The 61,485-nt window shown below is 40.1% G+C and overlaps 4 protein-coding genes and 1 long non-coding RNA gene across 9 annotated transcripts in view; 4 read left to right on the top strand and 1 right to left on the bottom strand.

Annotated features, from left to right (window-relative positions):
• The window catches only part of LOC108670848, a 7,735-nt gene extending 6,645 nt beyond the window's left edge, over positions 1-1,090 (top strand). For 2 of the 3 annotated variants that reach the window (XM_018158337.2, XM_018158338.2), the window contains exon 7: positions 1-702. This exon is cut by the window's left edge and continues 329 nt beyond it. The gene's annotated coding sequence lies outside the window, so the exon portion shown is untranslated. Of the gene's footprint in view, positions 703-726 lie in introns of those variants that run through there. The other variant, XR_007157249.1, reaches the window with a different exon arrangement.
• Positions 1,091-6,619: 5,529 nt separating this feature from the next.
• LOC108670846 (putative uncharacterized protein DDB_G0276327) lies at positions 6,620-6,994 on the top strand. Its single transcript, XM_018158335.1, has one exon. The coding sequence runs from the start codon at positions 6,620-6,622 to the stop codon at positions 6,992-6,994; it is 375 nt and encodes a 124-aa protein (XP_018013824.1).
• Positions 6,995-16,626: 9,632 nt separating this feature from the next.
• Positions 16,627-24,511, top strand: LOC108670847. Its single transcript, XM_018158336.2, has 2 exons — positions 16,627-16,652; positions 17,166-24,511. The coding sequence occupies exon 2, from the start codon at positions 17,272-17,274 to the stop codon at positions 20,095-20,097; it is 2,826 nt and encodes a 941-aa protein (XP_018013825.1). The 5' UTR covers positions 16,627-16,652; positions 17,166-17,271; the 3' UTR covers positions 20,098-24,511.
• A 777-nt stretch (positions 24,512-25,288) lies between these two features.
• Positions 25,289-49,484, top strand: LOC108670849 (telomere zinc finger-associated protein). Of its 3 annotated transcripts, none has more exons than XM_018158339.2 (5): positions 25,289-25,586; positions 42,244-42,347; positions 42,649-42,768; positions 47,073-47,192; positions 47,582-49,484. In XM_018158339.2, exons 2-5 carry the CDS (start codon positions 42,246-42,248, stop codon positions 48,509-48,511), a joined length of 1,272 nt encoding a protein of 423 aa, XP_018013828.1. In that variant the 5' UTR covers positions 25,289-25,586; positions 42,244-42,245; the 3' UTR covers positions 48,512-49,484. The 3 variants fall into 3 exon arrangements, with proteins under 3 accessions (XP_018013828.1, XP_047741095.1, XP_047741096.1); XM_047885139.1 differs by lacking the exon at positions 25,289-25,586 and adding an exon at positions 41,671-42,082; XM_047885140.1 differs by lacking the exons at positions 25,289-25,586; positions 47,073-47,192 and having other exon boundaries at positions 42,184-42,347.
• Positions 40,141-41,217, bottom strand: LOC125179379. Its single transcript, XR_007157250.1, has 2 exons — positions 40,962-41,217; positions 40,141-40,760 (listed from the first exon to the last, which is right to left on the bottom strand). It is a non-coding gene; the product is annotated as an uncharacterized LOC125179379 (long non-coding RNA).
• Positions 49,485-61,485: the final 12,001 nt, after the last annotated feature.

A 61,485-nucleotide genomic window follows, 5' to 3' on the forward strand; every position in this document is an offset into this window, starting at 1 on the left:
TGTCACTGTAGATTATTGTTTTATTCTACTTATACGGCGCGAGATTGTCCCATAGTAATTATGACGCTAGAAATTAATGACAAATAATGGCCACATTACTATTATTTCTCGCTATATATTATGGCTACCTACCTGACTTATTTTACTTATCTAGTGTAAAGTTGTTCACAATTTCTGCAATTAATTTTTTTTGTTACTATTCCATAACCACTCCAGTGATATTCCGCGATACACCCTCGTCAAGTGCCAGCAACTCAAAGGAACGCATGTTGTCTTGGGACTTCTTGAAATGTTCGTGCCTTGATAATTGCATTTAAACCTATACATTTCTATAGATAAATTGCTACTCCATACTTAAGAAGTATCGTAAGTTTTATGACTCAGAGATATATAGACTTTTATTCCCACGTTATAATATCTTCATGTTTTTGAAGCATATCTAGGAATGAAAATATCTGGTGTTTTGATACTGGTTGATGCTTGGCAAAATAGACCTGCTGGACGTTACTCAAACTTATTTGTTGCAGGTCTTCCTGTTGCAGGTCTTCCTGTTGCAGGGCTTCCTGTTGCAGGTCTTCCTGTTGCAGGTCTTCCTGTTGCAGGTCTTCCTGTTGCAGGGCTTCCTGTTGCAGGGCTTCCTGTTGCAGGTCTTCCTGTTGCAGGGCTTCCTGTTGCAGGGCTTCCTGTTGCAGGGCTTCGAAGCTGTTGCAGGGCTTCCTGTTGCAGGTCTTCCTGTTGAGCATTCATCTCTCGTACATGTTCGCGTTGTTGCTACAACAGCATCAGAGATGTAGGAGGGAAATATAAGAGTTATATTGCCAATATTCGTTCTTTCGCTTGCGTTTGCATAGCCTGCGTGTTCCGTGTTATGTTCTACTCATTCCATAGTTTGCATGATTCCTGCTCACCATTGATCCTTCGTAATGTCTGCCGCGTTTACACGTCCGATTTGATCATCAATGTTGTTTAATATATAATATTAGAATCTTACTGGATATCTTCTAGTTCATCAGGTAAACCTTTTGCTTGTGGTAAGGGTCTTCCTCAACATGTTCAGCTTATATATTTTATTACTGATTTACATACGAAATTGGTCGTTTCTTTTCCTCATCTTTACAATTGTCCGTAGGAATCTCAAATTTGTGGGCGCTTGCCCTGCCAACGCCTAGGACAGGGCGTTGGCAATGGCCGTTTAAATTCTTTCCCGTTGGGACTAAAACAAGACTGGATTGTTGGGATAAAACTTTGGAATCATTACTGTTATTTCGCACAATAAGAGCTATAATTTCAATGATAACTTATTAAATAGTTAAATAGATGAGACACAAAATTGGTGAAATTAATACAAATTGTGCTTAGAAGTTTTAAAAGACAAGCTCATACTCGTGAAGCTACCATAAAACGACGAGTGTGGAAATGGATATTCACGAACGGTGGTTATTAATAGAAATAAATACATTAGCACTAAAATTCATTAATTTCCAATAATCAAAATTACGTGTATGCGAAAATCAAAATAAGGCAATTAATATACTTATGCTACAACGTATGCTCACTTGGCCCTTGGTATGCTGAACCAATACTCTACTCTAAACGAAGATGTTATGCATCAGTGGCATGAGACATTGAGAAGCATTCGACGACCACAAGCCATCACCAAGCCCACTCCAATCCTTATTTCCTGAACTCAATTCCGCCTTTCATGGAAATATATCAAATTCATCCACTGCAAATATCCTCTTCAAACCGGTGTACGCACTCAATGCGATATAATTTATATGACAAATTCTTCCATTGAAAGAATCACTTTACGATGAACGCGATCCAGCAAAAAAAAAGCTCGATGGCATTTAATCAGCACCGCTTCAAACGAACTGACATTAAACATTCGTCCGTCATGTTCGCGTGACAGACATGCATATTTAAAGCCGCTATCATCATTACTCGAATTTACGGATTTATTGAAGAAATCAGCCACTGTTATATAGGCTATTATCAGGTGTGTGATGGTCCATATTAATCATAACATCGTTATGGAAAAAAATATAGCTCAGTACACGCTGCAGTGAGTGACAGAGAGCGCATTTTCTAGTAATATAGAATTTTTCATAACTAAACCAACTACCCGGTTGGTTTAGTTATGCTATGAAGATAAAGGCAAAGGATTTTGTGCCGTTGTCAATCCAAACGTGTTCAAAAGAAGCACGTAAATCATTTGTTCATTGAGTGCAAGTGAGCTCAATAATTAATGAGATGCGACCACTTCTCACGAGGCACATACGATGACCAATACGCGATGGCTCCGAACATTATGCTTCAGTAATTTTGGCTTCAAACGTTTTTATTGGTTCAAGTTAATCACATTGGAGCTTGTAGATGAATTCTGAAGCCAATGCCTTGTCAGTAGCGCGGTGTAGCGCACGAGTATCAAGTATAATTAACTTCTCAGATCACGCTGTGATCTTCATACCAAATATACAGTTGTTGGGAAAACGCAGCGACTCTTGACTCCAAGTCAAGACGTGTATAAAAAGATATGCAACCTTTTACGTTTGTTTGAAACACTTCACTGTATCATAAAGGCACATGAAATTCTATAAGAATTAACTGTTCAAGTCGGGCTACGCGGGACCAGTGAATCTTCTCAGCAACGATAAACTTTTCTGTATGAAGCACTAACTCATAACTAGATTGCATAATAAGTCCTTTTGTATACAATCTAACATGCAACCATTCGCGTTTGTCGGGAACACTTTGGTGGTAAGTGTAGTGTTGTGTAGCCGCGTGCCGCTGACTGCTGGTCGCAAGTGGGCGGTGGCAGGAGGCAATGCCAGCGCCGTTGTCTTCGCCAGCCCCAACGTGACGGAACTTCAGGCTGCCGTCGCCCTGGTGTGTCTGCCGCCGCCCTGGTGTATCTGCCGCCGCCATGGTGTGGCTGCCGCCGCCCTGGTGTGTCTGCTGCACGCGTCCCCCGACGTCAACGTGGCTTGCTACGGTCCCACGGGACGCTGCCCCAGCGCCGGCGTTTACCTGCCGCGCGCCCTCGTTCGGGGCGGCGACCCCTCCTTGTTGTTATTGTTGTAATTGCCCATCCTGGTATAGGCGACTAGGTAAGGGAGGGGGTGATAGGTCAGTTTTTTTCCAGGCATTTGGTGCCTGTGGTAGTTCCACGACCATCATTGGCTCGCTGACCCTTCAGAACCATTTTATTGCCCTGGACAAGGCCAGGGCAATCAAAACCATTTTATTGCACCCTGGACAAGCCAGGTACTCATTCATCAACCAGAGTTGGATGAATGGCTGAGTTGACCATGAAATGAGCTTTCCGGAAGAACTTATCCTCAGTGGGACTCGAACACGGAAGCTGGGTGCGAGAGACTGAGTCTCTCACCACTGCACCACCACAGCTCACCCCTCCTTCAGCTGCTGGCACCCGCTGCGTGAATATTTCTTAAATCCTAGCTTGAACATCAGGATTAGAGTAATGAGGTGCGGGTTCAAAACCCCCATCATACAGTGAGAATTCCTCGCTGTTTAGGCGACAGGCCAGATGCGACCTAATCAGGGCTGAAACGATCAAAATTTCATTAACCAAACTCAGTGGTTATATTAATGAAAACAGGGTGTTACTAAATTCTGGCTGAGCCTGAAGTGCTGCGCCTGATGTGCGGCGCATGAAAAATAGGAGCCTGAATTGCTGAACCTGATGTTCAGCACCTGAAGTGAAGAGCCTCATATGCTGAGCAGAGCCTGCGAAGAGCGCTGCACCCGAAGGGAGGCGCCTGACATGCGCCTTCTGAAGTGCGACGCATACAGTGCGGATTCTTAAGAGAGGAGTCTGAATTTGCTGAACGAGAAATGAGGAGTCTGAAGTGCTGAGCCTAAAATACAGTGCCGGAAATGAGAAGTCTGAAGTGCAGCGCCTGAAAAAAATCGACCTCAAATCGTAGGTAAAGTTACAAGGAGGCAAAATAGTGGAAATTTTCCTATGGGGACCTTAACAGCTTGATGCTAACACACGTGGCGCGATTAGAACGGCTTGGAGGGGAATGGCCAAGGAAGTGGGAGAGGAAGGCTAGGGAGAGGCTATGGAGAGCTGGAGAAGTAGGTAGCGGGGGCTTGGGAAGTGGGTCAAGAGGCCGTAAAAGAAGTTTGGGGGGCCGGGGAAGAGAGTGAGCAGGTTGGGGAAGATGAGGAGGGAGGGCTCACCTCGAAACGAGCCTCGAGAGATGCCAAGGTCTGGGTATTGATCTGCTGGGCTGAACTGGGGCGCTGGGAAGAGGCTACGCGCTGGGAGAGGTCTTCTCCTGGCAGCTGGGCAAATAAACCACTCCTTGATATCATCATACGAGGACGACGCCATTATACTACTAATGACCATAACGGACAGGAGAGACTGCGAGAGGTTGCAAGAAGACCTCACTGCAATACATGACTGGGCCCTAGTGAACGACATGCAGTTCAACGAGACCAAGTTTGAGGTTCAGAGAGACAGAGGTAGCGGAAGAGCTGGTATGGAACACCGCTACGTGGCACCTGACGACGCCAAAATAGAAGAGAAGCAACTTATTTGTTATGTAGGAGTGTAGATGTGGTGATGTAGGAGTTTTGATGATGTGATGTGGGTGGGATGATGAGGTCGCCCAAGTCAAGTTTGGTGACCAGACAGCGGTAATGACCGCAAGAGGCAGGCGAGTGATGCTCATATCATTCTGCGCACGTTGAATATAGTAGCCGGAATGGCTACTAACTTTTAAAGCAGTGGTTCCCAAAGTGGGCGATATCGCCCCCCTGGAGGCGGTGAGGAAGAAATGGGCAGTAGGGGGGCGGCAGTCCGCGAAGTCGAAGTCAGAAGTTTGTACGTTTGTTTGACAAATTTGTACACAACATATGCGGAACATGACTCCGACTCGAATAAATTTTCACGAACTAAAAATCACCGTTTGGTAGTTAGGAATTTATATTCAAAATTTCGTTCGAATCTGTTCAGTAGTTGGGAAGAAATTCTTTGATCACTGCGAATTTCGCCCTTATCGCCATAAAACTCCCGAATGAAGGCAAAATTTAAAATTTTTTCACGAGCTAAACATCACCGTTAGGTCCTAATGAATACGTGTTCCAACTTTTATCAAGCTGCGTTCATTAGTTTGGGAGATATTTCTTGGCCAATGAATTTGGAGATTGGCCGTGAGACCGGCCACGAGTCCGGCCGTAAATTTGTCCCAGCCGTCTTGAATTTCTACTGCTGAAACAGTTAAAACTGTAAAAAAATATATTGGTTTACTAAATGGGGTTCTATTTGTGAAATACACATTCGTGTCTAACCTTTCTTTTTTAGAATTGCAGCGTACTAAATATCAAGGAAGAGGTGTTTGTTATTATATGTGTCTTGTGGGGGGGAGAAGCGCTATAGAGATTCACTAGGGAGCCAAAGAGGGCGCCAACCTGAAAAAAGTTTGGGAACCACTGATTTAAAGTGAGACCTTCAGGATTGTGACGTACCAAAATGAGAGAAGAGAGAGACTGTTCACGATGCCCAAAATAAGCAACACATCTGCTGTCCGAATTCAATGTTTACTGTAAGGATCCCTTTCCGTGGCTGGACAGAAGCCATCTAACGTCTTGCTAAGGGATTTAAGAGGAGGAAAATTCACTCTTGAGACTCCAAGAGACTGGACGTGTTCCAGGGCACAATTCTTCAACGCTCGCCCCTGCCACACTGCCGGCGGCGAGAAGCAAGCAACAGCATCGTGCATCAGCTGGCCCAACTGAGAGCATCAACTTGCCCAACTGAGGGCCCCAGCTGGCCTAACTGAGGGCATCAGCTGGCCCAACTGAGGGCATCAGCTGTCCCAACTGAGGGCACCAGCTGGTCCAACTGAGGGCATCAACTTGCCCAACTGTGGGCCCCAGCTGGCCTAAATGAGGGCATCAGCTGGCCCAACTGAGGGCACCTCCTGGCCCAACTGAGGGCACCAGCTGGCCTAAATGAGGGCATAAGCTGGCCCAACTGAGGGCAGAGGCGGGGTAGTTATGGACTGCCCCTGAGACCTCGGCGGCGAGGACGACTTGCCTGCCGCTGGAGGTGGCTGTGGGGCGAGGAGGGCGGGTGGGCGACAGCGCCGCGGTTGTGTGGGGCGGGGATGGGCGGGTGGGCGACAGCGCCGCGGTTTTGTGGGGCGAGGAGAGCGGGTAAGCGACAGCGCCGCGGTTGTGTGGGGCGAGGATGGGCGGGTGTGCGACAGCGCCACGGTTGTGTGGGGCGAGGAGGGCGGGTGGGCGACAGCGCCGCTGCCAGAGCGCAGTTAAAAAGTTGCGGTCAAGGCCGCGCGGCGGGCGAGGGAAAAAGAGGGGACGAAGAGATGGATGAGGGGAATATAGTGGACGATGAGGCGGATAAAGGGGATAGAGTGGACGAAGAGATGGACGAGGAGGATAGAGTATACGATGATGCATGGATTTGTCCCCGCCTCGGCTGGTCGTCACCCAGCGGACGCTTCAGTTCTACGGGCCCAGTAGCGCACCCCGCCAGCGGGCCATGTAAACTTCTGGAGGTACAGCTCTAGGGCGCTGGGCCGCAGCCATTGATACGGCGCCCATACTGAACCCATCGGTTGATATGGCGCCCATACTGAACCCATCGGCTGCTACGGCACCCATACTGAACCCATCGGCTGCTACGGCACCCATACTGAACCCATCGGTTGCTATGGCACCCATACTGAGCCCATCGGTTGATACGGCGCAAATACTGAACCCATCGGTTGCTACGGCACCCATACTGAACCCATCGGTTGCTATGGCACCCATACTGAACCCATCGGTTGTTACGGCACCCATACTGAACCCATCAGTTGCTACGGCGCCCATACTGAACCCATCGGTTGCTACGACACCCATACTGAACCCATCGGTTGCTCTGGCACCCATACTGAACCCATCGGTTGCTACGGCGCCCATACTGAACCCATCGGAGAGTAGAAGACTAAAATAGCGCACGAAGGAAAAGTGGAAGTCTAGAACATGGAATAAATAGATAATAGAAGAATACAATACAGCATATATGGATGAGTAGAAGACTAAAATACAGCTGAAATGGATAATAGAAAACTACAATGCAGCATGTATGGATGAGAAGAAGACTAATATACAGCATGTATTAATGAGTAGAAGACTGAAACAGAACATAAATGGAGAGTCCAATGCTAAAAATATACCATATAAGCGCCTCTGAGTGCCCACCTCGACAAGAAGAGTTGGAACAACGAACGGCAGGGAAACTAGAAGGGGGGAAAGGGGGAGTTATATTTGGCTACCCCGGCAGGTTGTTTTGGGGGGAGGCTAAATTTCCGCGTTCACTTAAAAAATAGTTTTTGTTTGTAGTGATATGATTAGTTCACTTCAGTATTAGGAATGTTATTGTGGAAGAATTTTTCGTGCAAATAATCTAGGATCTTGAATTCAGTCAATCGTGAACTTAAAATCGTGCGAAGGAGAATTTTGAACCAATCGATACTTCCAACCGCCTTTGGGTCCCATTCAATGAGAATGAATGCACTTTGCTTCAGTTTCCCTTGAGCGTTGGGCGAGTGTGGTGTGTCGGACAGTTCTTCTCCCGATATGACAGAAAACAACGCAAACACACAAAGAACGTCTATTTGCATGAAATAATCTAGTGAGACGCAGTTATCTAGCAGCTCAGAACTAAGTTTAACTCAATCTATGTATATTTTAACTCACTAATTTTTAAATGGTTGAAAATTTTAACTCGAAAACTGTGAAATACCTGGAGCTAAGACTGAGAGGGAGGCTGTGCTACGTCCGGTGTTGAATTTTTCCTGACGTTTCGTTGAAACTTTGAGCGGATGAAATTCCTGCTGTTGAAGTTTTTTTTCACCAAACAATCATTCTATTGAGTACCGAGAAACTGTGTTGCGTTACGAGTCTCTTGCCTATGTCAATTCAAATTGAAACATCTTAGGAGTTAGTTATCTAATTTTAATAATTTTCAGACAAGTTTGCGAACATTTTTGTAGTTTTTTTTTATAATTTTTAATTCAGGTTTTGTCTGCATCGTTTACAAGTGACCTGTGACCACGAAGATCAAAGACTCAAGCACGTAAGCTCGAGCTTTTCTCTTCAATGCTCGACTGTGAAAAGAATAGGCTAGCCCATGCAGCGGCATGTGGCTTCAATTACTTAATCGTTACAATGATGATCACGTAAATTCATTAATCATTTTACGTGACTTTAAATTCCCTAAATTATCTCGAGAAGATATTCTTATTTCTAAATTGTATCCGTTAAGTTTCGTTTGCCCGACTTTTAACAAGGAATTACGTTAGCAAGGCAATTACGTCTTTCGAAGTTCGAGGAAGCAGCGCGTTGCTAACCTAAGAGAAATCTCTTTTGGTGATTTATTCGTATGAAACGTTTGCTTTAATAACGCATTTTTTTTAAGTCTCGCATAAACGAATGAAATCAAATTGTAACTAGAGACTTGAGTCTCAACTTAGGTTGGTTAGGTTGTCGCCGGTGCGGTGTAGTGCCCGTTGGACGCACGTGCTGTTGCCAGATGCTTAGAAAGAGAAAATGGCCAAATGAGCTCACAAGAAGGACAAAACGCAATCAGTTCAATTTATTTTACTAAATTTGTAATTTACGGTGCAAAATTTCGATTTTTAGGTTGATTTAAGGCTTTAACATACGTAAATTAGGTCGAATGCCCTCATATATTTTTGACGGCCTATTCAATTCGTCGAATTTTGACGCGAAAATTCCCATCATGCATTTATCAAAAATACTTATTCAGTATTGATACTGAAATATACGCCGTGAATCGATAGTGTTTTAAATAGGAACAGTTGTACATGCATCCTAATTGTGCAAATACGTCCTTTGTATTTCCTGTTCCCAAAATGTAAAATATTTCGTAGGGACGCCAGCCTGACGAATTGGCCGCGGTGACTTGGCCTAAAGCCGCCCATCTCGCCACCGTGACGAAGCCTATTTAAATTCCCACACGAAAATACCCGATCAGCTCGACAATAACATGAGGAATGCGGGATATTGTTAGCCGGCTTTTAAATGAACGGCGTGGACCAGAGCACTTCAGCTATCAGCACTCTAGCTGCCTAGCAGGTATAGCGGAAAAAAATTCAGCTGCCTAATTCTTGACGTAAAAGATACCCCGAAAATCAGCCTTTGGGAAATCTTGGGTTACATCAGGATAGCCAATTTCTTTTCCGAAAATAGTAATAGTAATAAAAATTCTTAATTAATGATAGAATAATAATAGTTATTTCCAAAATTTGTCCTGAACCAAGGAAGGTTTCTTACATATCTCGACGTTTCCGAAAACAGAAACTTAGCTGTTCTTCAAAAGCTGGTTTTCTGGGCATCTTTCACGTCGTCAGGCAACTGAAAATATTTGTTTTGGTTAATCCTAAAATACAGAATTACGTGAACCAGAACGCCGATTTGTTCTACATGTGTGCAGTAGAACTCTGATTTGTTCTACATGTGTGAAGTAGAACGCTGATTTGTTCTACATGTGTGCAGTAGAACGCTGATTTGTTCTACATGTGTGCAGTAGAACGCTGATTAGTCCACTATGGAGTTACAGTTGCTATGTATTCAGTAAGTCAGTTGATGCCTTGTTTAAAGTTCTGAACGTCTGCACCCTCGGCCACGCTTACGCCATCAATTGTGAATTTTTTTCTGGAATTTAAGTATCGTGTAGAAGATGAGGCCTTCTCTAGCAATCCTAATTATATATTAACTCATAAAATATATTAAGAAACTTCGTTTGTAGTTTAACTGCTTTTCTGATGTTGGAGTTCTGCTCGGTTTCTTAGGGCGCTGTTGTTATAGAACATTGAAAAATAAATATCGATCGTATTTTGTTGAGTCCTGACTGGAATGTTCATGTATAATGAAAACTATTCAGTGATATCAATAACTAACAATTATGCCGTAATTTCAACCACCTACGGTTTAGCTTATAGCACGCTGTTGCTTGAGGACTTACTTTATTCAATTTTAACCTATAACTATTTTACTTTCTACCGGAGCAATTAATATTGTCACAAGCCTACATCCCGAAAAATATAACTCAGTACTCAGTGCCGTGAGTGACAGAGAGCGCATTTTCTCGTCGACGAAAACTTGAGGTCACGGACAGACGGACGGACAGACAGACAGACAGACGGACGGACATGGCGAGCACAACAGTGCATTTTTTCCATAAATGAGAAAATGCGCTAAAAAGGATACGTTCTAGTGAGCACAAAATGACTTGCACTGATGGTTGCCGCCACGTACAACATTAAAATGTTCTCTGTTGCGTACAAACGTCCTCAGGTTGCTACACTCAATAGTTTACGTATAATTTAATTTAAGTTGAAAGTTATGTTTCCGGAGAGTGACATACGGGGGTAGAGGGTCAATATTTAACTATAAGTGCCTCGCTATTTGAACATAATCTAACTCATTTCTTTGAGTGTGGTTAGCAGATGTGATCTAAAGAGTTGATAACCTCAAGTATGTTGGTTTATAATATACGGTTCATATATAATACATGTATAGGCTTCCTCTTATATCTGTTCTATCTGTCTCGAGTGCCACACAAGCTTGTGTGGGCTGTATACATATACACCGTATAGGCCTCACGCCTGTGTTGCCACACACAGAGGAATGAGTGATACTTTGTCCAAATAATGATGCACTTGAGCACTTCGTACGCTCTGGTGGATCGTCCTGACCCACTTAGGCATGACAAAAGACGCATCATTGCTATATTTGTGCCGCGGGTAATGAAGAGTCTTACTATTTGGACAAAATAACCCCTTTATTGTTCTGAGCGCTCAAATAAAGCAGTCAGAGCATGCGCGTCAGGAGCCTCAGCTGTCATGTCTTATTAGTGTTAATGAAATTAGTGTTAATTGAATTAGTGTTGATTGAATTAGTGTTAATTGAATTAGTGTTAATTGAATTAGTGTTAATTGAATTAGTGTTAATTGAATTAGTGTTAATTGAATTAGTGTTAACTAAATTCACTGTAAAAACAAGATAAAATAAAATAACGGGTATTTTACTCCTCATGGGGCAATTTTTAATTGTTACGCAATAATAAACAAGGGTTTGTTATAATGATTTTAGTTTTTAGTTTGAGAAATTAGCTTTGTGGGGCCTGTTAATAGTATAATAAGGAGAGCTAGGAGAATATTTAGAGACACTGCACCAGCATGTCTTATGCCCTGGGTCATCCTGACTCAGTTTGGCCCGTATCAGGGCTACGTTTGCTCTCTGCGCGCGCTGTGGCTAAAGAAGTGCGTCACTATTTGCACAATATTACCCATTAATTCTCAGAGTGTAAACAATCAGCTGGTGAGGCAGACCTCAGTTCTACTCAAACTCGTCTTGCTGCTCCTGAATTTTCTTAAAGCTATTTAGTTTATACTGTAATTCATCATACAACTTCCCCCTCTTTTAGAAAACGGAACTTCAAGCTTTGCTTTAGTGAATGTTATTCACTATTTGGTATTGCGTCTACATCGCGTTTAATCAAGTTGATAGTGACAAGTACAGTGTAGTTATTGCGAGTATTCACTAACTAATTGCCTTGCAAACACCAGCGAATTGCCATGCTGAAATTCAGCTTCTGCTCAAATGCAATGAAAATGTCTGCTTCATCACTTGAGGGTTGAGTACATGTTGAGTGTCGGCGCTGAGCCATGTTGGTGTTGATTTCTCTAACTGTAGTGTAGTGGTGATATTAGTGATGTCACCAACAGTGATGGTGATATCTCTAACTGTAGTGGTGATATTAGTGATGTCACCAACGGTGTTGGCGATATCACTAACTGTAGTGATGATATTAGTGATGTCACCAACAGTGATAGTGATATCACTAACTGTAGTGATGATATTAGTGATGTCACCAACAGTGATGGTGATATCACTAACTGTAGCGGTGATATTAGTGATGTCACCAACAGTGATGGTGATATCTCTAACTGTAGTGCTGATATTAGTGATATCACCAACGGTGATGTTGATTCCAGAGGTCCATTGCGCTATCGTCAGCAGAAGTCGATGTCAGGAGCGATGTTGTGCGGTCACGTCTGTTACGAACATTGCGAAGCTGGCTAAGTCTAGCTATAATTACAGCTATTAATGTTCTAATGCTTTAAAATCTTGAGATGTGAGACGGTAACATCTCGAGTTGATTTATTACTGCTGCTTGCGTCATTTCTTCATCTTTTCTTCTTTCTTAGATTTATTTGCTTGGAAGGCAGATGTTAATTGTAGAGTCTAATCTTGCACGGTTGTCGATCACGAGACGTTTTAGCTGCAGTTTGCTTCAGAATTGCCTTAAACATTTCACGAGCAGCACGTGGGTCTCACGAGCAGCACGTTGGTCTCACGAGCAGCACGTGGGTCTCACGAGCAGCACACTCACGAGCAGCACGTGGGCCTCACGAGCAGCACGTGGGCCTCACGAGCAGCACGTGGGCCTCACGAGCAGCACGTGGGCCTCACGAGCAGCACGCGGGCCTCACGAGCAACACGTGGGCTTTAGAGTCAGAAGGCTCACGCGAGTCCCAGACTTGCATTTTGCTGACTTTGTTGACTTTGTTGATGTGTTTTGCTGACTTTGTTGACTTTGCTGATTTCGTTGACGTCTTTTGCTGACTTTGTTGACCTTGCTGACATTGCTGGTTGTGTTTGTGCTGCTCTTGATTGGACGCGTGGCACGAGCCAAGCTTCGGGCACGCAGAGGCTGCATGGTTGGTGCGGCTGCATGGCACACACAAACAAATGAATGGGACTTTGTCTAAAATGTGATGCACATTTTACCCGCGTGTGGGTCATCCTGACCCAGTTTAGCCCGGCAAAATGGTGCCTATCTGGGCCACGCTCGCTCTCTGCTCATGCTATGGGTTGTTTGTTTAACCTGCGTTGGAAAATGCAGCAAGATTATCTTACCACTGTCTCCAGTCTGCACAGTCCTGTCTGTACAGTCCTCTGTCTGTACAGTCCTCTGTCTGCACAGTCCTCTGTCTGCACAGTCCTCTGTCTGCACAGTCCTCTGTCTGTACAGTCCTCTGTCTGACAGTCCTCTGTCTGCACAGTCCTCTGTCTGCACAGTCCTCTGTCTGCACAGGCTCTTTTGACGAACATCTCGCCATAGTTAAACACAAATTTAAATCTTACAATAAGAATTTTATCATCTTACAATGTACACTTACCAATTTATTAAGAACTAAGTACCCCAATAGGCTCCGTGTGCATACATTGTACGATGCATTTTTCTGTAAGCGGTGACTTTAATTCATGAATTTTACAAGTTTCGTCTCACGTGTTCGGCTGCCGTCGCTCCCTCGCGCCCTGAGAAAAAAACGTGCGTTACGTGCGCTAAACTTAGCGCCTCTTGAGAAAGCGCGAGGCTAGGGTGCGCGAGGCTAGGGTGCGCAAGGCTGGGGTGCGCGAGGCTAGCTGGTGCGCGAGGCTGCAAGTTGTTTTTCTTTGATGACTTCCGTATACCGTCCTCTGTATGACGTGTGGACGGTCGCTCTGCCCGTCCTCTGTATGATGTGTGGACGGTCGCTCTGCCCGTCCTCTGTATGATGTGTGGACGGTCGCTCTGCCCGTCCTCTGTATGATGTGTGGACGGTCGCTCTGGCCGTTCCCTGTTGAAATTGCCAGTCAATCTAACTTTTCTTTTGAGTTTTTTGCTTATTCGATAATTTGTCGTTAACTTCAGTCATACAATTTTCCTGCTCCGCTATTAATGCTTATCGAAACTGCGTCCAGAGCCCCGGGCGATTTATGAGGCGTCCGAAAAATGAATTCCACACAAATAATTTTTGTCATGGAAGGCAAGTGAAAAGTTCCATAAACTTTTGCCGTGGAATAGAAATTCCCGCCACGCCCTGCATGGGGTGATGGCCGCACAACCTCGCGGTCGCGTCTTCATTTGGAGTCTCATTTTTTTTTATTTGCGGCCTCATTTTCATTTGGAATTGCTGAGCCTGTCGCTGGCATCGAAGTTTTGTATTGCAGGGTCGCCAGGTTATGGTGGCCGCCTGTGACTAGCCCCGGTAGCCCGTCACGTGACCAGCCCGTCACGTGACCAGCCCGTCATGTGACCAGCCCGTCGCGTGACCAGACCGTCACGTGACCAGCCCGTCACGTGACCAGCCCGTCATGTGACCAGCCCGTCACGTGACCAGACCGTCACGTGACCAGCCCGTCACGTGACCAGCCCGTCACGTGACCAGACCGTCACGTGACCAGCCCGTCACGTGACCAGCCCGTCACGTGCTTTAATTTACGTAGACGTCATCTGAAATAACGGACCGAGCGTTGTCCCGTCATATTTGCCGATAAAATACGCAAGCCGTTATGCGTTAATCGCTGCTGCTTTAAAAACAGAGATTATGTCGATTATAAAACATCAATAACTTTTTTCATGAGGCTATGTTTTAATTATCCCGCTTCTTGTCACAGCGTTGGCCATATATACTTGCTTTGGCTATTGTCGAGCAGGTCACGGCTCTCGTGAGGTCGGACATGTCAGCTTTAATTTCTAGTGTCGTCTGCCACGTGACCGACTCTTGTATACGAAGATCTGATAACCTGTGCTGGTGTGGTGCGTGCCCTGTACGTGGTGTTGTATGCGTGCCTGATGTGGGATGCCGGCATTTATTTAAATATTGGATTTATTCGTTGAAAGGAAAACATATTCATCGCCGTTAGTAACATAGCCTATCCTTGCCTTCATAGTGTGACTGTGGATATCAGCGAAGGACGATTCTGCCTGTCCTGGTAGAAATGCATGTAAAGACGTCCTGCATCCTGGTTGAAGGCATTACGTTGGTTCATAATTTAGTGATCAATTGTGATGTTGACATATACATTATTTCAGCGTGAAAAGGATTATCTATAGTATGATGTGCCCGTGCTAGCGCTGCCAAGTATGATCTTCCGCGTAATAGTTGCTTAGTATGATAGACTCTTGCGTCTCGGAATAATTTTCTCGAAATTAACCGGGATAAGACGGGAAATTACCGGGAAAGAAATAACGGTACAGAGGGTAACATTTATGAGTGTTATCCCGCAATAAACGTATGAACGGGACAAGACATGTGTACCGGACATTAAAACATGTGTCCCGGTAACTGTACGAGACGAGACGTGACGTAGCGGGACTAGACGTGTCCTTAATAATATTCATGTCAAAACAAGATATTCTTTGCTATACGAAAACAAAACGAAACATTCTGAACGCCAGGTTAAAGAATACCAAGTTAGCCCCTGATTGTTAATAAGCAGTTGCCTGTTGTGGGTAAATACGGCGATAATTGGCTGCCAAACTAATTTGGCAGTTAAATTAGTGGACATACTTGGCGATGTAGATATGGCTGAATATTTATGTAGATATGGCTGAATATTTAGTGAATTATGTTGCTGTTGAGCTTTTAATCGCGCACGACGATAAACACAAATCAGAACTGTTAACTAGAAATATTTTTTGGCAAGAACAGACAAGACCCAAGGCGACCTGAAATTTTATACAGACCCGTTAAGGACTGAGGGACTTGTGAGCTGTTCAGTGCGGCAAAAATTTCTTCTAATCGACAACTAAATGACGTTAAAATATATTATAATTCCTACCGCTGTGCTTGTCTATCAACTCTTTGTTTTCAATTTCATCATGGCCCTTCAAATTTGCTAGATTGGCAATGGCGATGTCATTTCACATATAGTAATTTACCTGAAACGTTGTGAACAGACAAAATTTTGATCAGATAATGTCGAAAAAAATTCATTATTCTAATTACTTATTCAGAATTAACTATTATATCTCGTTATGTCTCGCTTTGTTTCGTTACGTTCTCACATAAGAGTTTTCAAGTATGATATTCCCGCATCAGAGTTGCCTAGTATGATAGTCCCGTGTGAAAGTTGCCTTAATTATTAAGATATGCCGACTGCATTTCTGTTGGCAGACTCAAAAATAAGACCAGTAAATGAAGTGAAGGAAGTCGTACGGGCGGCGTATGCACTTGGTGTATAATATATTCTCCATTGAACGTTATGAGGCCATAGGCTGGGCACGAGTTGGACTCGAATGATCGATGCCGAATGATGATCAGCTGTTCCCAAAATCTAACTGATGATGATCTGTTCTAACTAATCTAACTAATCACAATGATTTTCTCAGCCACTCAATAACTGAAGAGCCTGTGTATCAATGCTATATGCTTCGTTATTTTCTTTTCTCTCGCAGATAAAATAATATTTTCAGGATTTTGACTGCGACTAGAAATAGTTGAACACTTTTTAAATTAAATTCACGAGATCCATTTTGGCTGTGCATAGTTCTATTCTTCGTCGCTGTCAAGTCCCGCGACTGAGGCAGCAGCCGCTCTGCCACCTCTACGCTGTTGCTGGAAAAACAGCCTCAGCAAGAGCCTCAGCAGCAGCGTCCTCTGCAGCCTCAGCAAGAGCCTCAGCAGCAGCGTCCTCTGCAGCCTCAGCAAGAGCCTCAGCAGCAGCGTCCTCTGCAGCCTCAGCAAGAGCCNTCTATCAGAACCTGCGTCAGGGTGAGTGCTGCGTTGTGTTCTATCAGAACCTGCGTCAGGGTGAGTGCTGCCTTGTGTTCTATCAGAACCTGCGTTAGGGTGAGTGCTGCGTTGTGTTCTATCAGAACCTGCGTTAGGGTGAGTTCTGCGTTGTTATCTGAGAACCTGCGTTCTCAGATAACAACGATTAGACCACTCCTGCGCCAGTGATGGTCTAATCCATGCCCGACTGAAGGGCTATGACGTGTTGCAGTGGGGGTGTGTAGCATTCAAGAGTTTGCACAGCAACTGACAATTTCTTCAAAATGTTTCAGTGGCTCGGTGAAATAATGTGACTCGTTTTTTCTGCAACTTGAAGCAAATTATCCCTCAAGCCGAAATTATTATCTCTTAATTTCTTTATTATTGTCGCTCTCATGAAATATTCTTGATTATTTTGTCTATTATTAGTCGTTATCGTTTACATGAAGCCGGAGTTAGCGTCGTGTCGGTGCAAAATCTTATCATTGGTTGATAATGTTGCTCACGCGAAATATTATCAATTCGACGTTAATTAGTTCTTGGTATTTTCAGGAAATCGCAGTTGGCATCCTGTCCGCGCTATAGCGCCGTCCGTCAGTCCCCTATCATCGGCAGAATCCCGGCCCCTCCTTCCGAGGGCGATCAACACAAGGACTCGATGGACAGCAGGTGGAGCAATGGCGGCTTGTATTACGCAGTGCAGCAAAACCCCGACGCCGAGTGCGATATTTCACACAAACTTCACGAATCATCCAGACAATCTGTCAAATTTCCAACCCGAAATTCTAGTGACGACGCAGCAATTGGTCTTGATGAAGAAGATGCGGACGATTGTAAGTCAGAGGCTGATGATCCTCAAACCGACGTTGTGGAGGCTAGTGTGGTCGCTTGTCAGCCGATGGCGTTGAGGCATAAAACAGTTCCTGTTAAAAGTCGAGAGCATTTATTCACGCGGAAAAATAGCTGGGATAGAGTCTGTAGCAACCTAGATTATTTGAAAGTGAAAACTTGCAGAGAAATGTCTTTGGACGGCGCACAAACCAAGTCTCAATGCTACCTTATATCGCCCGACGAAAAGTTCCCCACGAGCTCTGAGCACAAGATCTCTTGTGTTCCACTTGGTGGAGCGTCCGCCTCGGACGAAACTGATGAACCCAACGTGAAGGTTAAAACGTCTCATGGTTCCATTTCTTCTTTCTTTGAACCTAAAGAAATTGATTTCATTGAGAAAACTAAGTTTGATGACTCCGCTGCTATAAATTCAAAGAATCCAACATGTCCTAGTCTTTCAAGTCCGTCCAAAACTGTTAGAAATAAGTCAGGCTCGTCACGGGCGTCTCTAGACGATGCTCCGTCGCTCAGTCGCCCAGTTTCATTAAGGAATTTTTCGTCCCAGAACTGCGCTTCCACTCGTCTCAGCTACAAATCCTTCTCTGCTCTGGAGTCCAGTTCAGACTCCTGCACCCCAGGATGCTCTTCTGACAGCGCCCCAGCCTCATCCCCTAACCCCAAGCCTCGCGCTTCTTTCAAGCTCGTGCCAGACCTAGAAGTTCCAGACCCTGATGAAGTCCAGAACAAAAACTTGCTGCAGCTCGCCGAGTCGTTCATCAAGAACAACTCGCTCATGAGGAAGCCTTGTAAAGAATACCTCGACAGAGCTTCGTACCGACGAGCTAAGTTAGAGCATCACCTGAGTTTGGTGTCGACGGTGCAGGGCATCGACGTGTGTAGCCTGTCGTGTGCGAGTGTCGCAAGCTACCGCACCATCAACGAGCAGAGCACCTTCGACCTACAGGACACTCCTCCTAAACCTGTTTCACGTTCCTCAGTGAGAAAAAGTCTAAATTTTGAAAATTTAAAAAACTCTTCTAAGAAGAACGTGTCGGCGACGTCTTCGCTTAGTATAAATGCGGGTGCTGGTAGCGTAGAGCTGTTCAGCTTAGAAGATCTTTTGGAAAGCACATGTGAAGGTGATAAAACTGATGTAGACAGCAAGTCCAATTCACCTGTTCAGTTGATTAAACCTTTAGGTGATCCCAACAAGAGTTTTTCATGCAATGGTTTTATCAACGAGTCTCCACGTAAGTCGGGTAACTCCCCTCGCAAAAGGACGACGGAGTTGGACTCAAACGGTTGGCAAACTTACAATGCGTCCGATTTATCGACGGAAAAACCAGATGACTCCTTAAAAGAAGATGGCGCAGTGGGATTTGTCGAAGCTCCTTTCACCAACGAATGGGACGATGCCCCAAGCCCGCTCTCCAAGACTTTCAACAATTCTCCTATGTGTAAAGAGACCAACGCAAAAAACACTTCATCTACTAGCTTTGAAGATGATCCCGAGGCTAACTCCTTCACTTCTGGCAAAACTGGCAAGCCTAGCAATCTTCTCTCTAGTTCACCGATTAGAAAGCAGTCATCTCTTCTTGCCACGGGAAACTCTTCCGACGTTCTGGACGACTACCAACCATTTGACTGTGACGACCCGATAATCAGCGCAACTGATAAATCTTTCTCAACTCCTAAGAAGAGAGATGCGAATGCTTCTATGTACGAATCGTCTCCTCGCAGCGGCTTAAACGATTTTTCTGGTTTCAATAAAGGTTTGAACTTGTCTAAACACAGCCAAAATTCCAATGGAGGAAAAAACTCTGATTTTAAGAATAATTCGTATTCCAATAACGATTACTTGAATGACGTTGTTTTCAGTAAACCAAGTTCTTACAATGATTACAATACAGACTTGGATTTAATCACATGTGATGAAGATGAGTGGCCTAAATTAGGGAATGATGACGATGTTTCGAAAACTGACTACGACGATGACAATTTTGGAAGTGTGGATGCCGAGCCACGATGTCGGGAGTTGTCGATGTTCGACAAGGACGATGTTGACACAGCAACGCATCTGAATACATCCAATTCCAGCAGCAAGTCTTCGCAAAAAAATTCCCGCTCTTTTGTGCGTCCTTTTGCAACTCTTAGTGGGATTTCCCCGACCTACAAGAAGAGAAATTCGTTTAAATTCGATGAAGATCCTCGTTTTGCCCCCAGCGAGCCACGACACAACAAGGATTACGACATGGATTTCGACGGCGACGATGTAGATCAAACCAACTGTGGTGGGTACAAAAACAACAACAACTCTGGATGTGTGTCCCAGAGCTACAGAAGAAGCAGACGGTTGCATAGCGCCAATAATAGTCAATACGAAGACCTCTTTGAGTTCGGGACTCGAGACGAGGATCTCGAAGATCCTTTCTCCACCTCAGAAGATCAAACCAACTCGTCGGCACCGCAGAACGGTGACGCTACGCAACGTCCAGTCGACGATGACGACGACGAAGGTCCGTCATTTCAGCTGAACAAGCACATCAAGTTGAGTAAAAAGGGCATCAGTTTAGGGGCGATGGGTTGCGAGCTCAGCATCGGTCGCAACGTCGAGCTCAACATTTTCGGCAAGAAAACTGCGACTCTTGTGTGATCGCTGCCTCGGGACTCGACGGAGGTTACACTCTTCTTCTTGTAGGGTGTTTAAAGCAGTCTATGTTATAGAATCACACGTTACGGAAATTGTGATTGATATATACGGGTCTAAAAGGCGTGTCACGCGCGTACCTATATTACGGCATTAAATGTGAGTTGGCTTGACTCAAGCGGGAAACTATGACCCTAGACCCTAGTAATTATGAACCTAAGTGGATATTTCCTATCTATCATATAATGCAGCACAAAACATAAGAAAATATACTTGTCTGCAGGTTTAATGACGATATCTATTTTACTTATAGTCAAGTAATTGCTTTTATATGTAAGTTTTAATAATAGAATAGTCAGCCTCGCCTTGTAGACTAAAATGAACTAGCACAGCTTCGATGCCTTCTTATTTGCCGCTCCAGAACAAGTTAGGGTTCTTATAGTGTACCTAAGATCCCGCCGTATAACACCTTGGTGATTTGCTCTAGAAAAACTTAAGGTTTTCCTCATAGTGTACCATATAAGGTCCCAGTGTAGAACAAAATAGTTTACTTTCGCTGTAGTACACCTTGTTGCCCTGCTCTAGAACAACTTTAGGGTTGGTGCCTCTAATAGTATACCTAAGGTCCCACTCTAGAACACATTGGTGCTCTGCCATAGAACACATTACAGGCCATCCCTAGAACACCTTAATATCCTGCTCTAGAACACTTTAATACCCTGCTCTAGAACACCTTAATACCCTGCTCTAGAATATCTTTATACTCTGCTCTTGATCACCTTTAATATCCTGCTCTAGAACACCTTTATACACTCCCCTAGTACACTTCAATTCCCAGCTATATCCCACTATATATTTTGATGCTGCAGATGCTAAGTCTGCCGCTATGAATAGAGTGGTCAGTGGTTGGCATTCTATTGTAATAGTTATTGCTATGTCTTGAAGGCCATGCAAATAAGTGTACCCGTCGAAAAGATGAATTGCGTAGACCTGCATTTTAAATTCTTCATAAGATGTCGTTAACTTAAAATTTTTGTATGGCCGAGTTACGCCCGGATCACGACTGGTTTTGTGTACTATTTCCTTTTCACGGAGCAGCCATTCATGTATTGGCCATGCTCATGCGTTGGTTGATTGTTTGTTGCCTGTGTATGAACGACGGTGGTACGGACGGCTCTCGAAATATTAAGCCACGTTCCATGTATAGCTCAAAATTATGGGCAGCTCGAGTGTTTATGTAGTTATTCTCACGGGAATAATCAAGTTTACTTCGTAGATTGATGCATGAAAGCCTTGGCCGACAAGCAAATGTAGTTTGTAATCATCTTTTGTCTGCCAGTGCTTGCGGTTGAAAGTCGATTCCGCATTTTCGACGACCTCGATACTCGCTGGTAGCGAGGGTTCGTTCTTCAGTCAATGTCGTCGGAATATTTTTTAAGAAATCATTAGACTATTAATCATTTCCCAACTATCATTTATTAATAACGAGACCATAACGATGATCGTCAACCCGTGGCCGCTAATCGCTCGCTGTACAATAATCTATGTTTTCTTTAAGTTATCCAATTAAACTTCCTAAAAAACGTTAAAATTGTTCTGAGCACAGATTACTGTCTAGCTAAATTTAATTAGTAAGCATAGAACAATGGATATCAAAGAGCTTTATTCTTTCTTCCCCCCCCCCCCTCAGAGAAAAGTAAAAGATAATTTACCTCCTATTTTGGAACCGCTTATACAAAGAAACGCTCTATTAGTACAATTAAAACTGCCCTGGGAACGTCAACTCCCGCCACCTACAATCTATGTGCCGCAACAAAATGTATCTTTTAAAGAACAAGTGGGGAGTGTTCAACGCTAACTGCTGAAAGAAGTCCGCAGCTCTCTTTTAACATCGATAGTCCACTGATTCCTCCTGGAAAAAGGCCGAGTTTGTCATTAAAAGATGGCGTCGCTCCAATGCTGGGATAAGTCGTGATGAAAAATGTGGTTCATGGTTGTTGTGCGTTGCCGAGAGGTAAATTCCTAACAATACTGCTTTATAGCCCTGATGCTCTAGAGCAGTAAACCCAGTTCTGATGCTCTACAATTTACACACTTCTTCGTCTCTAGAGCCGCTCTTTTTGATGATCTAGAATGGCCTCAGTTCTCGTGCTCTAGAGCCGCACTGGCTGACAAGAGACGAATTGGTCTACCGGACGCGTACGCTAGTATAGAGTTTAGCCCTAGAACGCTCAAACTTGTTTGTAGTCTAGTTTTAAATTATTTTCTCTGAAGAATGTACAATTACTATTATTTTATGAGCAGCTTTTATCAAGTTGCGATCTCGAGACGAGGTTAATATTGGCCAGCTTTTGGTCAGTCAAACGGCAGGGAGCAAGGAAGAACAGGCGCTCGCATGCGACCAGTAGACAAGTTTAGTGTGGCTGCTGCGACACTTGTCGCATTGATGCTTCAATTTGTTACTATTACTTACTGTTTGTATTGAGGGGTTACTGTTTGTGTTGACGGGTTACTGTTTGTATTGACGGGTTACTGTTTATATTGACGGGTTACTCTCTGTATTGTCGGGTTACTGTTTGTATCTTCGGGCTAATATTTCAAGTGGAAATTGCGCGTAAATTCCTACTCTTTTCATTTAGCTACCTAGTACTGTTTATTGCTGAAAAATATTTGCATAGCTTAGTATGGTAATTAACTGCGGTCCGTTGCATTGCAAAGTTAGTCGGTGTCTTTTTAACGTCGGTACTCCAGCAACTAGTGAATGCCTACCATAAAACATGAACAACTGGACAACCTGCTTGTTGGTATTTGATACCTAATATTTTGACATTAAAGTACTTCACGGCTCTATAGCTCTTATGGCTGCTGGTAGTTATGTTGGGAGCTGATGTCAGAGTCTATATTCTTACGGTCATAGTCTATTGGACATTATTCCCCCACGCTGCCAGGTTCGTGAGTAAAAGTCATGCTCGCTTTTGATGTTCGGGAACGCATGTGATGTTACAACGCTTTGCTCAAATTCACTTTAATGATTCCTCATGTTGATGCCTTCCCTCTTATCAAAAGTAATAGTGAATAAAATGTGTGCGACAGTACCAGCCGTTAAGTAGTTACACATTCAAGTGCGATTCTGAATTTTCATTGTAAGTTTTCAGCGTAGTTATGAGCGGTCATTATTTGTCCCAGCGCTATCATGTCTGTGAATTCCAGCGAAATGCAGGGAAGTTAAGGTCTTAATGAAGCATCTCTGTACTTAATATTGCCACTCAAGTCAGGTTCAAGTTTTCCTTATATCTTGTAGGGTAAAAGTTACAAAATTGTGTTGAATATTTTCTATATTATTCTCAATATTCAATCGATCTCTACTGTAATTTCAATTTTAGTTCTGAATGTATATGTCTGGTATTAGTTTCCTTAAAAATAGTTCCACTTACATTATAAAATCTCAAAGGACGGGCCTCACTGCCGGTTTTTTTTTTCTTTTTGCGTGCCATGGCGCTTATGTTTCCTAATTTAATATTAATTTTGTTGTCTGGACGACCCGACACCTCGACACTACGTCGTCGGACAAAACCTTGAACTCTTCAGCTGACCATCGCCATCCCAAATAATACCATATTTTTCGTGTTCAAAAATAATTGTGGTCCAATTATGTTAGGATGTGAACTGTTATCTTACTTTAATTGTATATTCATTCTACAGTGGAATATCTTAGCATTTATTGGGTAAATATTGATTCATTTCTCAATGACATCTACAGTAAATTATAATAATAGGTAATACCTTAATTGCATCTGTTGAGGATTATATCAGTATAAGAAAGGAATGATGATTAACATATATTAATTAACCTGATCTACAGGACATCGTCGCAGTAATAATGGAGATAGTAATTAGCATGTTAACGGATCCCTTGACATTAACTGGCTGACCGAACACACTTAGAACTTAATTCTGAACCTAATGAATGGTTTGAAGGTATATGTGTGAGGGCTTTTGCAATGGACTGAGGGTTTCGCGTCATTTTAATTGCATGTTCAATAATGTGAGGTGATGCAAGTCTATCTGCAATGTGAGGTTATGTGCAACATTCTAGCGGAATTTGCCACGTAGTAAGGGCAGCGGAATACTATACTATGGCAAAGCTTCAGTTTGGCCTGAGACTGCGACCTACGTGCAAAACACAGCCAGGGTAATTACATTAATTTCAGGCTACCTTGAATGTGAGGGTATGTACATTGTGGCGGATTTAACAACTCCGTGTTTTTTTTTTCATTTTGAACGCCTGCCTATTGTTGCCGGCGGTGGACGTTACCATGTTTGTTAAACTCGCCGCATGTCCACGCAAATCAGAATCACGTGTATCACCTGAGCAAATTGTTTGAATATGTAATTGAATAAATTGTATAATATGGTGAAAGACTATTTCCTCTTCAATTCATTTATTTCCGCAAGAGAGCTACATTATATACCCCGGTCCTTACCGAATCTCCCACGGTGAATGATGCGGCTCGGCTCTGCTAATGGGCCCCTCAGGAGGGACTTCTGACGCGTGTCTGTGCTCGTCAGAAGTCCTATGGAATTTCGTGTTCCCAGGGGGATGGTTCCTGAGCGCCCCACCGCTGAGCTCGCGGTGTCTGACTGCAGGTCTCAGTTGTGTGGTTAAGTTATTATGTAGGTAGGATTCCTTACATTTCCCTTCTCTGTCTCGCTCGTGCGGGTGGCAGAGGTCCCGTGTAAGCGACCTCTTGTTCGAGTGTCTTAGGTTCTGTTGCTTCTCACCTGTGACCTGTCCCTCCTTGTCACTTCTTCTCTTCGAGATGCTAACGCTGCTCCCTTAGAGCCAGCTTCAGCGGGCTGGACAATTGAGACCTTCCGCCCCTTGTGGGTGATGAATGATTTTTTGATTCAAGAAACTTTCGATAACTGAGACCTTCCACCTTTTTGGTGATGTTCAACTTGACTTTCGGTGCGAGATATCTAAATAGTTGAAGCGCTGGTAAACATTTGGCCACTCGACGTCGACGTAACAAATCGACGACGTCTGCTAATGGGCGATGGCCGGTGTCAATGGATGTGATGGGTAGGCCGGCCTGCTGATGATGGCCTGTATCATCACTGCTGATATCCGGTGTGGTGTGACAGGCCGTCTCGCTGTACTAGTGTACATTGTTTAGCAAAATTAAATTTGAATAGCAAAGCAAGTGCCTGTAATAATTTTACTATAGTTTACGCTTAAACGTTTTTTAATTGAGTAATAGAAATTGTTTTGAAGGGTAACTTCAAAATTTCAACTGTGGCGTTCGAGTATGAAAACTCCTGTATTTTTGTATAGGAGCCCGCGGTAGTCATTAGGTAGTTGAAGTACCTTCTGTTTTGTTTGTTTGGGATTATAGGTATATACTGGTTTGTAACCTGTTGCCTATATTTCCAGAAATAATCCTAATCCCCGTGGCCCGTTCTTTTATATTTTAGTGGAAACTGGAAAGTACTAGGTACGTAATAAATTACGTAGATCTGTAATGTCCATTTAATTTATTCTTAATCTATTGATTAATAACATTGATTGATAACACATGAATGACATGATCATACTTGAACTACTGTAATACTATTTGTATTTCTTAACATTTCAAAATTTCGTGCAATAATATATTTTTATGAACCAATTGTCAATCATTTTATATTGTACCGTAGATTGTATATGACAAAAAAAGACAAATACGTCATTGTATATGACTAATTGATGTAGATTGTAGATATCTTGTTGTCTGATTGAAATTATTACTCCACACTGGTAGTCTGGTACCAGTTGGTAGAAGTCCTACTTTTTTTAAATATTGTGGCTCTTGGGGCTCTAAAATCGTATAATGATATAATTTTAGTAGGTATGAAATCTCGTGGCTCTAATGTCATGTATTTTTGTTTGATTGATGAAATCACAGTTCACAAATGTGTCTTTTTATAAAATTTTCGTTTTCAGTACCATCAGCGGCATCAGATGGGGTAATAAGAGATGGGTGGGGTAAATTGGGACAATCCTCAACTTCCAAGGCTCCACCACAGTGTAAAAATGATATAGCAGCAAAATAATTAAACATTTTAAATTTATAACTATAAATAGTGGCATAAGCGCATAACCATAAGTCATAGGCCTAAACATCAACATTTTTCCTATCTATGTAGCATCAAAAGCCATCAATAAAGTTAAGGGGAGCATCTGCCCCAAAATAAAAAATTTTGACCTCTCTGGTTTTTATATCGTAGTACTAGTAATCATTTTAACCCTTTCCTGTGCGGACATAGAAATACGATGAAATTGCAATATTTGATGATTGTGTTTAAAACTATGACCAATTCTAAGATATATTTACTTGTAAGCATTTTTCGAAAATTTTTGTATATAAGTTGTAAATCACAATTAATGAAGTGATCATATATCATCATATGGGGGCTTGCCGGCCTAAGCCTTAAGGTACAAAAAATTTGCAGATTTTGACATTGAAAGTTCACTATTTAGATGGTTAAAAACATCTTGATTGCTCTTTTATGCATGTATTATAACACATACAAAGGAAGCAATCAAGACGAAAAAAATTGTAGATACATTTAGTATTTTATGGCAAGATATTTCCAGACCATCCATAACTATAGGTACGTTCGACTGAAAAACATGGCTTAAATCATAATACTGCTAACCACTAAATGCTAACAAACATTTTTACCAAGCGCTGTAGAAATTTACCTTTAGCGGGTATATGACCAAACATAGTCACTTCCATCTCTAAGCATTGGCGGGCATATGCTCTGATGCTCATATATGATCACACTAATTTTTGCCATCATATTTCACCATCTTGCATTTGCTTCAAGTAAATGGCATCATAATCCACTGTGCAGAGAGTGAACGAAGATTTAAAGACCTATGGCGACACATTATCGGCAAAATTTTTGCCTTCAGAAGATCTTGCCGACACATTTAGATTGAAATTCTTGCATTTAATATATTTCTCAGTCTTCAGCCAACTATTTAGAAAAAAAGTAAGGTTTCCGGTACGTTGGATGGATTACAATGCAGCGAAGCTTGTCCGGAAATCAGTTGCAATGAGTTCCCGCAAAAAATGTAAACAACATATTTTCGATTGCGTAGTTTCGGTCGCATTAGAGCGGTCAGACTGCTTTATTACTTGTTCAGTTGACACTTGCTGTACAACCGGACTGTTTTTAGGATAAAATTAGTTATTTGGGGTAACACGTGCATGCAACCTTGTAATAAGTTCATGGCTTGTAAATAGTTCGTCATTACTCAGCGTAAATGGCTTTTCATTAAAAATTACCCGGCGACGCATCTTTAAAATGGCCGGCAACGCTTTGGGCTTAAAAATCCATATATTGCCGACGCTGCATCCACCCTCTGCATAGTGGATCATAATCAGTCAATAAAGCAAGTTTTTAACTAAGATACTAGTAACTATCATCAGTATCATGGCCTTACCTACAGGTCTTCATGGGCTAGAGCTGCCAGAGTGAATACGATAAGTGCCTGAAATGCTATTTTGCCATTGCTCCAGAGTACTTAGCTTTTAATTCAGCTCACACAAATGTAAGAGCGTGTCAGCGCTACGACTCGTACACAATCTGTGATAGTGTGATTGGTTCGAGCTTGTTGGCAGGCTGCCACAAGCAATATGGATGATGTGGGGGGCTTTTTTTACTCCCATTTTAATTACCATAGGTATATGGTAAGTTACCCACAAAAGAGTTAAAGCTTACATTCTAACGCATCTAACAGTACCAAAACCATCTCTGTATGTTGATTTATGCATTCACAACAGATCACAAAAGGGTTAGGGGTGGGAGGGGTGGGGGAGTTCTTTTACATTTAAGATTGGCAAAAATTTGCTGAAAAGCTTATAAGTAGACAGTCTGAAGTCACTGCTCTTTAGTTACCTGGCTGCTGTTGTGCGGGATGGTGTTCATGCAGTCGCTCCCACCATCGTTGACTGAATTTAAGCTCCAGTAACGTCTAGTCAGACTAGTCTTGCATCCTTGTCACTTTGAATGCCTATTTCAAGGCACTCGGGACTTTGTTGCGCTTTACTGAACATTCAAACTTATTGTTACTGCAAACCTATCTCCTCCTAGAGTTTTGAAGCTACAGTAATGAGAGATATACCATTTGAATTGCAAATAAAAGATCTACAAATGATGCAGATGTTTTTTCTAATTTCGTTATAGTATGGATTTTATACTGCAAAATTAAAATGAAAAAATTTCTGAAAATTTCAGGAAAAATGCTCCCATACCCACAAAAATGAGAATTTCTAAAAACCGTTTGCATCAGTTTTAGATAAGGTCTTTAAGCAATGAATGATATGTGTCTTGATGCTGTAGCTTGAAAATCCTAGGAGGAGATAGATTTCTGCAGTTCCGTAAAATGGGGTAACTTAGACCACTTTTTTCTAAATGATGCCATTTTTTTACTAGCTAAATTAAACTTGAATTGAAACATGCAAAATACAGGTCTATACTCTAGGTTCCCTCACCATAAATTGCTGGCTCCTGCCTCTCATAGTTTTTATGTAATTTAAAAAAAGTTATGGTCTTTGTTACCCCAGCTCTTGGGGTAGTATCTAAGACCGGGTGGTAAAATCAATTATATTTTTTGGTAAAATAACTCCAAATAATTCCAGGTTTTGGTGCATTGTAGTAGAACTCTTCCAGTTACATACCGTCAACCAGGGCTATTCGGGACGGTTTTGAGCGTTTTTTGTTAATAACTTCTTACCATGAAACATTTCATAAACAAGTTTAGGCTAATTTTATAGCTCTTTGCAAGGGCTATCGAATGGCATCTTCAAAAAAAATTCCTTATGCTATTCCTGAGGTGCCAGAAGCAAAAAAAGAGTGTCCCGAGTAGACCCATCGAATGGGGCTACTCAGGACACTTGGAATAAAACTTCATTTTAAAATATTTGAAGCATGCAGAGTGTACTCATCCATTGCTAACAGTACTCTGAAGTCCTCCTCTTTCATTGTAGATGATGTAGAGGTAGAATAAATGACATTTTCTGTGATTTTTACTCCTATTTCCTTTATTGATATATTACCATAAACATTAATTACTGTCAACTGGGGTGACTTTGGCTGCGTTTTTGATTTTGTTTTGCAAACAAAAACGGGGTCGTAAACGCCGAGGTCATAAACGCCAGGGTCGTAAACAAGGTCATAAACGCCTGAGTGACTTTGGCCATTGTTTATGACCCCGCTTTTGTTTGCAAAATAAAATCAAAAACGCAGCTGAAGTCACCCCAGTTACTGTATTATTGATGTGGTATTACCATATCCATGAACATGCCATTGAGCATTTACAACAACCTTGTCCACTGCAAGCTTCATATCAGCAGCCTTATAGCATTATTTCTGTGTCTGTAAGCTCACAGGACGGCTTGTAATTTCGCACCATTTTAATTGGGTTGAGTGAATTTACTATAAAAATATAACTCAGTACTCGCTGCAGTGAGTGACAGAGAGCGCATTTTCTCGTCAACGAAAACTTGAGGTCACAGACGAACGGACAGACAGACAGACGGACATGGCAAGCACAATAGTGCTCGTTTATGCGCCATGTGCTTGTTTTAACGCCATTTTAATTGGGTTAAGTGAATTTACTATAAAAAAAAGATTGTGAAAAACATACCTGAAACAGAAAGGAATGTTTTAGTGACAACCATCATATATTTTGGAGAAATAAATCATAGTTTAGGTCAAATACTTTTCATTCCATGATGCCCGGTGCACAATTCTATATATAGCATTCTATGTACAATTTTGTGACGACCGATGATGCACTAATTTTTTGATAAGTGTAATTTTTTTCGCCGAGCAAGGTAAATGTAATCAATATTATTTGTTTTTAATCCATTTTTTTTCTTAACTGGACTCTTTGCTTACTGAGGTTCTACTGTAAATGCATTTTTGGGGGTGTCCCGAATAGCCCCGGGGGGGTGTCCCGAGTAGCCCCGCCGTGCGGAAATGGCCGCCATTTTTTTTTTGGAATGAGATAGGACAATTCTGTCAATTACGTTTTCAAGCCGACACCTGGGTGCATCTTTTATGTAAGTAAAATTTTTTAATACGGCGAATATTTTTTTTTGGCTACAGACCTTAGCAGAAGTAACTTTTCAAAAATGCGTTTGTCACCATTTTTTTCAGGAATTTTTCAAAGCTAGTAAATGTAGTATTTTTCAACTTTCTTTATACTACATAGATTGGAAAAATGTTGACGTTTACACCACTATATTTAGTTTTTCAATATTCCAATTAGTTTTGCTACTATAACAGTTTTACGCCGTGTTGGAGGACTGTCCCGAGTAGCCCTGCCAGTCCCGAGTAGCCCCGGTTGACGGTATGCAAATGACAAACTTGAGGAAAGTGTCATAGTTTGCAAATGGGGGGCACTGCCCCATAATGAGGGAAATGTGATGACCTATTGGCAGCCCTGATGGGGTAATATTGACTGGCTTGGAAATTAAGTTAAAATTACCATATATAAGACTGTAGAGTCTGAAACATAAAGAAAAAACATTAATAGGTTTTCAAACATAAAATATGTTATATATGGTAATTTTATATTAACTTCCAAGCTGGTCTATGTTACCCCATCAGGGCTGACATTAGGTGGTCTAAGTTTCCCCAATTTTGGCGTTTTCCGGTTTTTGTGCTCATCTGAAAGCTGGAATTCTGCTCTTTCCAATGGTACCACTGCCATCGCTGTACGCCAATATTTACGTTCATGACGTCTCTTTAAAGGGAAGCGGGTGGGAGAGTTCTTTAACTAATTAGATATAAAGTAATTAGCTGCTGAAATCTTTGAATATAGTTTTTACTTGATTTGTGCTGCAGTTACATGCTTAGTCTCATCTTAAAGCTGACATTCTGAGCTTTCCAACGATACTACTGCGATCCATGTACGGCAATATTGACGCACACAGCCGGGCTTAAACGGGGGGGCGGGGGGTGGAGTTCCTTCAGTAAATAGACCTAAGAAAATTAGAGCGGCAAGACTACATATATTGGTGTATCTGACATCTGAGCTCAGTCACCCTCCTAACTTTGTACGGAGAGGTGCGCTACAAGTTGCTGCTAGCATCCTTGAGTGGATTAAGCTACAGAAGCCTATAGTTTGGTATCCATGCTACATTGAGTGCCTATTTCGAGGCGGGCGGGACTTTGTCACGCCGTCCTGAAAAGTTCAACTTATTGTCACGGAAAACCTATCTCCTACAGTTTTCAAGCTACAGCAATGAGACATACACCATTTGATTCGTAAGGACCATACCTAAAAATTTGATGATCATTTTTTTGAATTTCTGTCTGGTTCATTTTTTATATGGGGAAGAAGGGGGGGCAGGGGGGAAAAATGTGATAAAACGCGCATAAAAAAAACTAAGGGGAAAATGAGAAAAAAGATCATCAAATTTTTAGGTATGGTCCTTACGAACCGAATGATACATGTCTCGAAGTTGTAGGATGATATTGTAGGAGGAGATAGATTTTCTAATGTACCCCTTTTTAGCCGTTTTCTATGAATTTCACCTTTTCTATCAATTTTTTTGAAAAATTCATAGAAGCAAAATGTTCTTATTTTTACATTTTATGTATGTATGTGAAGTTTCATGATGATCGGATAATAACTGTAGAAGTTTTTCCGGAGGGTAGTCGGTCCCCTTAAATAATAGCTTTTTTTGTGGGTCACATTTTTAATTTTTTAGCCTATTAGATATGCAAACTTTTTAAATCTTTCTATTGTGTTATGTAGTCTCAGTCAGGGTTGGCGATTTCTTTGATTTTTTTTTAAATAAAAAAATAAAAAATCAATGATTTTTTTTATTTTTTCATGATTTTTTTTATTTTTTTTTATTTTTTCAACTTTTTTGTCTTTTTGAAGTGTTATTTTTTACGTTGCAATTAGCCTACTAACAATAGCAGTATATGGATCATAATGGATGGCTAATAAGGGCACTTATTGCCTTCAATAATGCCAATAGGCCAAGGTGGTGTTTACCACTCAGGGATTTTTGGGTAAACAATTATTGATAAGTCTATTCATTAGCTTTGTAAAGTTTGTATGGAGCAAGGTAATGAGCTAAATATTGACCATTTAACTGGCTTCAATATTCAAAAACACTTCAGGAATGCAGATCTTCTAAACATTGAAGAGTCACATAACAGATAGGTAGCTGATAGCACAGTGCGCAGCACTATCAATAGATCTACTAGTTTTATGTCCTATAAATCTACCAGACTCTATCCTCTATATACACTGACTAGTAGTGACTGAGTGACTGACTGCACTGTACCCATTTAATTCAGACCAATAAACCAATATAAAACATAAACTGAACGATAACCAAACAAACCTCATTCGACTTGAAACGAGATTTAAGTTATGAGAAAATCTAATACTCTTTGAAATAAACATGTGCACAATTCAAATATTTTATATCCATTCACTGCATTTAATTATTTTATACATAGTTTTATAATTGTAATTGTTTTGTTTCTAGTTTTAAATTCACATATTTAAAGATTGAAATCAAATATTTTAATTAGAATACTTGTATTAGGGTGGAAAATCTTTTTAATTGCCTAGAAGGTCAATACAATCTCAACCTCTCAATATACAGGGTGGGGGAGAAACGATTGAGCAGTTTTGAGGTAAAATAAAAGAGTATTGGAGGTACATAAAGAAGAAAGTTTATTTTCCTAGAGGTTAGCATAACATACCATTTAGAATACATATGTTTTGAAAACAATATCTGGAAGATGGGGGCCGTTAGCAGCAACACATTGTTGGAGTCATTCTCAGAGTAGGGAGTAACCGTAACAGTGAATTTCGATCGCTATGCTGCAATGTTGCAATATTTCTTGCAGCCCATGATGGAAAACATTGTTGAAAATAAAGCATTGGGAGATGTGTGGTTCCAGCAGGATGGGGCTACAGCTCACACAGCCTGAATGTCACTCAATGTTTTGAAACGCATGTTTCCCGGAGGTCTGGTGTCTCTGAGGGGTGATTTACAGTGGCCAGTGAGGTCACCTGATTTGAGCATTTGCAATTTCTTTCTTTGGGGACATCTAAAAGAAAGGGTGTTCAAAAGTTGCCCTCACACCCTACCACAGCTAAGGGAACAGATTATTGCAGCAGAGGTTATGGCCCTACCTTGCCATATGTATGAACATGCTGTAGGAAACATCCGAGAATGACTCCAACAGTGTGATGCAGCTAACAAACCCCATCTTCCTGATATTGTTTTCAAAACATAAGTATTTTAAATGGTATGTTATGCTAATCTTGAGGAAAATAAATTTTCTTCTTTATGTACCTCTATTACTCTTTTATTTTGCCTCAAAACTGTTCAATCAGTTCTGCCCCACCCTGTATAAGGTAGCTAACATATTTAAATTGTATATTGTAATCAATATATAACAAATAGTCAAATAGTTAAAGACTACTTATAGCCTTATAAGAATTAGCTAAGCTGCTAGCTATGTACAATGTATTGCAACACTTGATGCCTCTGTACCAAAAACATTCAATTTATTGGAACCTAATACACACTAAAGGCAACAAGTTTATATACCAATTTGTCATTCATAGCACATTTATAATAAACCATGAATAACAATACCTCAATATAAATTAAAGACTGCCACTCAATATATTTAAATATATGAAAAAATAAAAAAAATCATGATTTTTTATAAAAAATCAAGTGATTTAATCACATGATTTAATCATTGCCAACCCTGGTCTCAGTATTAGGCCTTTAATGCCCATTGACAAAATTTTTCTATGTCAAATAGTTTTTGAGTTTTGGGGGTTTTTGTTAAAAAAAGGAAAAGTGGCCCAAGTTACCCCGGGAGTCTAAGTTACCCCATTTTACGGTACCTCCTTTTTTGTCTGTTTTCTAAGAATTTTATGTTTTCTTTAATTTTTTTGGAAAATTCACACAAACCAAAAAGTCTTAGAATTCTGTTTTACATACGTGTACCAAATTTCGAATCGATCTGTTGATAAATAACTGAGATAAAATTTGGGGAAGACGCTCCCCTTAAGAAGTCATACATTTACTAGCTCAAAAAAATGCCTGAAAATGAAAATGTTAAAAAGTGATGTTTCAAAAGGTACTTCTGCTAGCTAAGGTCTGTACGCGGTTGTAATAAAAAATTATCTGTAATAAAAAATTTTGCTTGAAAAAAAGTTGCAGACAGCAGGCTTTAAAACTTCATTGATTGAATTTTTGTACGTAAATCGAAAACAAAATGACAGCCATTTCTGTAACATGGGGTAATAAGGTACACCCCCTTGTCCCTGCCCCAGGGTATGGAACACTCCTAAAAATGCATTTACAGTTGAACCTTGGTTAGCAAAGGCAAATATCCTTGATGTTTGTTGTTGATGTTGATGAAAAACATCAACATCTTGATGTTTTTCCAACATCCTTGATGTTGGGGAAAACATCAAGGATGTTGGGCCAAAGATGCCAGGACCAAAGTTGTGAGGCCAATGTCCTGGCAGAGAGGCCAGGGTCCAGCTTGAGAGACAAGGGTCGAGATTGAGCAGCCAGGGTCCGGGTTGAGAAACTAGGGTTAAGGCTGAGAGGCCCAAAACCAGGTTAAGAGGCCAGGACCGGGCTGACAGGCCAGGGCCCATTTTGAGAGGCTAGGGTGAAGGTGGAGAGTCCAAAGTTCAGGTTGAGAAGCAAGGGTCCAGGTTATGAGGCCAGGGTCCAGGTTGAGAGGCCAGGGTCCAGGTTGAGAGGCCAGGGTCCAAAGAGGCCAGCCAGGGTCCAGACTGAGAGGCCAGCCAGGGTCCAGACTGAGAGGCCAGCCAGGGTCCAGACTGAGAGGCCAGCCAGGGTCCAGGTTGAGAGGCCAGACTGGAGATTGAGAGGCGAGGGTAGAGATTGAGAGGCCAGGGTCTAGGTTGAGAGGCCACAGACCAGGTTAAGAGGCTAGGGTCCAGGATGATAGGTCAGAATCCAGGTTGAGAGGCCAGGTTTCCACCTTCCATTCTTTCAATTTCAATTATGATTGATTCATTTTCTTCTTCAAATTTGCTTTCAGAACTGGTTTCAGGCGTATTGGTGAAGCCAATATCGTATCCAATCTGTCCACTTGATCCAGAGTCTTCCTTAGATTCACTAGAGAATGAAGGAGCAAGATGCTGTGCACATGGACTGGGATGTTTTCTTGAAGAAGAAAGTTTTTATGCTAAAACCCTTGAAGGATTCTGAAGGTCAAAAATACCGTATTACAAGTACACTTCAATAATTTGATCATTTGGCCAGTGTATGGAGACATATAATAGGTAAACTGAATTAGTGTTTCTCACTTGTTGTGAGAAAAATATTGTAGAAGGGCACTAAATTATAGAATAGTAATGAAAACACAATTATTTTACATCTTAATTCCCTACTTGCATGGTCGTAGGCCCAACATGACTCGATGGTCGTGTTTCAAACAATGCAGTTGTAAGTCCAACTGTACTGAATGGTTGCCTTTTAAAATACAATGTGATATATGCATGTAATTTTTGTTTTATGTTCAAATTTTGCATGTGCACTCACTATTGGACTAGAAACAATGTAGAATTTTTTCAATGCTGTAACTCAATCTGATTTTCCCACCATAGTCCAATAAAGAGTGGGAAAGTTCAACAAGTGAATGGCACCACAGATTCCCAACAAGATCAGTGCTGTACTGTGCAGTTGGCAGCAAAGAGTAGAGTTGCACCACCAAAACAAAGGAGGGATGCTCACTGAACATGTTCAAAACAACTAGCACCAATTCCTTATCATGACAATAATATTACAGAGCATGTGTGAAAGGCATTTGAAGTACATTATATGTATATCATGCAGGGTTGGCAATGATTAAATCAAAATGATTAAATCATGTGATTAAATCACTTGATATTTTTATGAAAAAATCATGATTTTTTATTTTTTCGATTTTTTTTATTTTTTTGATTTTTTCATATATTTAAAAATATTGAGTGGCAGTCTTTAATTTATATTGAGGTACTGTTATTCATGGTTTGGTATAAATGTACTATGAATGACAAATTGGTATTAAAACTTGTTGCCTTTAGTGTGTATTAGGTCCTAATAAATGGAATGTTTTTGGTACAGAGGCATCAAGTGTGCAATACATTGTACGTAGCTAGCAGCTTAGCCAATTCTTATAAGGCTATAAATAGTCTTAACTATTTGACTATTTGTTATATATTGATTACAATATACAATTTAAATGTGTTAGCTAGCTTATAAAGGGTGGGGCAGAACTGATTGAACAGTTTTGAGGTGAAATAAAAGAGTAACGGAGGTACATAAAAAAGAAAGTTTATTTTCCTCATGATTAGCATAACATACCATTTAAAATACTTATGTTTTGAAAACAATATCAGGAAAATGGGGTTTGTTAGCTGCATCGCACTGTTGGAGTTGTTCTCGGAAGTTTTCTATAGCATGTTCACACATATGGCGAGGTATGGCCATAACCTCTGCTGCAATAATCTGTTCCCTTAGCTGTGGTAGGGTGTGAGGGCGACTTCTGAACCACTTTCTTTTAGATGTCCCCAAAGAAAGAAATCGCAAATGCTCAAATCAGGTGACCTCGCAGACCACTGTAAATCACCCCTCAGAGACACCAGACCTACGGGAAACATGCGTTTCAAAACATTGAGTGACATTCTAGCTGTGTGAGCTGTAGCCCCATCCTGCTGGAACCACACGTCTCTCAATGCTTCATTTTCAACAATGTTTTCCATCATGGGCTGCAAGAAATTTAGCAACATTGCAGCATAACAATTGGAATTCACTGTCATGGTTACTCCCTCCTCTGAGACTGACTCCAACAGTGTGTTGCAGCTAACAGCCCCCATCTTCCAGATATTGTTTTCAAAACATAAGTATTCTAAATGGTATGTTACGCTAACCTCTAGGAAAATAAACTTTCTTCTTTATGTACCTCCATTACTCTTTTATTTTACCTTAAGACTGCTCAATTGGTTCTGCTCCACCCTGTATATTGAGAGGTTGAGATTGTATTGACCTTTTAAGTTAAATGGTCAATATTTAGCTCATTACCTTGCTCCATACAAACTTTACAAAGCTAATGAATAGACTTATCAATAATTGTTTACCCAAAAATCCCCAAAGTGGTAAACACCACCTTGGCCTGTTGGCCCTTATTCGATGCAATAAGTGCCCTTTTTAGCCATCTATTATGATCCATATACTGTTATTGTTAGTAGGCTAATTGCAACATAAAAATAACACCTCAAAAAAGATGAAAAAATCAAAAAATCAAATAAATCAAAAAATCATGAAAAAATAAAAAAAATCATTGATTTTTATTTTTTTGATTTTTTAAAAAAAATGAAAAAAATCGCCAACCCTGATATCATGATAACTATGATACACCTTGTCGTTAAAAGGTTATCAACATCATAGGTCATTACAAAATTGTGCATAGAATGTCACAGATAGAATTGTGCTCCAGGCAACATAGAATTATAAGTAATTAACTTAAACTATGCTCTATTTCTCCAAAAAATATGGTGGTTGTCACTAAAATATTCCTTTCTGTTTCAAGTATTTTTTTACAATTTTTTTTATTATTGTGAATTTATTCGGATGGATGGATGGACAGACAGAAGGATGAACATGATGAGCACAATACCGGTAGCACATTTTTTTCCATAAATGAGAAAATGCGCTTAAAAGGCTATACAGCTGCTGATATGAAGCTTGCAGTGGGCAAGGTTGTTGTAAATGCTCAATGGCATGTTCATGGATCAGGGTTGGCATTGATTATATCAAGCTGATTAAATCATTTGTTTTTTTATAAAAAAACATGATTTATTTGATTTTTTCAATTTTTTATTTTTATTTTTTTATGTATTTAAATATATTGAGTGGCAGTCTTTAATTTATTCTGAGGTATTGTTATTCATGATTTAGTATGCATGTACCTACTATGACAAATTGGTATATAAACTTGTTGCCTTTAGTGTGTATTAGGTTCCAATGAATTGAATGTTTTTGGTACAGAGGCATCAAGTGTTGCAATACATTGTACACAGCTAACAGCTTAGCTAATTCTTATGAGGCTATAAGTAGTCTTTAACTAACTATTTGACTATTTTTTATTTATTAATTATAATATACAATATAAATGTATTAGCTAGCTTATACATGGTGGAGCAGAACCAATTGAGCAGTTTTGAGGCAAAATAAAAAGTAATGGAGGTACATAAAGAAGAAAGTATATTTTCCTTGAGGTTAGCATAAAATACCATTTAAAATACTTATGTTTTGAAAACCATATCAGGAAGTTGGTGTCCTGTAGCTGTATCACACTGTTGGGTTCATTCTTGGAAGTTTCCTACATCACGTTCACACGTATGGCAAGTTAAGGCCATAACCTCTGCTGCAATAATCCATTCCCTTAGCTGTGGTAGGGTGTGAGGGCGACTTCTGAACATCCTCTCTTTAAGATGTCCCCAAAGAAAAAAATCACAAATGCTCATATCAGGTGACCTCGCAGGCCACTGTAAATCTCCCCTCAGAGACACCAGACAACCGGGAAACATGCATCTCAAAACATTGAGTGACATTCGGGCTGTGTGACCTGTTGCCCCATCCTGCTGGAACCACATTTCTCCCAATGCTTCATTTTCAACAATGTTTTCCGTCCTGGGCTGCAAGAAATTTTGCAATATTGCAGCATAGCATTTGAAATTCACTGTCATTGTTACTCCCTCCTCCGAGAATGACTCCCAACAGTGTGACGCAGCTAACGACCACCATATTCCAGATATTGTTTTCAAAACATAAGTATTCTAAGTGGTATGTTCTGCTAACCTTGAGGAAAATAAACTTTCTTCTTTATGTACCTCTATTACTCTTTTATTTTGCCTCAAAACTGCTCAATCAGTTCTGCCCCACCCTGTATATTGAGAGGTTGAGATTGTATTGACCTTTTAAGCAATTAGAAAGATTTTCCACCCTAATATGAGTATTCTAATTGAAATATTTAATTTCAATCTTTAAATATGTCAATTTAAAACTAGAAACAAAACAATTACAATTATAAAACTATATATAAAATAATTAAATGCAGTGAATGGAAATATTAGGTTTGAATTGTGCACATGTTTATTTAAAACAGTATTAGCTTTTCTCATAACATTAGTCTTGTTTCAAGTCATTCAAGGTTTGTTAGGTTATCGTTCAGTTTATGTTTGGTATTGGTTTATTGGTCTGAATCAAATGGGAACAGTGCAGTAAGTCACTCAGTCACTAGGTACTAGTTGGTGTGTTTAGAGGGTAGAGTCTGGTAGATTTATTGGACATAAAACTAGTAGATCTATTGATAGTGTTTTGCACTGTGCTATCAGCTACCTATCTGTTATGCGACTCTTCAATGTTTAGAAGATCTGCATTCCTAAAGTGTTTTTATATATTGAAGTCAGTTAAATGGTCACTATTTAGCTCATTACCTTGCTCCATACAAACTTTACAAAGCTAATGAATAGTCTTATCAATAATTGTTTACCCAAAAGTCCCAAAATGGTAAACACCACTTTGGCCATTCTTGAAGGCAATAAGTGCCATTTTTAGCCATCCATTTTAATTGATATACTGTTATTGTTAGTAGGCCAATTGCAACATAAAAAATAACATTTCAAAAAGACAAAAAAGCTGAAAAAAAATAAAAAAAAATCATGAAAAAATTTAAAAAATCACCAACCCTGTCATGGATACTCTAGTATCACACCAATAATATGACAGTGTATGGATGTGGTAATGTATCAATAAAGGAAAATAAAGTAAAAATCACAGAAAATGTCATCTATTCTACATCTACATTGTAAGGGGAGGCGTTTGGTCCCGGTAAGTTTAATATTTATATTAAGGAGGTAGATGGTACAGCGGTGGACAAGACTGGCATGTAAGGCTACTGAAACCACCTGGGCACAGCTTAGAGAAATATATTATGAAACACTGAAACCAGCATACAACCAACAAAGTGTGCAGACACCGCCAGTTGGTGCAGAGTGAAATGGGGTTAGTAGTGGTATGATGGTATGGCAGCAGCAAGGCACGCTAGCAGTTGGAGCTTGCACGTTAACAACACAGCCGAAATCTCGCAAAATCACCAGGCCCTCAGTCCTGGTTGCAGCTAGCAAATCGCAAGTCCTAATCACTAAAACAAAAGAACCAGTTAAACAAGGTCACCCACACGGGCTGACATCACACAAGATACAAATGGCAAACGCATGGTCAGGCAATAAAATCAATCCCTAATTACCATCTAAAATTGCTTGTTTCTTTTACTAGAACATCACAATAAAAACATATTTGCACTGGCACAATAATTCCGGACAATGTGAAAATTAGTTCAGCAAGTCTCTCCTCTGTGTGCTCCACTAAGGTTGAGGCAGGTTACTCAAAGGAATCACGGTTCTCTCAGTGCTTGTCAACAGCCCGCCACAAGGAGCAATCCAATTTCACTTGCTGCACTGGAGTCGTGGTGAAGGATGCCCTTGGATTCAGTTTAATTCCCAGGTTTTTCTAGACTCAACTCTTGATGCCCTACAAGTGAACGAAATGCGGGAATTGGCTTTAGTGCACGACAGGAGAGCAAGTGACAGATATACAAGTATGTAACATAATAAAATATAACGCAATAAATGCATTGGCACACATGACACAATTATAAATGTAACACAAATGGGTGAATATATAAAAGAGTGGGAGCATTAAAACCTGGTTCAGGCAAATGTTACTACTCACCCATAAAGGGGCAAAAGCAGGCAGGCAATCAGCAAGCAGCAGGATCAGGCAAGGCACGTCGCAGCATCAAATGTCTGGTAAACTTGCATCAATTCCATCAACCACGGCACAGGGATAAGCTTAAGGCTGGCACAAATACATGCACTGACTCAAAAGATCTATCTGAGAGTGATTCACATTCATGAGTCTGGAAAGAGAGAACACAGGTGAGTGGAAGGAATGCATGGCGCAGCAAGCTGAATAATGATACACAAGCCACACCACTACGCCACACCACTACAACATCATCTATAAAGGAAAAGGACTTCAGATTACTGTTAGTAATAGATAAGTACACTCTGCATGCTTCAAACGTTTTAAAATTAAGTTTTATTTCAAGTGTCCCAGATCAGGGGTAATTCAGGATGCTTTTATTTTGCATCTGGCACCTTACGAATAGCACATGGAATTTTTTGAAGATGCCATACAATAGCCCTCACAAAGAGCTATAAAATGCGCCCAAACTTGTTTGTGAAAAGTTTCATGGCAAAAAGTTGTTAATGAAAAACGCTCAAAACTGTCCCTTATTACCCTGTGACAGTATGTTTCCTATGGGTACTGACGCAGAACCTGCAACCATTTGTTATAAATTATGCTTGAAGTGTTGGCTTTCCTTCTTATTTTCTTCAAAGTTGAGAGCATTATTTGGAAAAATTCTTGCTCACATATTTTTCTCATATTACCATGTGGCATCTCTTGGGTGCAAAAGACTTCTTTTCAAATGTCACTGTGAATTAGCACATAACCTTGCTTATTACCCAGCAATTTGTGCGAATATCTGCAAAATTGCACTTTTTTTCCTGTCAACAAGTCTTTGAAAATACAACAAGTCTCTGCCTATTTTTAACTTTTGGTTCACATTTCAGGAGTTGTTGAATTCCTTGGTTAATCCACCACATGCCATCGGCAACAAAGCCTTAGAATTTTGCCCCCAGACCTCAGAAGAGAAAAAAATTGCCATTCTTGTGGTTGAAAAGTGGCTATTCTGAAGCAGTGCTCAGTTGAGCATTTATTATATATTTAATAATTTTTTTAGATTTAGTGGTTCCTTTGTGTTTGCTATTAAGCCCTTTCATCTGTTGGTAAGGATTTTTGGAAAATATTAGAAGCAAGAATTTGTAGTTCTTGAATTATTTGATGTCCAGGCAGGCATGATATCTCCTTCTTGATGAAATAATAAAAGGCCATTTGAAATGAAGTTATTATTCAGCTACCATATACTGATTTATATAGTTTTTTTCAGTCATGGAAAGGGATGCCAGTTTTAATGTCAAAATCAAGACAGAACATGATGAAACAAACTACTGTATACCAGTAAAGCCTGAACGAATCTTATTTGATGACGAGGTAGGTAAAGCTGTAAGATGTGTAGATTGATTTGATTAAATTTAGTTGTGAATATGAAGCACCAGTTATATGGCTTATATATTTTGTATACAACAAGCATTGATACAAAGTAGTTCCTTATCCTCTTTCTAACTGTCTCAGATTAGGTGCAACAATGCTCTGAATAAGAATTTTAGATTGGCTTTTTCAAGTTAAAGTGATGAATTATGCAATTGATCTAATAGAAGTAGATAATAGATAACTTATCAGTTATTCTGATAAAAATTACTGAATTTTATTTAGCCTCTTGCTCTCCTCTCAGGATTTTTCTGAAGAGCTCCCCAGCTTTTGGAGAGGCAAGTTTGAAGATCTTGACTACCAAGACCAAGCCGAATGCTCCTCACCCAGCCTGCCAGACATCACTCTTCCGTCAGTAGAACAGGTACTTATATAATTACTTGTACTTTAGAGGCAGCACTGTTGAAATTAAGTAGAACAGGTACCTATATAATTACTTGTATTTTAAAGGCAGCACTGTTCAAATTAGAAATGTTCAAGTGTAAGGGTTACCGGGAAATGTTAATGAAAGTGAATTTGCTGGAGAAGTTCAATGGCTTCCCTCAAATCTGACAATCAATACTGAATTTATGAGATTTTGATGAACTGGGTAAATTATTTCATTCTTTGTTTCTGAAGGATTATTTAATAATATAATTGCATTCCTGCGTTTGGTATTTTTTTTTATTTGAGACGAGACAAGACAACAGGCTCTGTCCCGGTTCGCAATAAAAACCGGGACAATTTTCAGCCCTCCGTAGGAATTCCGGGACGATACCGAGACGAGACGAGACATCCCGGTTAAAATAGGTAGCTCGGAATTTATAGGTTATCCCGGAATTTATAGCCATTTTAACGAAACATAACGAGACGAATCAATTATTGATGTGGTGTCAACTTTGGCTTACCATCGTACATTTATACAGAGCTGGGCAGCGCTACTTTGAAATGTAGAGGCCGCTACCGCTCCCGCGACCGCTACATGCTCTAAATGTAGCGGGCGCTACCGCTACAATTGCTTGCGCCGCTACAATTGCTTGCTACCGCTACAATTGCTTTCAGTAGCGGTAGCGCCGCTACCGTTACTGAAAATGTAGCGGCCGCTTCATATAGCGCGCTACTGCCCCCCTCTGGTAACATTTAACATGTTGACACTAGTAACAGGCTGAGGTTGACAACATTACACCGAAATCTTTCGTACAGTTTTATTCTGTAATTTATATTATGTATCATGCTGGTTTTTAAATAATATTTAATACTATGAAGTAAAATCTAAAGGCTTTATCTATAAATGTAGCGGTAGCGCTGTTGCGGCAAAACCTCGTATCGCTACTTAAATATGTAGCGGGATAACTTGAGACGTATCCTTTTACTATTCTGATTGGAGCTCGGCAAGTGAAATGATTTTTGCTACGAATACATGTTGTGGTTTAATATGGTACTTCATCTTGACAGGCAAATAGAAGTGGAAAAACACGTTTTTGTTAAAAAATTGTGTTCTATGGTTTGGAGGAGGCCATACTAGCTGTAGCTAGTGACATCGGCTGACTGGACAGACTTTGATTTGCCTCCAGCTCAATCACAGATTCAGATTCATCGATCTTGCCTTAATCAATCTCCTTCAAAAAAAAGTTTGGAAAGAAATTTCAACAACATGTTAAAATACAACCAAATTTAAGTTGGAAAAAATATAATAGTTTGATCTTCAAAAAAGAACTCGACATATCCATGTGTATCCTTTCTAAATAACGTTAAACAAGCGTTTGATAAAAATTCAGGAAACTGCGCAATTGTGAAAATTTCCTGGAGGCGTAGCACAAAATTTTACTAAAGGCAGAGATAATCTAAAGCTAGCTTTAGTATTATTAGGAATATATTACCAGGACTCCACTCCACTGTCTACTAATAGGCAGAGCTGGGCAGCGCTACTTTGAAATGTAGCGGCGCTACCGCTACCGCTACATGCTCTAAATGTAGCGGGCGCTACCGCTACCGCTACACCCACTAGATTGTAGCGACCCTACCGCTACAGTAAAATGTAGCGCCGCTACATTAGCCGCTAAAATGGCCAAAATTGTCGGAAATCTCTAAATATTTATTGTTCTGCTATTGGGATTTACTCATAAACATTTAATATAATAAAACATTTTCAAAGCATATCAATGCAACTTTATTGCAATTAACCTAACCGAACTAGTACTGGTTAGATACAGTAAATAAAAGTTACAGTTATTTTTATGTTTTACCTTTCTTACATGGATGTCTACTTTAATCTACCAATCTCAAAAATTATCCACATATACATATGAAAATCAGTCTTTTATTTGTATATACAGGTTGTCCCAAAATAAACGATACTCAACTTTGAATGGCTGTAACTCTAAAAGTAATAGAGTTAAAAAAATTTTGGATGGTTAGTATTTGTTCCCTATGTTTTTCTTCATCTCTCCACCAAAAATCAGACAGACTTGAACAGTATTCCAGATATTGAGGAGCGCCCAGTCAGCTCGAAGTTAACATGTTTTGAAATACACAAAGAAGAGGTTCTCAAGCGCCTGGTAGCTCTAAATCCCAACAAGTCATGTGGACCAGACGGCTTCCATCCCAGATTGCTCAAAGANGTTTGATAGAACTTTCAGTGACATGTGCTAAAATCGTGCTTGCGCAAAGTTTCAGTAAGATCATTTTGCATAATCATTATATTGTCATGACATGTTTTCTTTTCGCTGTTTTATTTTTTGTATCTTTGGTGAGACAAAAACAAGGCAATCTTTGGTGAGAGGCAATCATGACAACCTTTGGTGAGAGACAATCATGGCAATCTCTGGTGAGACACAATCATGGCAATCTTTGGTGAGACACAATCATGGCAATTTTTGGTGAGACACAATCATGGCAATCTTTGGTGAGACACAATCATGGCAATCTTTGGTGAGACACAATCATGGCAATCTTTGGTGAGAGGAATTTCAAAACCAAAGATTGCCTCTCACCAAAGATTGCCTTTCACCAAAGATTGCCATGATTGTCTCTCACCAAAGATTGCCATAATTGTCTCTCACCAAAGATTGCTTTGATTGTCTCTCACAAAAGATTGCCATGATTGTGTCTCACCAAAGATTGTCATGATTGTCTCTCACCAAAGATTGCCATGTTTTTGGCTTACCAAAGATACAAAAAATAAAACAGCAAAAAGAAAACATGACAAGACAACGTAATGATTAGTAAAATGATCTTACTAAAACTTTGCGCAAGCACGATTTTAGCACATGTCACTGAAAGTTCTATCAAACGCTTATGGCTAGATCGATCTGTCTGATTTTTGGTTGAAAGATGCAGAAAAACATAGGGAACAAATCCTGACCTTCCAAAATTTTTCAACTCTATTACTTTTTGAGCTACAGCCATTCAAAGTTGAGTATCGTTTATTTTGGGACACCCTGTATATATGTGGATTATTTTTGAGATTGGTAGATTAAAGTAGACATTCATGTAGAGAAGGTGAAACATTAAAATAACTGTGTAAAAATAACTGTAAGCAAACTGAAACATGAAAAAATACCTGTAAGTGGTAACTGGTAACAAGTAACAACTAACATGTTGACACTAGTAACAGGCTGAGGTTGACAACATTACACCGAAATCTTTCGTACAGTTTTATTCTGTAATTTATATTATGTATCATGCTGGTTTTTGAATAATATTTAAATATTTAATACTATTAAGTAAAATCTAAAGGCTTTATCTATAAATGTAGCGGTAGCGCTGTAGCGGCAAAACGTCGTATCGCTACTTAAATATGTAGCGGGCGCTACCGCTACATTGCCTTAAATGTAGCGCCGCTACCGCAACTGAAAATGTAGCGGCCGCTACATGTAGCGCGCTGCCCATCTCTGCTAATTGGCCGACTAATCTAGACACAGCGTCCCTACTCCCTATACGCTCCATGGCGCCTGAACTCGTTCCGAACGCGTAATGAACTCGACTCGTACTCGTACGGTTCCCATAAAATGCCATCGAAACCTTACTTGAGACTTGAGAGCAACATTTTTTACTCAATACTCAGCCTTACATCGACAGGTTTGCGGTGTTTGTCGGACCACTAATTAACTGCAATATCAGTCCGTCAGACAAATTTTGATAAATCTGCAATTAACTCAATTTAACTGGTAACTGTCTATGGCCCTATATTGGCAATAAAGGGCTAACTTGTCATTCTTCAACCCATGTTTTCGAAATGATTCGTATCGTAATCGAAAAACTTGTTTTGTCTTAAATAATTAAGACAAATCTCGTCTCGTCTCGTTATGTCTCGTTTCAAGTCTGTCTGTCTCGTCCCGGTTCATAACTTACCGGGACACAAGTTTTAAAGTCCGGGACAGAAGTCTTGTCTCGGTTCATACGTTTATTCCGGGACAAATTTTACCCTCTGTCCCGTTATTTTTTTCCCGGAATTTTCTCGTCTCGTTTCGTCTGTCCAGGTTCATTTTGAGAAAATTATTTCGGGACGCAGGAGTCTAGACTCTCAGATTAGGTGCAACAATGCTCTGAATAAGAATTTTAGATTGGGTTTTTCAAGTTAAAGTGATGAATTATGCAATCGATCTAATAGAAGTAGATAATAGATAACTTATCAGTTATTCTGATAAAAATTACTGAATTTTATTTAGCCTCTTGCTCTCCTCTCAGGATTTTTCTGAAGAGCTCCCCAGCTTTTGGAGAGGCAAGTTTGAAGATCTTGACTACCAAGACCAAGCCGAATGCTCCTCACCCAGCCTGCCAGACATCACTTTTCCGTCAGTAGAACAGGTACTTATATAATTACTTGTACTTTAAAGGCAGCACTGTTGAAATTAAGTAGAACAGGTACCTATATAATTACTTGTATTTTAAAGGCAGCACTGTTCAAATTAGAAATGTTCAAGTGTAAGGGTTACCGGGAAATGTTAATGAAAGTGAATTTGCTGGAGAAGTTCAATGGCTACCCTCAAATCTGACAATCAATACTGAATTTATGAGATTTTGATAAACTGGGTAAATTATTTCATTCTTTGTTTCTGAAGGATTATTTAATAATATAATTGCATTCAAAACAAATTATTGAAACATCATTGGAGCAATTCCAGCCACTGAACTGCCTGAAGAAATTCAATGACTTGAGGTTTTGCATTTTACTGAACATTTTTATTTGCAAACAGTTGAGCAGCGAGCAGTGGTGCTCTTCCAAGACAGCACCACAGGACAGTTCTGGCTGTGCCTCTGCCGAATCCCCCGACTCTGGCAAATCCCCTAACCCTGGGGAATCCCCAAACTCTGCCGAATCCCCCAACCCTGAGGAATCCCCAAACTCTGCCGAATCCCCCAACCCTGAGGAATCCCCAAACTCTGCCGAATCCCCCAACCCTGTGGAATCCCCCAACTCTGCCAAATGCCCAAACTCTGCCGAATCCCCCAACCCTGAGGAATCCCCAAACTCTGCTGAATCCCCCAACCCTGAGGAATCCCCAAACTCTGCCAAATCCCCCAACCCTGAGGAATCCCCCAACTCTGCCAAATCCCCCAGCAAAATCCCATATTTCCATTGTGCTGCATGCAACTGTTCATTTGCAAGAAGAGAGTTCTGGAAGGAGCACTTCTTTGAACATCATGCAGCGAGGAAAAGAAAATCATGCACTTGTGCCCAACCAAGATTTCCTTCACCACCTCCTCAGGTTATGGAAGGGAAACGATTTTCGTTGGAAACATCTCCTGGAAAACAAGACAATGATGAAGAATTTCGTGCCAAGTATTCAGCACCCTTGTGTGAGAACACACAACATTCATCACGCAAATCATTCAGCAAACAAAAGCATTCATCACACAAAACATTTCAGTGCACACAATGTAGCTTTAAATCTTCTAGAAAACAAGACTGTGACAGACACTATCTTTCAAAACATGCATTGAATAAGCCGTTGGCTTGCTCACACTGCGACTACACTTGTGTGCTGGGCCGGCAACTCCGCATACACATCAGCTCCAAACACACTATATGCAAAGCTTATCTCTGCACACTATGCAGATACTCGTATTACCGCAAGCAACACCTCACTCGGCACTTCTACTCCAAACATTCTTCCGTACACTAGTCACCAAAGTCTTGAATATTGAATCGAGTGCCTTCAATTTAATTACAATTTAAGAATTTGTTAATATATATCTAAAGTTTGCTAAGTACAAACGGGGTCTTCTAGCAATCATGAATTTCATCAACAAATTTCTCAGATGAAAATGTTTAAAATTTCTTTTTATAGTTATTAAGGGAATTTTGTATTATTTCTGCATCACATTGAGAAAAGTTAGTATTAATTTTGCATTCAATGGATCATGTGGTTTGGGTTTGAACTCATGCAGCCCATGCACTCCTAGCAACAGCAGTCAGCAATTGCTTCAGCATTCCTAGCAATATTGTTAATTAATTTTCTTGTTTTGTTTTGTTCAGTATTGTATGGTGAACTCTGAATTTTTATACATTATTATTAATGTATTACTAAATACTCTAATCGGCGACTGCATCATATACTCTGAGCTATCTTTGTTAAACGAATCTGATATTCTAAGCCCTCTATATGAGAGGAATCTTTCATTCTAAGCTAACTATGTGAGAGGAGTCTTTTTACTCTAAGCTAACTATGTGAGAGGAGTCTTTTTACTCTAAGCTAACTATGTGAGAGGAGTCTTTTTACTCTAAGCTAACTATGTGAGAGGAGTCTTACTCTAAGCCAACTATGTGAAAGGAGACTTTTACTCTAACCTAACTGTGTGAGAGGAGTCATATACTCTAGCCATCTATGTGCTTTCATAAGTTTACAACCATTGTGCATTAATGGGTGGGTCGGTCAAAGGCCGTTTTAAACCGCCCAAGTCTCTTGTTGTTTTCGTTGTAACTCTTAATTTTTGCAAGTTGAATTTCTATCAATAAATTGTTACATTTCTCATTGGGTTTGGCATTGATGCCACCACCTGAACAACGTAGCTCTTGATTAAGTCTTTTCGTTCCAGCTAGTGTTCCAGAGCGTCACAGTTCTTCACTATTCGTTATTAAATATTAACCCAAGTCTAGTGATGATATTTGATCACCTTAACGTTAAACAAGTCAACATTAGTGCCAGAACTAACTGATCTCATTAACTACATCTTAATGCGGCTGAGATCCAATATTGCCTGATGCTGTATGGTGTTGGTAGGCAGTGATTTTAATTGGGATTCTTCATTATTTCGTGTCAATTATTGATGTTAAGGTGCAGAGGTGTATGTTATTCAATGATGCCAAAAAGGCCAGAATGTGAAGCAATGCAAGTTGAATATTCTCGGAGACCGGTGGGTGAGCCTCAGAAGATTTCTAACTTGCACCCGCCTGATATTTCCACTGGCTATTTAAGAGCTTCGCAATGAAAAGAATTTTCGTGTTTAATTAAGGCGTCAATATTATTTCTCCCCCAATATTTACGTACGGTCTAGCACAGTCTCCCCCAATATTGACGTACGGTCTGGCTCAGCCTCCCCCAGTATTGACGTACGGTCTAGCTCAGTCTCATCCAGTAATGACGTACTGTCTAGCTCAGTCTCTCCCAATATTGACGTACTGTCTAGCTCAGTCTCATCCAGTAATGACGTACGGTCTGGCTCAGCCTCCCCCAGTATTGACGTACGGTCTAGCTCAGTCAGTAATGACGTACTGTCTAGCTCAGTCTCTCCCAATATTGACGTACTGTCTAGCTCAGTCTCATCCAGTAATGACGTACTGTCTAGCTCAGTCTCCCTCAACATTGACGCTCGGTCTAGCTTAGTCACCCAACGTCCCAACCAAGCAAGTATCACACACTCGTAAATAATGTTCATTGAAACCAGCAACGTTACTGTCATTTCGATCCAATTTATATAATCTGAATGCGTGAATAATTTAACCACTTTTTAGTACAAGCAGAGAATGGGAAAATTCTACATTTTGATTGATATCTTTTACTTGAGTTACACCAAGAAATTTATTCAGATGATAAAAAAATGTGTATGGATAAATGCAATTTAAAATGCAAAAAATATATATAATTTTTTAGTTGAAATTCTTACCAATTCTACATATTCGAGTGAATTTTGCTATTATTTCTATCTGATGTAAAAATAAAATCATTATTTTACACATATAAATTTTTTTTAGTTTTTTATTTATGTCAAAGGCAAATATCGACAAAATATTTTACTGCTTTTAGTGGCTTCCTCTAAATCGAAATGGTATTGTTTGCTTAGTGTAGCCGAGGCGCGTAGTTCTGACGTTTCTATCCCGGCCACAGGGGTGCAGTACAGGCGCTAATTATCCAAAACTACTGTAATGATAAAATCTATTATATATTTTGGAGCGTGTGTCAATGTGCGCTTGAAGCCTAGCGCTGTAAATACGTGGAGCCGTAAAGGCTTAGGTAAAACCTCAGAAAATATGGAGTTTTGTGGGTTTTTCGAAACTCTTAATATTTTAGTGCGCTAAAAGAAATCTTAAATCGACAAAAACTATCGTTTTATGAAATAGACGGAGATTTTTTAACACAGCGAATCGTACCTAAAATTTTTCATACGTCGTAATAAATGTAGAGCAGAGGAATTATTTTTTTATATCGTAATTTTTAAAGCAATAAATTTCCTGACATCCCACAGTCACGGCTCGCAAATTTAAATAAATCTTAAGTTGAATCTAATATCAGCAAAACTTTACTTCTGCTACACACCTTTGATCTGGTGACAAAAACCAGTTCATTGTCTAGGTTTTAGAACTTACAACAAAAACAAATAGCAAGTAGAGAGGAGGTAAAAACATCGCATCGACCTTTTCGGGACGAATTTCCATATCAGGTTTTCCACGCATAAGTATGTCAAATCAAATATGATCAGGACAAAATTATAAATTTAGATCATTACGCTCATGCTAGCATCGACAGAATTTTATTTTATCTGCTTCGTTTTTGATTAGCGCGCTAAACGCGCTAATCGGTTGTAGCAGGTTGCTAAACGGCTGTAGCACGTTTTTCACACACGAATTTTCCAAACGAAACCCATCTGGACCTAATTAACAGCGAAGTAATTTATTTACTATATACTCCTTCTAGCGTCGTCAAAATTATTTTTGTTTTGTTTGTTTGTTTGTTTGTACGCCAACTCTTAAAAGAACAAATGTAACTGAAATTACCATGGCAACCGATTCTCAAATAGTTCTTTCTTTGATAATGAATGAGAAGATCAAATCAAAGAATGTTTTCGCCTCTAATCGAGTGAATGATATTTTGAACTTTAAAAGCCTTGTTAAATCTGAGCATTCCTTGGAATGTAAATTCAAAAATGTAAATTCTGACTGCAATCCTGCAAATTTGCTTACTAGAGGTTTCACAATAAAATAATTAAATAAAAAGAAGTCATTCTGGCTACACGGGCCAGAATTCTTACAAACGAGTCACGTTCAATGGCCAAAAAATGAATTGGCTTGTATCTCTTTGAATAATCAACGTTTAATATCATGCGCTTCTTTGGAACTCCGTTCCGTTAGTTCGGTCTTCGATTCTGGACGATTCTCCTCTTTGAACAAAATGTTGGGGGTAACCGCACGATTATTCTTTGTTGCAGGATTGGCAAGGCGTGTTAAACTAACACGATTACAATGTCTCTCTCGAGCTAAGGAATATTGGTTGAAGGTCGAGCAGAGAGCAGAATATCAAAGAGAACTCGAGTTCTTGTCGAAACCCGAAGACAAGATCGAAGCGTGCCACCTCTTGTGAGAGACTTGAACTTGTTCAAAGATGACCAAGAGGTGATTAGATCGAAAGGTAGACTTCATCGATGTGCGCACTTGCCGTATGATGTCATTAACCCCCATTTTGCTTTCTAGAAGCGGCAACCTCACTAATTTAATAATTCGTAAATGTCACGAGAAATGTAAGCACATGGGCATCAGCTCGACCCTTAATGTGCTCCGTAATCAAGGTTTCTGGTTGCCAAAAGCGCGACCTAAAATTAAGAATGTGCTTAAGCAATGTTTCTTGTGTACTAAATTCAACTCGTTGGCTTACAGGTATGCAATACCAACTGACTTTCACAAAGATAAAGTAAATTTGATTAAACTTTTCGAAAATGTAGGTGTCGACTTCACCGGACATTTTTTCATTAAATTCGGCGAAGTAACCGTGAAGATGTATCTATTAATCTTTACTTGCCTTAACGTGCGAGCCATCCATCTCAAAATTATACCAGACATGTCAACAGCATTGTTTATTTCAGCATTCGTTCGCTTCACGAACAGATACGGTTTTCCTGTTGTGCTATACAGCGAAAACGCTCCATCTTTCACGCTAGCTGCGAAATTTCTTAGTAAATCCTTTTCTAATGACCAGCTGGTAACAGAAATTTTAGCGCACAATAACATTAACCATGTTCCAATACCTTTGTATAGTGCGTGGTTCAGCTCTTGGGAGCGCCTGATACGCGTTGTAAAAAGTTATCTTTATAAGTGTATTGGTAGGAGTAAGATGAAGTATTTCAAGTTCCTTATACTTTATTAACAGACATTCAGGAGGCGGTGAATTCGCGTCCTTTGACGTATCGAGATACGTCCGACATGTCTCATGAAATTATAACCCCTAATTCATTTCTCAAGGTTACGTCATCTTCGAATTTATTATTTGGCTCTGTCTCTGGGGAAGAATTTGTAATGCCCCAGAGTAGAGATTTAATTAAATCTCTAGAAATTAGAGAAAATGCTGTGGATCAATTCAAAGATTCGTGGTACAACGAATACCTCTTGTCATTAAGAGAAATCGAAACCGATTGTTTCCAGCCTCAATGGGAAGATAGAATCAAACTTAACGATATTGTCTTAATTTCTTCTCCGACCAAGCCAAGGCCTATGGGGGCCATGGGAAGAATAACTAAAATATTTGCAGGGCCTGATGGTCGGACCAGATCGGTCGAGCTTATCAAGCCAGACCGCTCGACTGGAGGATGCGCCATTTCCTTGCTGTGCCCACTTGAATTGCATCTTGATGAAATTCCTCAGATCGCAAATAATGACGATATATCTTGTTCTAATCAGACTTCTAATGCTACAGATCATCCACGCAGACCAAGGCGGGATGCAGCAAGACGATGCGTGCTTCGTTCGAGAGAAGCACTATAGCTTATTTCCCCCCCCCCCCGGGAGTGTGTGGGAAATTTCCCACCGTTTGTTGATTTTCTATTGTTAAGCTTGTATTTGAATAAAGAGTTGGGTTAGCATTAAGATAATTTTGGGTAATTTCGATTCCGTAATTTAGGAGGGTTAGAGTTGGGAGCCGAAAAAAAAGAGTAGACAGCAATACGCCAGGTTGAGGAGAGGTTCGAAACCAAGAAGAGAAGGTTAAGTGTTTGCGTCACCGCCTTAATATAGATCGCCAGCGCCGCTTCAATTATACTCAAGATTAATTCTACTAATCTTCCTTGAACTTTGCTGTGCCTTTACTTTATTTTGTGTGCCGGAGTTTCCTTTGTTTTGTTTAGCTGCTAACTGCTATGCTTTATTTTCAACTGGATGCTTCAGTTTCAATTAATTCTATTAAAATATCTTAATCACCTTAACAATTAAAATTCAATTTACTTAAAGTTCAAGATGGCGGCACTGAAAATAGCTGTGTTGTCACTAGCGTAAGTCGTCACTTAATTGTTCATTAACCGTCGTTCTAATCAAACTCTTCAACTATTCGATACTATTTCCTTACTGAAGCATCCACCTTAATCTGATTTCATCTATTTTCATTGAATTTTCTCTTCTAAAAAGTGTATTAACACACTGAGCCCACAATTAACTCAGGTGTGTTAACATTTAATTTTTACTATTTGTTTTCAACTCTCACACGAGACGTTGAAATTTAGCTGAAACGGTTACTTGTTCATTCACCTGTATTCAGCCTGCACCCTTATTTTTATTTTCAGTATAACTCCATCTGTTTAAGACAAACTGCAACTCTTTAGTGCCGATGACGATAGCATGACGCATATCGTGATGTCCTTGATTCCCTTGCCGAGAACATTGCCGACTCCTTCAGGTCTACCAACAGTTATTGTTTGTTCAACATTCATCTATAAATCGTTCCATCTAAATAAATTAAAATGAATATCTAAAGCTATCATTCCACTTACTATCACTTACCCCAAGAACGATTGTATGAAATTATTCACAGTGGAAGGGTCTTCGCGATCATGTTTTCTTCGTTGATTAAAAATTCATGAAAAGTCACTCTTATACTTAACATAACATAACATAGTGATGTTGGCGCCGAAGTGTAGGCCTGATGTAGCCTGTCGCCGATTCTTTTCCTTTTCGTGCCTTGTTCATAGAAGATCTAAACTCGTGTCATTTGACCGGATATTTTCAAGACTGACGATAGTTTGAAGTAGCTACTAGACTTCCACCGGGTTCGATAAGGAGCTAGGCATTTCAAATCTGAACATATATTTTTCCATAGCTTTATCTGGTCTGTTCTTGAACGCGTTCATACTTGGAGCGCCAACGATGTCATCGGGGAGGCTGTTCCACATAATAATAATAATAATAGCGGTTTCAGCATTTATTAGGCCGTAGGCCTGTCGCCGATTCTTAACATAGCAGAACATTCACAGTATTTTTCGGTCTCGAACTCGCAACTCACTGCTTCAATTCTGCTGAAAGAAGTTTGTTGGATGTGTTAGCTTGCGTTTCAACATGCTTAGAAAATTTCAGCTCCTTGTCGACATAAACTCCGAGATCTTTTTCCACACTAGACTTTTCAATCATCACTCTCTCGTTGCAACCATGTCTTCTCATACTGTAATCTTGCTGTTCATTGTTTTCATTGATTTCATCTCCTTGATAAAGACAATGAAATATCTCGATATTTACAAATTTGTTGTAAATTTATCAATTGGATTCCATTTTGAATGAATGCAATTTTCCTAAATTTAATGTTCAATTTGAAGTTGAGAGAAGCTAAGTTCTCGTGAAGTTAATGTAGATGCACAAATTATTGTTTCAAATTAGGAGGCTAATTACTCAGTAAAAGGCAATTAATTAACAGTGAGAGGGCAGTCTCAGGGGTATAATGGGGTGAATGCAGCTGTGATGTATGCAGCTGTGATGTATGCTTTGCATATATTACAGCTGTGATGCACAGCAAGATGATGTACAGCACTGTTATGTACAGCACTGCGATGTACAGCACTGTGATGCACAGCACTGTGATGCACAGCACTGTGATGCACAGCACTGTGATGCACAGCATTGCAATGCACAACAGTGTGATGCACAGCACCGTGATGTACAGCACTGTGATGTACCTCACCATGATGTACAGCACTGTGATGCACAGCACTGTGAAGCACAGCACTGTGATGTAAAGCACTGTGATGCACAGCATTGCGATGCACAACAGTGTGATGTACAGCACCATGATGTAAAGCACTGTGATGTACAGCACCGTGATGTACAGCACTGTGATGCACAGCACTGATGTACAGCACTATTTTTGACAGTCGTTTTTTTCTGTTCGTAAGCTCAGAATTGTTTGATCGGTACCTATGATACACATGGAATGGCCATAAAAAGCGACACTTCTAACGAATTCAAATCGCAGCGATGAAGTGAAATTCAAAATGGTACAGACAATCAGAGAGGCGAGGATTCGGCGGCGGGCGTTCAGAGTACAGGAATAAGAAGCCAGGGCTTAAATTAACGAAAACTTGGCGCATAGGGTTTGGAGATGGCAATAGAACACTATTAATTACTGCAAAAATTATTTCCTTTATTCATGGAGTCAAGGAGAAAGTTCAGGCCGAAGTAGCCTGACTGGGCCGGGAGAGTGAGCTTGAGCCGGTTTAGGACCCAATCACACGTCGCGATAGCACCGCAGCCCACGACCCCATGCAATTTCGTTCAGTGCTGCCTTTTAGAAAAAATGAATGCACAAAATATTGATTAATCTGTTGATATCTCTTAAATCTACAGGAAACAATTATATTTAGATTTATCTCTTAATTATCATTTATCTATCACTTACTTCATATTTGGTAAATTTATCTAATTATCAATTAGAGAAATAAATTAATTATCCATTCAGGGCACAGCCCCTTTATCTATTAAGAATCAATTGCACGCCAGCATGAATTTATCTATAAATAAATTTCAAGTTATGTCTGTTAATAAAATTAGAGAAATATCTCAATTGCACGGCAGCACCTTTATTATAGTTGAGGCAAGGGGAAGAGTTAAGCTAAGTCAGCTTCAGAAACAGTCTGGCACACAGCCGCACGACCTCGTGGTACCGCGGAATCACGTTTCATAAGAAGCTGAAGCTGGGGCAGGTGGCGGAAGATGGCGGGTGCTCTCGGGAGGTCATGCCAGGAGATAAGTTCTTAGCCCGTCATGACGGCAGGCCTCACACGACGAGAAGTGTGCAGCCACAATTCCATCATAGCCGTCGAAGATAGAGACGAAACGCGAAAACTGACGTCGCGGAAGAGCTGGTATCTGGATGGGCTACTGCACAAGACTGGTAGCAATTAGCCGTATGCGTTGCAGTTTGGAACGTTCTAAAGGGAATCCCGAAACCGCGAGCCCGCAATAACCCGAAATCGCTAGGATTGGTGCCAGCCAGTTTATCTAAATTTAATGCCAAATTTTTGCTCCGAATATGGACCCGAAAATTATAGTTTTAAGGCTAGATGTGGTTTTAAGATACGAAAGAATTCTTAAACATGTCTCGCATATTATCTTAAAACTACCCTATTTTCGACATAGCCATTTTAAAGTTAAATTTTAACGAGGACCTTAAAACTATACTATTTTCGACATAAATTGAGCGAATGGAAGCGGTTGTGGCGAGGAAGAATGCTGCTGCAGAGACGGCCGTGGCAGAGCTAGATGCGGCGCGTCTGCAATTAGCCGCAGGAAGAGCAAACCTTCGGCATATACAGCGCAACTTGAGAGATGCAGTAGAAAACGACGCCATATAGCAGTTGTAAAGCGTAGACGGGAGAGGGCCCATCTCAGAAGACTGCAACAACGCTATCCCGAGGCCGAGGATGCGCCGGACTAAGCAGCCGAATGAACTTAAGCTGCAAAGAAAGGAGTGAAAGATGAAGATGACAATATACTACAATTTAAGATATTCGCCAGTCTTCGGCCAACTATTTATAAAAAAAGTAAGGTTTCCGATACATTGGATGGATCAGGATGCAGTGAAGCTTGTCCGGAAATCAGTTGCGATGAGTTCCGCCAAAAGCGCAACTCGGAATTTTCACTGTGCCCTTTACCACGTTTTACTGATTTTCACTTTCAGAGCTGTTAGACTGTTAGGTATCAATTAAAGCCAGTTTAGGCAAGGGGCTTTATGGACTAGTTTCCAGTGCTCCAATAAGAATAACTAAAAAAAAAGCGCAACTCAGACAATAACGTGATCGCAACTCAGACAATAGTGAATAGAGAGAGTCAGCTGCGTTCATCGAGTAAACATCTCTAGTGTCTATCGCCCTTGATTCCGTAAAGTTAACCGGTAAATAATCGCCTATAAATCCAGAGCTGGGCAGCGCTACATGCTCTAAATGTAGCGGGCGCTACTGCAACTGCTACACCCACTAGATTGTAACGGGCGCTACCGGCTACCGCTACCGCTACAGGAAAATGTAGCGCGCTACATTAGCCGCTACAATGGCCAAAATTATTGGAAATCTCTAAATATTTATTGTTCTGCTATTGGGATTTACTCATTAACATTTAATGATAATAAAACATTTTTAGAACATATCAATGCAACTTTATTGCAATTAACCTAACCGAACTAGTATGGGTTGCCCCAGGGTCAGGGTTAGATACAGTAAATAAAAGTTACAGTTATTTTTATGTTTTACATTTACCTTCTCAGGCTTCCCTACATGGATGTGAACTTTAATCTACCAATCTAAGAAATTATCCACATATACATATAAAAATCAGTCTTTTTTTTTGTATATATATGTGGATTATTTTTGAGATTGGTAGATTAAAGTAGACATCCATGTAGGGAAGGTGAAACATAAAAATAACTGTGTAAAAATAACTGTAAGCAAACTGAAAGATGAAAAAACCTGTAAGTGGTCAGTGGCCATGGTGCAATTCTATAGGTTATTCAAAAGAACCTGGTCTTATGTCATTTTGAACCGATCGACACTTCTTTACGGACCGAGGACCGATCATGTAACACAACCTTACCCGGCGGGCCGGCAAAAGCTTTCTTGCTTCTGAAGAAGGGGGCAGTTCGTCAGCTGAGCTGACACTGGCCGTGGGTGGGCCTTATTTGAATTTGAACACATGCATCCATTTGAAATCCTAGACCCATAGGGCCATAGTATACGAGTCAAAGAGCCTAAATTTTAATATCTATATAAAAATGTACGTTTCTGCATCGATTATAATGCTGTTAACATTAACAAACTTTGAAGTATCTCTAATGCAAGAAATACTTGCTTAAACAATTTTATTTTCATTATAAGCGACTGGATGCAAAAATCGGTTGCAAGAACCAACATAGCCCGGAACAATGGTAATTTTGATTGATGTTAATTTCTAAATTAAAATGTATTTAGCCAGTATTTCTTGCATCAGAGATACTTTCAAGTATTTAAATGTTAACAGCATCAAAATCCATGTAGAACCTTAAACTTTTAATAGGTTTTACTCTGAAATTTACGCTCCTAGTCCAAAGAACTGAAAGCGATTTGAAATAAAAAATGACAAATGAATCGATGGCGCTTTCTGGCACCTTCTGTCACAGCTGTTTGCAGTTTCAGTGCATTTTTTTAGCATAAGTTGCCAATACGTATTTAATGTAGTCTTCTGTTGTTACAAAACTTACAAAATAACCTTGAATTATTGATTGCTAATTTCTTGCATTAGGTAAATGTTTATGATTCAAATTGATCATAGAAGTTGTACCCATAGAAGTAAAATTACCCATAGAAGCTTCACATATTACAGATGCCAGCGCTAGCAGCGGCAAACAAATGAACTACTTTATTATTAGTATCTTCAGTCTTCACTAATAATATAATAATATCGTATTCTGTTTAGGTTTGGTCTCTTAAAGTGTTCCAGCAACATATTTTCCATTACTAATTTTTTAAATGTATTGACTTGTGTTGCAGTGAGATATTGAATTGTTTGAATTCTAAACAAAGGTGACACGCCCGTATTCAGATGCCAGCGCTAGCAGCGGCCATCAAATGAACTACTTTATTGTTAGTATCTTCACTAATAATTTATTAATATCATATGCTGCTTAGGCACAGTCTCTCAAAATGTTCCAGAAAAACTTTTCCATTACTAATTATTTACATTTATTTGTTTGTAGGGCAGCAAAATAGTGCATTTTTTTTGTCACAATTGATGTAGCTACGTAGTAGCTACCACGTGTTCTTGTGTGTGACGTCACCGCTACCCATATGTAAACAAAGCAGTGAAGATGGGAGTTTTGCATTGAAATCGATGGTTATATGTGAATAATATTTTTGATTGTGATATTATAACATATTTCTGATTGTGAAATAATTTTGATTGTGATATTGACACTTGACAGTAGTGTCAACATTTGAACATCGAAGTTCTAACATCATGAATTACGAGGTAGAAGTGTATGGACTAAGCAGAGCTAGAATCATGGCTGAGCCGCTGAGGCTTAACCAATGTCATTGTCATTTTTTACGTCATTGATATCATTCTGGAACCAACATAAGTAACTAAGGGATTTCCCAGTTCAAATATTTATTGATTTATTTATATTAATTTCAAAACTCCACATATTTCTAAAGGGAGTTGTGATGAGACCATGGGGTCAAACCGTTGAGTTTAGATTGCAACTTGCAAGAGGGGCCCAAGGGCCAAGGGCATGGGGCCTTGCGAAGGGTTAAGACCGCCGCACGGCGGTGGACCGATAAGTACTCACAATAATTCCCTGCCACCATGGTGGTCACAGGTAACAACTTAACAAGTAACAACTAACATGTTGACACTAAGTAACGGGCTGAGGTTGACAACATTACACCGAAATCTTTCGTACAGTTTTATTCTGTAATTTATATTATGTATGTATCATGCTGGTTTTTAAATAATATTTAATACTATTAAGGGGACCGGCTACCCTAAAAATTGGAAATTTTGGCTTTAACGTTTTCTTGACTCATTTTGTAGCTGCTGAAAAGGCGTGTCTAACGCAGTTTACCGCATGTCTGTGCGTGCTATCATTTTTGCGTAAGACAATTTTAAAAATATATACCTATATGAACATTTTTTAACAATATGTACAAAGATTTATTTGAATTAAATCTGTATATATAGATCATTACTCTCGTTAATTACAAAGTGTTTGCACTCATTTGAAAGCTACAAACGAGATGCGTTCAACAAAGCTACTTCCATAGATGTACATGCAATACTTTTTGTGTAATACAGTCTTGAACTTTTATAAAATGATCATTTTATATCATTATTTACAAATAAATGGTATTTATATGTCATTATTTAGGTTAATTGCAAAGTGTTTGCACTCTTTTGAAAGCTACAAACAAGACGCGTTTACCAAAGCTACTACCATGGATGTTCATGCAATAGTTTTTGCGTAATGCAGTTGTAAAGTTATCAGGGTTGGCAATGATTAAATCAAAATGATTAAATCATGTGATTAAATCACTTGATTTTTTTATAAAAAAATCATGATTTTTTCGATTTTTTTGATTTTTTCATATAATTAAATATATTAAGTGGCAGTCTTTAATTTATATTGAGGTATTGTTATTCATGGTTTAGTATAAATGTACTATGAATGACAAATTGGTATATAAACTTGTTGCCTTTAGTGTGTATTAGGTTCCAATAAATTGAATTTTATTGGTACAGAGGCATCAAGAGTGCAATACATTGTACGTAGCTAGCAGCTTAGCTAATTCTTATAAGGCTATAAGTAGTCTTTAACTATTTGACTATTTGTTATATATTGATTACAATATACAATTTAAATATGTTAGCTAGCTTATACAGGGTGGGGCA

The sequence above is a fragment of the Hyalella azteca genome, unplaced genomic scaffold (assembly GCF_000764305.2).
Source record: "Hyalella azteca isolate HAZT.00-mixed unplaced genomic scaffold, Hazt_2.0.2 contig17060, whole genome shotgun sequence".
Lineage (NCBI taxonomy): Eukaryota > Metazoa > Arthropoda > Malacostraca > Amphipoda > Hyalellidae > Hyalella > Hyalella azteca.

What these genes read in the sequence shown, in the direction of transcription:
- LOC108670847 (XM_018158336.2), top strand. Translation starts at nt 17,272, where the DNA reads ATGGACAGCAGGTGGAGCAATGGCGGCTTGTATTACGCAGTGCAGCAA.
- LOC108670849 (XM_018158339.2), top strand. Translation starts at nt 42,246, where the DNA reads ATGGAAAGGGATGCCAGTTTTAATGTCAAAATCAAGACAGAACATGAT. An exon ending in GAATCTTATTTGATGACGAG is followed by an intron (nt 42,348 to 42,648) that starts GTAGGTAAAGCT and finishes CTCTCCTCTCAG; the next exon opens with GATTTTTCTGAAGAGCTCCC. An exon ending in CTCTTCCGTCAGTAGAACAG is followed by an intron (nt 42,769 to 47,072) that starts GTACTTATATAA and finishes CTCTCCTCTCAG; the next exon opens with GATTTTTCTGAAGAGCTCCC.
- LOC108670846 (XM_018158335.1), top strand. Translation starts at nt 6,620, where the DNA reads ATGGCGCCCATACTGAACCCATCGGCTGCTACGGCACCCATACTGAAC.